This window comes from Bos indicus, chromosome X (assembly GCF_029378745.1).
Source record: "Bos indicus isolate NIAB-ARS_2022 breed Sahiwal x Tharparkar chromosome X, NIAB-ARS_B.indTharparkar_mat_pri_1.0, whole genome shotgun sequence".
Classification (NCBI taxonomy): domain Eukaryota; kingdom Metazoa; phylum Chordata; class Mammalia; order Artiodactyla; family Bovidae; genus Bos; species Bos indicus.
The window spans coordinates 56,109,741-56,177,351 of record NC_091789.1 but is presented as its reverse complement, the minus strand read 5'-3'; the positions used below and the strand labels follow the sequence as shown (position 1 = coordinate 56,177,351).

Sequence of the window (67,611 nt, the reverse complement as noted above, 5' to 3'; positions counted from 1 at the left end):
AAATCAGATTGATTATATTCTTTGCAGCCAAAGATGGAGAAGCTCTATACAGTCAGCAAAAACAAGACCGGGAGCTGACTGTGGCTCAGATCATGAACTCCTTATTGCCAAATTCAGACTTAAATTGAACAAAGTAGGGAAAACCACTAGACCATTCAGGTATGACCTAAATCAACTACCTTATGATTATACAGTGGAAGTGAGAAATAGATTCAAGGGATTAGATCTGATAGAGTGCCTGGAGAACTATGTATGAAGGTTTGTGACACTGTACAGGAGACAGGGATCAAGACCATCCCCAAGAAAAAGAAATGCAAAAAAGCAAAATGGCTGTCTAAGGAAGCCTTACAAATCGCTGAGAAAAGAAGAGAATTGAAAAACAAAGGAGAAAAGGAAAGATATACCCATTTGAAAGCAGAGTTCCAAAGAATAGCAAGGAGAGATAAGAAAGTCTTCCTCAGTGATCAGTGCAGAGAAATAGAGGAAAACAATAGAACGGGAAAGACTAGAGATCTCTTCAAGAAAATTAGAGATACCAAGGGAATATTTCATGCAAAGATGGGCTCAATAAAGGACAGAAACGGTATGGACCTTACAGAAGCAAAAGATATTTAGAAAAGGTGGCAAGAATACACAGAAGAACTATACAAAAAAAGATCTCCATGACCCAGATAATCACGATGGTGTGATCACTCACCTAGAGACAGACATCCTGGAGTGTGAATTCAAGTGGGCCTTAGGAAGCATCACTACGAACAAAGCTAGTGGAGGTGATGGAATTCCAGTTGAGCTATTTCAAATCCTAAAAGATGATGCTTTGAAAGTGCTGCACTCAATATGCCAGCAAATTTGGAAAACTCAGCAGTGGCCACAGGACTGGAAAAGGTCAGTTTTCATTGCAATCCCAAAGAAAGGCAATGCCAAAGAATGCTCATACTACTGCACAATTGCACTCATCTCACAAGCTAGTAAAGTAATGCTCAAAATTCTCCAAGCCTGGCTTCAGCAATATGTGAACCATGAACTTCCAGATGTTCAAGCTGGTTTTAGAAAAGGCAGAGGAGCCAGAGATCTGTTCCAATTGCCAACATCTGTTGGATCATGGAAAAAGCAAGAGAGTTCCAGAAAAACATCTATGTCTGCTTTATTGACTATGCCAAAGCCTTTGACTATGTGGATCACCACAAACTGTGGAAAATTCTGAAAGAGATAGGAATACCAGACCACCTGACCTGCCTCTTGAGAAATCTGTATGCAGGTCAAGAAGCAACAGTTAGAACTAGACATGGAACAACAGACTGGTTCCAAATAGGGAAAGGAGTACATCAAGGCTGTATATTGTCACCCTGCTTATTTAACTTAAATGCAGAGTACATCATGAGAAACGCTGGGCTGGTTGAAGTACAAGCTGGAATCAAGATTGCTGGGAGACATATCAATAACCTCAGATATGCAGATGACACCACCCATATGGCAGAAAGTGAAGAATTTAAGAGCCTCTTGATGAAAGTGAAAGAGGAGAGTGAAAAAGTTGGCTTAAAGCTCAACATTCAGAAAACTAAAATCATGGCATCCAGTCCCATCACTTCATGGCAAATAGATGGGGAAACAGTGGAAACAGTGACAGACTTTATTTTTCTGGGCTCCATAATCACTGCAAATGGTGACTGCAGCCATGAAATTAAAAGACATATTCCCCTTGGAAGAAAAGTTATGACCAACCTAGACAGCATATTAAAATGCAGAGACATTACTTTGCCAACAAAGGTCCATCTAGTCAAGGCTATGGTTTTTCCAGTGGTCATGTATGGATGTGAGAGTTGGACTATAAAGAAAGCTGAGTGCCGAAGAATTGATGCTTTTGAACTGTGGTGTCGGAGAAGACTCTTGAAAGTGCCTTGGACTGCAAGGAGATCCAACCAGTCCATCCTAAAGGAAATCAGTTCTGAATATTCACTGGAAGGACTGTTGCTGAAGCTGAAACTCCAACACTTTGGCCACCTGATGTGAAGAACTAACTCATTTGAAAAGACCCTGATGCTGGGAAAGATTGAAGGTGCGAGGAAAAGGGGATGACAGAGGATGAGATGGTTGGATGGCATCATGGACTTAATGGATGAGTTTGAATAAACTCTGGGAATTGGTGAGGGACAAGGAGGTCTGGCCTGATGCAGTCCATGGGGTTACAAAGAGTCAGACATGACTGAGCGACCGAACTGAACTGAACTTAACTGATCAGGCCAGGTATCTAATAGGAATCATTGTGAGCTTGGGAGTTGGGATCAAATCCTCTGGCCAGTTCCCTAGAAGGCAGACTAAAACAACATCAGTAGCTATTGGATATGTGGAGGGGGAGGGGAGTTGACAACACATTCCAAAATGGCAGACAAGCTCCAGCCTTAGAAAGGCATGACTGGCCAAAGGATGGTCCATGATCCACTTCATCCTGACTTGACTGTAAGTGGAGAATGGGAAAAGGAAAAGAATAATTACAGCTAATAGAGTGAACAAAGCCAGTTGTAAAATACCCCATTTGTATGATTCCATTTATATGATATGTCAAGAATAAGCAAATCTACAGAGACAAAAAGTTGATTAGTGGGTGCCAGGGGCTGGAGGGAGAGGGAACGAAGAGTTACTGCTAATGCATACAGGATTTCTTTTGGGAACAATGAAAATGTTCTGGAGTTAGATGGTTTCACAATTTGGTGAATATACTAAAAACCACCAAACTGTACACTTTAAACGAGTGAATGTACATATGATATATGAATTATATCTCAGTAAAGCTGTGAAATGGAAACAATTACTAATAGTTATTGAGTGTTTTAGTATTAATGTATGTGGCTTCCCAGGTAGCTCAGTGGTAAAGAATCTGTCTGCCAAACTGCAGGAGATGGGAGTTTGATTTCTGGGTTGAGAAGATCCCCTGGAGGAGGAAATGGCAACACACTCCAGTATTCTTGCCTGGGAAATCCCATGGACAGCGGAGCCTGGCAGGCTACAGTCCATGGGGTTGCAAAAGAGTCAGATACAACTTAGTGACTGAGCATGTGTGCACACTTTAATATATGTCCAGCTGTCTTCTAACCACTTTGTAGATAATGATAATATGTTGAATCTGTAAAAAAAAATCCTCTAAGGAAGGTATTATTATTGTCCCCATTTTAGAGGCAAGGCAACTGAGGCACAGCGAGGTTATACAGCCAGTAGTGTAAGAACCAAGGTTTGAACCCAGACAATCTGCCTTCCAACCCCATGCTCCTAACCAGTATGCATACTGCCTGGCCAGTGTCCATCTGTGTGGATGAGTCCCGACCCTGCCCTCCGCCTCCTGAGTGAGTCCTTCTCCTCTCAGGACCTGGGGGCTTCATCTACCTCAGAGAAAATCCTAGTGTTTTGCCCTATAAGGCCCTGGGCCAGTGTGGCCTTAGGACACAGAGCAGGAAGCCTCATAGGAATCTGAAGAGGACCAGGAAAGAAAAGGAGGGAGAGTAAATTCCATGTCTGGAGAAGGAAGCAGCTAGTGAAGTAACTGAAGAGTGAGAGAGAATCCTCCCCCTCCCCCCCCCTCAATACAACTGCTCCCCCAGCACTTCCCTACACACACACACACACACACACATGCACACACTCACATGCACATCCTTCTGTGCTCAATTATTCCAGCAGAAGGACAGAGCAGGGCTGCCAGAGAAGAGATTGCTTGTTAGTGAGGGAGCTTGGTGAACATGCCCTCCAGCTCTGCTTTTGAAAGCAGCTAGAGAATTGGGGGCTGGGTGACCTGCAGAACTCCTGGGGCTCAGAGAGCACCCCTAGCGGGAGCAGATGCTAAAAAATCACTCGACTCTTGTTCAGGACTGGCTTATTCAAGACTCTGTGGCTAGCCCCCAGGACTCCAAATCAAGTTCTAAGGCTTCATTCTGGAACTTTTCTAAAGCAGACACAATAGGGATATACAGAGGAAGCCTCATTCCCTGTTGACTCTGCTTATCCTGCAGGACCCCTTCAACTTCTCAGCCAATGGGCTAGCTGAGGACATACACAGTTCATGAGACTTTGACTCCTCTGCATAAAAGTAGTCATGGTGCCTGGCCTCTTGTTCCCCTAGAAAAAGCTTGCTAGACATAAAGCAAAGCTGCCCACGACACTTCTCTCTCAATAGCTTTCCACCCTATGTCATTAGAAGCCTTCCACTTCACATCATCACACATCTCTGCAGTCGCCAACTATTCTTCTTACTTTTCTACCTTCACAGGCACACGGTCTCAGAGATACTTACTTGACTCACTTTATTCATCTGTCAAGTGAAGATGATACTGCCCTGCAATCTCCTAGAAGTTTTAGGAGATACAGTTCCGAATACTCTAGCAAAGTACACAAAGGGCTGCAAGTGCTAGGAGATACATTCATCTCCCCCACCAGCCTGTGAGCTTCCCCTCTACCTGATTATTCCCTCCCTAGCACCCAGCAGAATATTTTGCACATAGTAAGTTACTGAATAAAATGGTGCTTCATGAATTCAAGCTATGGATGGGAGTGTAGCATTTCAGGGCTGCAAATGACAGTCAAGCCTCTGTTACCATGAGCTGCTTCCCAACCTGAACCTGGGACCAGGCCTTTCCCATATCCCCCATAACAGGATTAGGTGACGTCAGGTGAAGCCAATGCCATTCACTTTTCTTCATAAGAGTCCAGTGAGAGTAAGATTGTGCCAGGCTGTAAGGAGATTGGGTCACAGTCTTTCATAGCAAGGAGCAGAGGAAAGGCAATACCTGGGACCAGCACTGTGGTGGCAGAGGGTGAAAGGGGGACAGCAGGAAACATGGAGAGTGAACTCTGACTCTGTGCTCATTTCAAAGCATTTCTGATCCAGTCAGTGTGAGCACAGTGAAGGAAGAAGGCTGCATAGGACCATTTCACGCCAGCAGCAGTCAGAAGGGTAAAGACTTGAGAGAGGAGAAATAATCACAGACCCACAGACTTGGATGGATGGGACCTTCAAGACCACCTCCTTCATTTTACACTTAAGGCCTGGGATTCTGAAGTAATTCACACAAGGTCAGAGAACCAGAGAAGTTCACAGCCATGTCTGGAACCAGGTAGCTCAACTCAGCCCAGTGTTCATTCTATGCCCTATCTTCCCATGAGGTGGAATAGCTCTTTATTCTTTAATATCCCTTGACCTACTTGATAGTCATGGCAGTCCCAGGGGTCAGGCAGGACACGGACTGTCATTCCCATTTGATACCAGAAGAAACTAAGATTCAGGGAGGCTTTTGCATTAATAGCCACAAATATTGGTGATGTGGCCAGGTTGTTATTGTTTAGTTGCTAAGCTGTTTCCAACTCTTTTTTTGACCCCCATGGATATAGCTCACCAAGTTCTTCTGTCCATGGAACTCCCCAAGCCAGAATACTGGAGTGGGGAACCATGCTCTGCTCCAGGGGAACTTTCTGACCAGGGATCTAACCTGCATCTCTGCCCTTGCATGCAGATTATTGCTGAGCCACCAGGAAAGCCCTCAATATGGCCAGGACCATAACCTAGTACTCCCGACAAAGGCAGCTGAGTGATTAAGGACACCGCAGTAGGAGTCAGACAAACCTGGCTTTGAATCTTAGCTCTCCAGATTACCATACCCGAAACTTTGGGGTTAGTCATCTATCCTTCTGGGGACTCAGTTTTCTCAACTATAAACTGGGCAATGATGATAGTACTAATCTCAGAAGCATGTAATAATGCTCCGAGTAGTTCTTTTCTCTCTGTACCCTCCCCCATCCTCAGTGCCTCTCTCTTCAGGAGTCCACTGGGAGGAAGAGGTGGGGCAGTTGATAACAAAAGCTGAGAAAATGAGCTTTGGAACACATGAAGGCAGTTCTTCCCTATCACCTGGCCCCAGCCCCTCCTCCCTCCCTCCTCCCACCAAGGATGCTGGACAAAAGAGTACTCTTAGACTGGCACTCCCCATGCCATTTGTGTTCCTGGGCAGGCAGCCAGCAAAATCTTTAAATGCAAATTTAAAAAAAAAATAAATCAGCAAATCCCAATTGCCTGACCTTGGAAACAAAGAGACAGACAGATGACAGCTGTAGAGGAATGAGCCAGGAGGACTATGGGCCCCACAGCTTGGGGGTGGGGGAGGAGGTGGAAGTGAAGATAAGGTGAAGAGAAAAGTGGGCATAAATACAGATGCTCACTACATGGCTAAGCCCCTTTTCCCCAAGACAGACAGCCAAGCAGCTCTGTGGCCTGGTAGGACCAGGCCTCCATCTCTCTTAGCACTACCAAAACCAAGATCAATGCCAAGTCCTGACACAGGCCTAGTGAAAATCCCAGCAGGCAGGAGCCTGGTTCAGAAGAAAAAAGTAAATGATAAGCAATTGCTGTTTCCAGAAGCCCTTCTCCTTTATGCCCTCATTTGTACTTGTCTGTTCCTTTCCCATCTGTAACATTTGCCTGGTTCTTAGAACACTAGCCTAGTTCCGTCTTGGGACCTCTGTGAAGAAATGTCCTCCCTCAGCTACAAAATGAGTCAGAGCCAGATGGGAGACTTGAGGCTCTTCTGCCTCCACTGTCACGACTCAAATCTCACAGATTGCTTTTCCCAAACCATGCCCTAGGGAGCGAGGCATTTCCCTTTGCTTCTCTTACTTCTTTTCTTTGGCAGGAGGTCCCTGAAGGCTTCCCAGGTTGTGCTAGTGGTAAAGAAACTCTCTGCCAATGCAGGAGACATAAGAGATGTGGGTACCATCCCTGGGTTGTGAAGATCCCTGGAGGAGGGCATGGCAACACACTCCAGTGTTCTTGCCTGGAGAATCCCCATGGACAGAGGAGCCTGGCGGGCTACAGTCCATGCGGTTGCAAACAGTTGGATACGGCTGAAGTTCTTAGCACACATGCATATACACACTGAAGGCTACTATCTGTTCAGGCTGATCCAGGCTGGGCTAAACTGATAGGCCCCCCTGTGGAAACCCAGCCTGAGTCAAGTGAAAAAGCAGGCTTTACAAATGCCTCCTTGCTGGGGACCCTTCAGCTCAGCCTGTGGGCTTAAATAATCTCTTCAGTGGTATCACTGCCTTTGGGCTTGTTTCCTGGGTCTTTATACAGGGAGGGCAGTATCCTCAAACCACCTGTCAGGTGCCTTGGCCTTGGGGTTCCTGAAAATGAAATTCACTTCTCAGAGCAGCCAGAGGGGCTCTGGGGAGGCATAGTGTTGGAGCAGTCAGAAGAAGATCTAAAGCTTCTCCCCACCCGCAAGCCAGCAGTGACCCGTGAGCCAGCAGAGACCAGCAGTCTCACTGGATCCAGGACTGCTAGACTGGCAATGCAATTGATTGGACTCCTTGGGTCAAGCTCCCAGTATAAAGATGGTAGGATTGTGGACATGAAGAGCAAAAGGAGCTCACATGTCAACATTTGGGATATGGAGGTTTCTTGCTGTTTCTAAAACCATGTGACCTCATTTCACTTTTAGTGTCCTCCAGCAGGGGCACCTCCACCAGGTGGTCCAACTGGCATCCATGGACAGATCCAAATGCCCAGGTGTTTGGCTTCTGGGTACTTGGTACTCCCTACTCACTGCCACTTCTCTCTCAAAGCAGCAAAAGGATGAATCAGGAGAAAAGAAACTCACATTTGCTGAACATGTATTGGTTGCCAGACACTATCTCAGATATTTTCCTATACCTTCTCCAGTTTCTTTCTTCCTATTTTCTATTTTTTATTTTTGGTGGGGAAAGGGAGTTGTGCCTTAGATGCAAAAAATAGCATTGCTTGGAATTCTGTTATAGTTACACTATCAGCTCATGTGTGGCCCACTTTGTTTTATGTTATTTCTATTTTTGCTCATCTTTTTATCAAAATATAGTTAATTTACAATGTTGTGTTAGTTTCAGGTGTACTAACACCACATTGTAAATGTTGTGTTATATATATATACATATATATATAGATGAATATATCTATATATGCTATGCTATGCTATGCTATGCTAAGTCACTTCAGTCATGTCCGACTCTGTGTGACCCCATAGAAGGCAGCCACCAGGCTCCCCCGTCCCTGGGATTCTCCAGGCAAGAACACTGGAGTGGGTTGCCATTTCCTTCTCCAATGCATGAAAGTGAAAAGTGATAGTGAAGTCACTCAGTCGTGTCCGACTCTTAGCGACCCCATGGACTGCAGCCTACCAGGCTCCTCCATCCATGGGATTTTCCAGGCAAGAGTGCTGGAGTGGGGTGCCATTGCCTTCTCCGATATCTATATATAGTTCACCTATATATATATAGGTGAAAATATATTCAGCTTTATATATACATATATTCATATTTATATGAGAAAGTAGGGAAATCACTAGGCCATTCAGGTATGACCTAAATCAAATCCCTTATGATTATACAGTAGAAACAACAAATAGATTCAAGGGATTAGATCTGATAGAGTGCCTGGAGAACTATGAATGGAGGTTCGTGACATTGTACAGGAGGCAGTGATCAAGATCATCTCCAAGAAAAAGAAATGCAAAAAGGCAAAACGGTTGTCTGAGGAGGCCTTACAAATAGCTGAGAAAAGAAGATAAGCTAAAGGCAAAGGAGGAAAGGAAAGAATGAAGAATTCTAAAGCATAGCAAAGAGAGAAAAGAAAGCCTTCCTCAGTGATCAATGCAAAGAAATAGAGGAAAACAATAGAACAGGAAAGACTAGAGATCTCTTCAAGAAAATTGGAGATACCAAGGGAACATTTCATGCAAAAATGGGCTCAATAAAGGACAGAAATGGTATGGACCTAACAGAAGCAGAATATATTAAAAAAAAAAAAAAAAAAAAACGGTGGCAAGAATACACAGAAGAACTATACAAAAAAGATCTTCACAACCCAGATAATCACGATGGTGTGATCACTCACCTAGAGACAAACATCCTGGAATGAAAAGTCAAGTGGGCCTTAGAAAGCATCATTACATATCAAAACATGGGCCAAAGAACTAAACAGAAATTTCTCCAAAGAAGACATACAGATGGCTAACAAACACATGAAAAGATGCTCAACATCACTCGTTATCAGAGAAATGCAAATCAAAACCACTATGAGGTACCATTTCACGCCAGTCAGAATGGCTGTGATCCAAAAGTCTACAAGCAATAAATGCTGGAGAGGGTGTGGAGAAAAGGGAACCCTCTTACACTGTTGGTGGGAATGCAAACTAGTACAGCCACTATGGAGAACAGTGTGGAGATTCCTTAAAAAACTGGAAATAGAACTGCCTTATGATCCAGCAATCCCACTGCTGGGCATACACACTGAGGAAACCAGAATTGAAAAAGACACATGTACCCCAGTGTTCATCACAGCACATGGACATGGAAGCAACCTAGATGTCCATCAGCAGATGAATGGATAAGAAAGCAGTGGTACATATACACAATGGAGTATTACTCAGCCATTAAAAAGAATACATTTGAATCAGTTCTAATGAGGTGGATGAAACTGGAGCCTATTATACAGAGTGAAGTAAGCCAGAAAGAAAAACACCAATACAGTATACTAATGCATATAGAGGGAATTTAGAAAGATGGTAACAATAACCCTGTATGGAAGACAGCAAAAGAGACACTGATGTATAGAACAGTCTTCTGGACTCTGTGGGAGAGGGAGAGGGTGGGATGATTTGGGAGAATGGCATTGAAATACGTATAATATCATATATGAAACGAGTCGCCAGTCCAGGTTCAATGCATGATACTGGATGCTTGGGGCTGGTGCACTGGGACGACCCAGAGGGATGGTATGGGAGGGAGGAGGGAGGAGGGTTCAGGATGGGGAACACATGTATACCTGTGGCGGATTCATTTTGATATTTGGCAAAACCAATACAATATTGTAAAGTTTAAAAATAAAATTTAAAAATAAATAAATAAATAAAAAGAAAGCATCACTACAAACAAAGCTAGTGGAAGTGATGGAATTCCAGTTGAGCTATTTCAAATCCTAAAAGATGATGCTTTGAAAGTGGTGCACTCAATATGCCAGCAAATTGGGAAAACTCAGAAGTGGCCATGGGACTGGAAAAGGTCAGTTTTCATTCTAATCCCAAAGAAAGGAAATGCCAAAGAATGTTCAAACTACTGCACAGTTGCACTCATCTCACACGCTAGTAAAGTAATGCTCAAAATTCTCCAAGCCAGGCTTCAACATTATGTGAAATGTGAACTTCCAGATGTTCAAGCTGGTTTTAGAAAAGGCAGAGGAACCAGAGATCAAATTGCCAATATCTGCTGGATCATAGAAAAAGCAAGAGAATTCCAGGAAAACATATACTTCTGGTTTATTGATTATGCCAAAGCCTTTGACTGTGTAGATCACCACAAACTGTGGAAAATTCTTCAAGAGATGAGAATACCAGAACTCCTGACCTATCTCCTGAGAAACCTGTATGCAGGTCAGGAAGCAACAGTTAGAACTGGACATGGAACAACAGACTGGATCCAAATAGGAAAAGGAGTACGTCAAGGCTGTATACTGTCCCCCTGCTTATTTAACTTATATGCAGAGTACATCATGCAAAATGTGGGGCTGGATGAAGCACAAGCTGGAATCAAGATTGCTGGGAGAAATATCAATAACTTCAGATATGCAGATGATACCACCATTATGGCAGAAAGTGAAGAGGAACTAAAGAACCTCTCAAAGAAAGTGAAAGAGGAGAGTGAAAAAGCTGGCTTAAAACTCAACATTCAAAATATGATCATGGCATCTGGTCCCATCACCTCATGGCAAATAGATGGGGAAACAATGAAAGCAGTGAGAGACTTTATTTTCTTGGGTTCCAAAATCACTGCAAATGGTGACTGCAACCATGAAATTAAAAGATGCATTCCCCTTGGAAGAAAAGTTATGACCCACCTAGAGAGCATATTGAAAAGCAGAGACATTACTTTGCCAACAAAGGTCCATCTAGTCAAGGCTATGGCTTTTCCAGTGGTCATGTATGGATGTGAGAGTTGGACTGTGAAGAAAGCTGAGTGCCGAAGAATTGATGCTTTTGAACTGTGGTGTTGGAGAAGACTATTGAGAGTTCCTTGCACTGCAAGGAGATCCAACCAGTCCATCCTAAAGGAAATCAGTCCTGAATATTCATTGGAAGGACTGTTGCTTGAGCTGAAACTCCAAAACTTTGGCAGTCTAATGTGAAGAACTAACTCATTGGAAAAGACCCTGATGCTGGGAGAGATTGAAAGCAGGAGGAGAAGGGGACAACAGAGGATGAGATGGTTGGATGGCATCACTGACCCAGTGGATATGAGTTTGAGCAAGCTCTGGGAGTTGGTAATAGACAAGGAAGCCTGGCATGCTGCAGTCCATGGCGTCTCAAAGAGTTGGACACTACTGAGTGACTAAACTAACTGACTGATATATATATATATATATATATATATATATATATATATGTTCTTTTTCAGATTATTTTTCATTATAAGTTATTACAAGATATTGAATATAATTCCTTGTGCTATACAGTAGGTCCTTGTTTATTTATTCATATAACTTTATTTCTTTCTCTCTTTATCACCTTTCCCAGTGCTATTTCTTTTCCTGATCGGCCTCCAGTCTTTGTTTTCTTATGTGGTTGATCTATATAAGTAATATTATTCTGTTCATCTTTTTCTGCTTCTTTGTTTCACATAGTATCGCAATTATAAAGCTAATTACATTGATATCTATGTACCTAGTGTGTTCATTTTGACCACTGCATAGTATTCCATGACTTGCATATCCTGTATTTTACTTATTTGTTCCCCTGTTGATGAACATTTAGGTTGTTTCTAATTCCTTTCTATTGCAATATTGCAGTGGAGATTTTCACATAAGCCATTTTCTGTACCTGTGAGAGCAGTTCTTTTGGGATATATATCCAGAAGTAGAACTGGTCTATCACAGGGTACGTACAAATTAAAATTTTATAAATATTTCCTAATTCCTCTCCAAGTTGGGTATATCCATTTACATAATTCCCCATTTCCCTACATCATTATTAACACTTATTATTAGCTTACTCTTTTCAAATGTTTTGCCAGTCTGATGAGTATAAAAGAATATCTTGTTACTGTTTTGATTTGCCTTTTCCCAATGATAATGAGGTTGAACATTTCTTTAGATTATTATGATCTTCTTATTGAAGCTTACCCTTCTGTAAGTTGCCTATTTGTACATTTGTTGTCTTCTCTGTCAGATTTTGTGTATCTTTCTTGCCCTACATATTCTGGATATTAATCTGTTTTGTTCATATATATTACAAATATTTCCTCCAAGCCTGTTACCTCTCTGTTCGATTTGCTCATTGTGTCCTCTGTAGAAAAGAAATCTTAAATCTTATAGACTTTAATCAAATTCACCCACTTTTGCCTTTATGGTTTGTGCTCTCCACACCTTAAGAAAACATTCTTACCCCCGTGCCACAAAGACATTCTCCTATATATTCTACCAAGAATTGTATAGCTTTGCCTTTTATGTTTAAGTCTTCACTATCTCTAGAGTTTATTTTGTATATGGCATGAGAAAAGCATTTATTTTTATTTTTTCTATGTAATAAGCTTATTTTTCCACTATTCCTACATTATGCCAGTTTTACATAGACTGGACCTTTTCTGTGGTCTTCAGTTTTGATCAGTAAGTCAGGATTTATTTATCAGGCTTCTATTGTGTTTCAAAGCCTTAAAGAGGAAATCTAGTGGAGCTTATGACACAAAACCTGCCTTCAGGAAACACGCCATCTAGCTAGAAGGATAAAACATAGACACAAGGACCTGAGAATAGGCACAAAGCAACACCTAGGTAAGGATAAATAAAGACCTTGGAAGCTGAGAACACAAGTTTAGAGGGTTAAAAAAGGAGCTGGGTCCCTATTGCCAGGATAAGATGGATAAAAGATTTGGACTACGGGTACAAGGGGAGAAGGCAATGGCACCCCATTCCAGTACTCTTGCCTGGAAAGTTCCATGGACGGAGGAGCCTGGTAGGCTGCAGTCCATGGGGTCGCTAAGAGTCGGACATGACTGAGTGACTTCACTTTCACTTTTCACTTTCATGCATTGGAGAAGGAAATGGCAACCCACTCCAGTGTTCTTGCCTGGAGAATCCCAGGGACGGGGGAGCCTGATGGGCTGCCATCTATGGGGTCGCACAGAATCGGATACGACTGAAGTGACTTAACAGCAGCAGCAGCAGCAGGGGTACAAGGACAGCTTCCCAGGTGGCACTAGTGATAAAGAACCCGCCTGCAAATGTAGGAGACATAAGAGACGTGAGAAGTTCCCCTGGAGAAGGAAATGACAACCCATTCCACTATTCCTGCCTGGAGAATCCTATGGACAGAGGAACCTGGCGGGCTACAGTCCATGGGGTCGCAAAGAGTTGGCCACGACTGAAGTGACTGAGCACACATGCAGTTACAGGGACAGCATTTGATGTCATCACTCTGAGATGCTCGTCCAATCAACCTAGCTTTATGCAGTTGCCACAGAATGAAAGAGATAGGAGCCACTAAGGCTTCATCATTTGCCATGATCTGGCCTTGCTGGTACGCTCAGTGTTTTCCTTCTCATGAACTTTTCCCTTCGTATAGCTCCCCAGCCCCAGGGTACCAATTAAGAAGGAAGCAAAACCATTTTTGATTGGAGTCCAGGTACCCAGTCCACAAAATCTCCCTGAATCATCTCTCTCCCTTTTCAGAGAAACAGACTGAATTGAAGGGAAATCCATGTACCCAGTCCACAAAATCTCCCTGAATCAGCTCTCTCCCTTTTCAGAGAAACAGACTGAATTGAAGGGAAATCCATGTACCCAGTCCACAAAATCTCCCTGAATCAGCTGTCTCCCTTTTCAGAGAAACAGACTGAATTGAAGGGAAATTATTTATAATAATAATAATAATACCCTCACAGCCCTTCTGGAGCACACGTTTTCTCCACAAATATATTATACCTTTGGTCACCACTGGGAAAGGAGGCAGCTGACAGAGGGAAGTTTTTGTAGACTGAGTACATGGACTCTGGTCAAAGGACCTCAGGTTGAGGGAGATACCAGAAAGGAGTTCCCAGACAGACAGGACCAAGCTGTCTCCCTTTTTCCAGAGGCCTCCCTCTGCCCAAATTCCTAGTACCTAGTTTGCCTGTGCCTTTCCTATTCTATGGCCAGAAAACTATGGAGGCTTCAGAGAGCGTCAGGAACCCTCCTCCCTCGCCCCCACCACCAGTCCCCCTCTGCCTCAGGAGGCCTCAGCCATGGCACAGAGGTGTAACGTCTCGCCTTCCAAACATGGCGTTCCTAGGCGTCTGCACTGCAAAGCACACACCAATTATCCTCAGCAGGGCAGCCTGTATTCAATGTAGCCAGCATCCGAGGCTGATTTTGCTCCTAGTAATCTCCTTCTGCTTTAGTGCTTTGAGACTTTGGAAGGGTAGGCAGGAAAGGAATGGAGGGGAAGAGGGATAGGGGCAGAAAAGCAAACAGAGCTCATCAAAACCAACAAACAATAAAGCCCAAGCTCCTAGCTCCTTAATCCTCTCAGGGGCCTAGTCCTCACCATGGCAACCAGTAAGCCTCTAGGCCTCCTGAGTCCTCAATCCAGTTAGTGACGCTGGCTGCTTTGACTGGGATGGTTTCAATACTGGGCAAATTAAACTGGTCCTGAGGAGATGTGAAAGTTGAAGGAGCAGGCAGAGAGAGGAGAAGGAACACAGAGATGAGGAACGGCAGGTTTCTGTCAGGCAGCATCTCTCAGGAATTCTCTTAGGGAGATGGAGGGGACCTCTGCTACCAACTTGGATTAACTCTCAAAGGTCCCAGGTGGAGGCTGGCCCTCCCCACTCCCTTCCCCATTCCCCTTAGGCAACCCTCTGCAGTGTCAGGTATCCTTCATTGTGCGTGGGTGCCAGTCAGCTCTCTGCAGCCTAAAGTGAAATGCTCCTTCTTTGTCCAAAAGCAGAAAGAGGAGCTAGAATGTAAAACTTGGCAGGGTTCCCATTTTCACCTCACCCAGGAAATAGCTGGTCATTGGTTAGAGTCTCTCTCCCCAGAGAAACAGGAGGGACAGTCCTCAGGAAAGATTCTTGGCAACTCAGTTCCTCTGACCCAGTACCTCTGCCCCACCAGGCCTCCCAAAGTCACCACTGCCATAGCTTTGTTGGATTCAACCTGTCCACTAAAGGGCCCTGACCTCCATGGACAGACAGCCACCTGCCAAAGTGGGCAGTCCTTCCAGTCATATCAGAGGCTCTATAACTCCCACAGGTGACTGTTTTGGCCAACTACCTCTCCCAAGAAACAGGCTGGAGCTGGGTATGGGGCTGGAATAGAGTCACTGATACAGACAATGAGCTGAGCCTGGACTCAGAAATCAGACCCCAGTCTCGACCCCAGGCAGCTCACACTGGCCCTGTCCCCCATCAAGGTGGATGAATTCTTAGATCTTTTCCTAAATGCATGCTTTGACAAGGAAAGGGGAGGCAGTAAGCTGGGGAGAAAGGACTCAGGGGAGGCCCTTGGGTGTTTTGCTCATGTCCACGACAAGTAAAGGGTTGCTTCCTCAATTTGTTCCTAGTGGGTTTGATTTCTCCCATTGCAAATGAAACTGGGTACTCTTTCCTCCTTAAAAATACTACCTTTCTTCCTCTGTATGTGCTCCTGGGTCTGATACCATCTGCACACTCTTTCTATTCCCTTAGTGAGGCACTGAGTCCCAGAATCTGGAAAAAAATGATCATCTTCACTTTAGCCTCAACCTCTAAGACCTTAATACCTTAGACTTGTTAATTTCTGAGTCAGGAAGGAGTCTTGCTTTCACTCATTCACTCACTCATCTGCCATTTTTTGAAAGTCACTAGACTAATGTCCTTGAAGGCAGGGGCTACGTCTGATTTTGCTCACCAGCCTGCTCCAGTGCCTGCTTGGCATGCAGTCGGTATTCAGTGAAGAATTTGTTGACTGAAGCCTCTTACGTGCATAACCTCAGAATCTGTTAATGACTTAAAACAACAGTAACGCCTAAAGCTTCCATTTATTGAACAACTACTATGTGCCAGGGCCTGTGCTAAGTACTTCAGATACACATTCTAATTTAATGTTTGAGGGATAGAAACTGTTATTCAATTCCATTCCACAGAAGAGAATAACGAGACTCAAGGACATTAATTTTTTCCAATTCACGTGGTTAATAAATAAGTGGCAAACCCAGGTCCTTTGGACTCCAAAGCCTGCCTCCCTATACCAGTGTTAAGGCAGTGCTGCTGAGATTAAGGTTACTATCTGGTCCCCAAAATGCCAGTTAACTTTTCACAGAGAGCTCCTTGGCCACATACTTTATTCCCAACACTGGCAAACCAGTTTGTCTTAAGGAGCCCAAGAGAGACAGTGTGTGGTGTGTTATATATTCCTTTCTACTTGCCAATATCCCTTACTCAGGTACAAAAAGTTTTGTACAAAAGTTTTACCGAACACTTTTTCCCCCTTCCTCCAATCAGAAGAGGGAATTCAATTATTGTCCCTTCATTTACAGATAAGGACCCTGAGGCTCAAAGAAGTGATACAAATTGCCTAGGTTCACAGAGCCAAGAAGTAGTAGAGCTGCAGCTAAAATTCACTCTTTACTGTCTCTAAAAAATCCCCAAGCATATGTATGGTTGAGTCCCTTTGCCGTCCACCTGAGACTATCACAACATTGTTAATTGGCTACATGCTTAATGTGCTTAGTCGCTCAGTCATGTCAGACTCTGAGATTCCATGGACTATATTCTGCCAGACTCCTCTGTCCATGGGATTTCCCAGGCAAGAATACTAGAGTGGGTTGCCATGCTCTCCTCCAGGAGATCTTCCCGACCCTGGGACGGAACCCATGTCTCCTATAGTTTCCTGCACTGCAGGCAGATTCTTTATTTGCTGAGCATCAGGGAAGCCCATACTCCAATACAAAATTAAAAGTTTAAAAAAGATAAAAATTTTTAAAAAATCCGGGAGCATAAGCCACTGGGTCTCCTTCATATACAAAGCTTTGGAAATCTTGCTCTGTGGCATGTGCCAATTCCCACTAAAAGACTGCTGCCTTCTATTAAGACAAAGACAGTCTAGGGGGCCAGTGCTGCATCCTAAATTGCCAACTGGGGAGAGACTTGGCATCTCTCATGCACCGTCAAAAGTAGAAACCCATTATCCTGTAGGAAAATCTTTTGATGTCTTCCCCTCAAAGGTGCTGTCTAAGAATTAGCCTCCTTCCCCCATCCCTCCATCCCCCAAACAAGTCAGGGATATGTGCTCAGATGCAGTGAAAGCTGGCAAGGGCTTCTGCGAGGTTTTTGTTTGTTTTCCCCTGACACCTAATTGAGGACCAGGAATGCATGTCACTTCTTCCCTCCATCTGTCCTCTTTCCCCTCTGAGAACTCTTAATCATTTTTAAAGTCCAATGAATAAAAAAAACAGGCCACACACTCACCCCCTAGAGATTACAGCACTGCTCTCTAAAAGTAGGCCTTGGTCATAAAGAAAACACTGCTGGATGGGGCAAAAGCCAACAGATTAGTGGGGATTTGCACCAGCCTAAGTAGGCTTAACTCCTAAGTGGCAAAGTGGCTTGAACAAAGATCCATCCGAATTCTGTTAGTGACTCCCATACAGGATTCTTTCTCCTCCTCCTCTCCTGTATGACTATCACCCCACCCCCATCCCTCCCATAAGATGCTGTCCTTCTCTGCCTCTCCTACTGTCAAGTGACTGAAAGAATAACATTTCCTGAGCTTCCTTCACTGAATTATTCATCTTTGCTGCCTGGGCATGACAAACTTCTCATTAAAAGCCCTGGGTGGGGGTCACCCCTCCCCCTGTCTCAGCCCACACAGCTACCAGGAGAAAGAGCCAAGAGGAGGAAGAGACATGGTGGCTGGGGTGGGAGATCCCCCCCAAAGGGCCTGTAGACAAAGTCCATGAGACCCGGGGACTCAGGAGGGTGATGGACGCAGGCAGGATCCTGACTCCATGGTGACCAGCGTGCTGGTCTGGGCCATTATCCTTCTTGAAAGCTTTGGACAAACACAAGAGGCCTGAGCCCACCATGCCTCTCAGTCTAAGACTGTCCAAGTGCTGAGCAGTCAAAGAAATAGTCATGACACTGAGGAGAACTCACCCCTGTCTCTGCCATCAGGACTCAGTAAAGTAGGACAAGTTATCCATCTTGATTGTACCTAGAGGGACAGAGCCATGCAGGGAAGAGAGTGGAGTGGGGACTGGAGACCTAATTTCCAGTTCCAGCTCTGCCATTAGCCAGCTGTGTGACCCTGGGCACACCACTTGGCTTTTCTGTGTCTGAGTTTTCACTTGTACAAGGGAGGCAGCACACACGGTGCGGTGATTCAGGGCGTGGGCTCTGGAGCCAGGCTGTCCGGGTTCACATCTCAGCTCTGTATGTGACAGTGACAAACCCATTTGGCCTGACAAAGCCTCAGTCCTCTTACTTGTAAAATGGGGACAACAAATAGTGCCCGCCTCAAAAGATTGCTGCAAACTGTACAGCAGCCAGCACACAGCCTTGAGAGACACTCAGAGACGGTTGCTACGTGCATCTCATCAGAGATCCTCATTCTCCAGAGTCTGATCTGTTCAAGTCACTGGGGCCTGGCTCTTCGTTCCAGAGGAAGCATGCCATTCTGGTGGTGAGGAGACGTGGTTTGCAGGTGGCCTGGGCCAGAATAAGGTGAAGGCACATCACGTGTGATGTTCTGCAAACCTTCGTGTGGCCCTCTTCATTTTGAGAAATCCTGGGGAACCCTGTGGTGGAGACCAGGGCTCCCAGGCTTCCAGGACATTTGCCCATGACTCTGCATAGGATAGAGTAAAGGCTGTGAAGGAGGAAAAATAATTTCCTCTCTATACTTCTAGGTTCTTGACTGAGGCCCCTTAGTTCACTTCAGTTCAGTCACTCAGTCGTGTCCGACTCTTTGTGATCCCATGGGCTGCAGCATGCCAGGCTTCCCTGTCCATCACCATCTCCCGGAGCTTGCTCAAACTCATGTCCATCGAGTCAGTGATGCCATCCAACCATCTCATCCTCTGTCACCCCCTTCTCCTCCTGCTTTCAATCTTCCCCAGCATCAGGGTGTTTTCCAATGAGTCAGTTCTTCACATCAGGTTCCCTGAGGCCTCTAGCTCTGTAATAAAAGACAGATTAACAGGAGAAAAACATACAGACTCTTTGGAACCTATGTACCTCCTGCATTCACGGGAGAGACCCAGGAAAATTGAGTGACTCTCCAAAATGGTCTAAGCCTCCAACTTATATACCATCGCCAGCTAAAAACAAAAGAAGATGATAAGGGAGTCGGGGAGAGCCAGTGATGGGAGATTTTCAGGAAAAGCTCAGGGAACAAGGGTAAGATTGTCATGCATATTTAACAATTGCTGTCTTCTCCACTGATAAAAGTTTCTTGAGATTAAGCCATCCTTCTCTTCCTGGTCCAGGAAGGGAGACTCCCTTACAAATGGAGATTTCCCTTATAAATGTAAATGTTTCTTACAATATAGTAACTTCTGCTAGGTTTCCAATGGTTTCCTAGCTCTGCTGTTCCTTAAAAATAACCAGCCTAAAATAATCCTTATGCCAAGGAGATATATTTTGAGGTGGTGAATTCTGTCCTTGCTCTGTGCCCACCCCTGGGGAGCCACAGCAAGGGAGGTCAGGGCCAGGGCAAGAAGTCAGCAAATCCAGGCCTCTCCTCCCCTGGCCTCTGGGTACTCAGACAACCAACCAGAAATGTGCAGCTTCCCTTGACCTCTTACCCCAGACCAGACTGCCTTGGCTTTGGTTTGCTTTCCATTTGGGGAGTCACCTATGATTCTGCCAAGATTTGGGAACCTACAGAGAAAGGGCCTGTGCTTCAAGCCATTAATGGTGTCATGAGCAACCTGGCCAATAGAGCAGCCAGGACTGGCCCCACAGAGGTTTGCCACTCAGCACTGTTGTCCAAGCTGGGGCTGCCACCAGTGCCTCCCCATTCATCCACCTATCCATCCATCCTTCCTTTCATCTCTCTACCCATCCATCCATGAACCAAGTCATCCTTCCATCTCTCCACCCATCCATCCATCCACCCATCCATCCACCCATCCTCCCATCCAACCACCCATCATCCAACCATCCATCTATCCATCCATCCTTCCATCCACCCACCTATCTACCCGCCCACCCACCCATCTATCCATCTACCCATCTATCCATACATCCATCCACCCATCCATCTATTCATCTTTCCATCCACCCACCCATCCATCCATCCATCCATCGACCCATCCATCCACCCATCCTTCCATCCAGCCACCCATTCATCCATCCATCCTTCCCTCTACTCACCTATCTACCCATCCACCCACTCATCTATCCATTTACCCTTCTATTCATCCATACATACACCTATCCATCCATGTACCTATCCATCCTTCAATTTACCACTCAACCATCCACCCATCTATCTACCCATCTGCCCATCTATCCATCTATCCATGTATCCATCCATCCATGCATTCATCTCCAAATATTTAGCTGCCACTTATCACCAGATGGTCAACACCAAAATCAGATTGATTATATTCTTTGCAGCCAGAGATGGAGAAGCTCTATACAGTCAGCAAAAACAAGACCAGGAGCTGACTGTGGCTCAGACCATGAACTCCTTATTGCCAAATTGAGACTTAAATTGAAGAAAGTAGGGAAAACCACTAGACCATTCAGGTATGACCTAAATCAAATCCCTTATGATTATACAGTGGAAGTGAGAAATAGATTTAAGGGCCTAGATCTGATAGATAGAGTGCCTGATGAACTATGGAATGAGGTTCGTGACATTGTACAGGAGACAGGGATCAAGACCATCCCCATGGAAAAGAAATGCAAAAAAGCAAAATGGCTGTCTGGGGAGGCCTTACAAATAGCTGTGAAAAGAAGAGAAGTGAAAAGCGAAGGAGAAAAGGAAAGATATAAACATCTGAATGCGGAGTTCCAAAGAATAGCAAGAAGAGATAAGAAAGCCTTCTTCAGCGATCAATGCAAAGAAATAGAGGAAAACAACAGAATGGGAAAGACTAGGGATCTCTTCAAGAAAATTAGAAGTACCAAGGGAACATTTCATGCAAAGATGGGCTCGATAAAAGACAGAAATGGTAGAGACCTAACAGAAGCAGAAGATATGAAGAAGAGATGGCAAGAATACACAGAAGAACTGTACAAAAAAGATCTTCACGACCCAGATAATCACGATGGTGTGATCACTGACCTAGAGCCAGACATCCTGGAATGTGAAGTCAAGTGGGCCTTAGAAAGCATCACTACGAACAAAGCTAGTGGAGGTGATGAAATTCCAGTTGAACTATTCCAAATCCTGAAAGATGATGCTGTGAAAGTGTTGCACTCAATATGCCAGCAAATTTGGAAAACTCAGCAGTGGCCACAGGACTGGAAAAGGTCAGTTTTCATTCTAATCCCAAAGAAAGGCAATGCCAAAGAATGCTCAAACTACTGCACAATTGCAGTCATCTCACACGCTAGTAAAATAATGCTCAAAATTCTCCAAGCCAGGCTTTAGCAATATGTGAACCGTGAACTTCCTGATGTTCAAGCTGGTTTTAGAAAAAGCAGAGGAACCAGAGATCAAATTGCCAACATCCGCTGGATCATGGAAAAAGCAAGAGAGTTCCAGAAAAGCATCTATTTATGCTTTATTGACTATGCCAAAGCCTTTGACTGTGTGGATCACAATAAAATGTGGAAAATTCTGAAAGAGATGGGAATACCAGACCACCTGATCTGCCTCTTGAGAAATTTGTATGAAGGTCAGGAAGCAACAGTTAGAACTGGACATGGAACAACGGACTGGTTCCAAATAGGAAAAGGATTTCGTCAAGGCTGTATATTGTCACCCTGTTTATTTAACTTATATGCAGAGTACATCATGAGAAACGCTGGACTGGAAGAAACACAAGCTGGAATCAAGATTGCTGGGAGAAATATCAATAACTCAGATATGCAGATGACACAACCCTTATGGCAGAAAGTGAAGAGAAACTAAAAAGCCTCTTGATGAAAGTGAAAGTGGAGAGTGAAAAAGTTGGCTTAAAGCTCAACATTCAGAAAATGAAGATCATGGCATCCGGTCCCATCACTTCATGGGAAATAGATGGGGAAACAGTGGAAATGGTGTCAGACTTTATTTTTTGGGGCTCCAAAATCACTACAAATGGTGACTGCAGCCATGAAATTAAAATGCGCTTACGCCTTGGAAGGAAAGTTATGACCAACTTAGATAGCATATTCAAAAGCAGAGACATTACTTTGCCAACAAAGGTTCGTCTAGTCAAGGTTATGGTTTTTCCTGTGGTTATGTATGGATGTGAGAGTTGGAGTGTGAAGAAGGCTGAGCGCCAAAGAATTGATGCTTTTGAACTGTGGTGTTGGAGAAGACTCTTGAGAGTCCCTTGGACTGCAAGGAGATCCAACCAGTCCATTCTGAAGGAGATCAACCCTGGGATTTCTTTGGAAGGAATGATGCTAAAACTGAAACTCCAGTACTTTGGCCACCTCATGCGAAGAGTTGACTCACTGGAAAAGACTCTGATGCTGGGAGGGATTGGGGGCAGGAGGAGAAGGGGATGACAGAGGATGAGATGGCTGGATGGCATCACTAACTTGATGGACGTGAGTCTGAGTGAACTCCGGGAGTCGGTGATGGACAGGGATGCCTGGTGTGCTGCGATTCACGGGGTCGCAAAGAGTCGAACACGACTGAGCGACTGATCTGATCTGATCTGATCTATCCTGTGCCTGGCCCTGTACCAGGTTCTGTGGGAACTCAGTAATGAGAACAACACAGGCCTGGACCTAAGGGAGCTTACAATCTATTCAGGGGAGGGGAGGGGCTTTATGAGGAGCCACACACATGGATGTGAGATTACAGATTGTGATAAACAGAAAGAAATAGAGAGGTGTTCTGAATGCCTGTAAGAGTAGGAATCCAAGGGAAAAGCCCAAAGAGGTGATGCTTAGGCCTGACCCCAAGGGAGAGAAGGCACCAGGCAGGCAGTGATTGAAGGGAGAGGATGAAGCAGGGCCGAGTTGTGTCCCTGACCCGGGCCAGGGTGTTTCCAAGCCCTTTGCCTTGGTGGGTCAGGCTCTGGGTTCTGGATTCCCATTGACTTTCACTTGACAAACAAACTCTCTGACTGCTACCACCACGGCTTTTCAGTACTGAGCCCTCAGACCATGAGCCTCAGAGTCCAAGAGAAAACTTGATATAGGTACGTGCCTGAGCTGCACAGCCCACAGAGACCTGAATTTAGCAGGTCATGGTGGACTCAAGTATTTGCATTTTTAATAAGGTCTCCAGGTGGTTCTAAGTATATTGGACTTGGAGAATCTCTTTACATTCTAGAGCATGAGGGAGATGGTTTGGTGGCAAAAACAAAATTATTGAATTATTGTTTATATTTATGAGCCTGGGTTAAAAGTGACTCTCTCAAGAGCCTTCTACAGTCCCTGACAGGCTCTAAAGATATCTTGGGCTTTCTGAATGGGCTTTTTCTTAGGGCTCCCACATGTCCCAGTTTACTGGGACTCTCCTTGTTATATAATTGAAAGTTCCATGTACCAGGAAACCCCTCAGTGTCAGCAAACCAGGGTGGTTGATCACCTTATTTTCTTAGAGAAAAGCACTCCTAGATTTACCCTGGAAAAGAAGGAGTCACTAGAATAAGAGATCCCACCCATATCTGGCCAAAATGCTCCCTAACCTGCTAAACCTGCCTTCTTATCTCTCTGCAAAGAGCCGCACAGCATACTTCTCCTTCCATTCCCCAGCGTACACTCTCGCTCCTTTTGTCTTCTGGACAAATATCATTTCCAAAAGAAGGAATGACAAGCCAGCAGGTCCCACAGCATATCCAAAATTTGGAGATGGAAATACCAAAGCTGCACCGAAGGCTAAGCCCTGGACTTAGAATCTAGAGCAGAAAGAAGCTATCAGCTGCCAGATTCACAGAGTAATTGAAAAGAAGACATATAGCATCACCATGGCAACTAGCCTCCAAAAGCCCCCAGCACCTGCTCCTTTCTATACAAGATTTCCCCAAACAGGAATATTTCTTACTTCCTTGTTTTTCTTTTCAATAAAGATGTTAATTTTATTTCCCCTCATTTGTGCTTAATGTTCCAGTAGCAAGTTAGCTTTTCCCTGGCTCTCCAGCCCCTCCCTGTCTCTCCCAAACCTTTTCTTCTCCTCTCTCACCAGCTTCCGCTCCCCGCCTGTCTATCTTCTCTGATTTATTCTGTCTGTCCTCACAACTTCCTGTCCCCCCACCTCCAAGGAATATTTCTAACCTAAGCCCTCATCCAGAATATTTTATCAGCTGCAGTTCTAACTCCCTAGCAAGCACTAGTCTTTGTTCTGGGTGAGGGCTAGATGGTACTCCCTCCAAAGCCCACCTACTCTGTTCTGGTACCCCCAGCTGAAGGGGCACAGTGCAGCAAAACCACTTCAGCCCACAGAACAAATGAAGGAACAAAAGGGCTCCAGGGCCAAGACTAATAATAGCTTACCTAGTGCTACCTATGTGTCTGGCTCTTGGCTAGAGTCTATTATCACATTTCATCTTCACGACAACCCTGATGGCACAGGTTTTGTTTATCATCTCACTTAGCAGATGAGGAAACAGAGGTTTAGACTGGTTAAGTCACTTGTAGAGGGTCAAACAGCTAGTAAGTGATAGAGCTAGGATTTAAACCTAGTCAGTCAGGTGGTGCTACTGGTAAAGAACCTGAATGCCAATGCAGGAGACATAAGAGACATGGGTTCAATCCCTGGGTTGGGAAGATCCCTAGAGGAGGGCATGGCAACCCACTCCAGTATTCTTGCCTGGAGAATCCTCACGGACAGAGGAGCCTGGCGGGCTACAGTCCATAGAGTCGCACAGAGTCGGACACAACTGAAGAGGCTTAGCATGCACGCAGTCTAATGCCAAAAAGCTGCTCTTTTCACAATGACTTTCAGAAACTGTTTGGGGAAGACGATTCTGTCCTGATTCACTGAATGGGAATGGGAATCCAGGTATGCCCTCTAATCAGCATTATTTGGAGGGAGTGGTCAATAAAAAGGTCCTGGGTAACAGTACCTGCTCCCTTGAATCTGCTTAGATCCAAGGGAGCAGTGTAACAGAAAGTGAAATGGAGCAGGACCCTATCGTCCTTGACACCCATACCCCCACCATGACCTCTGCCTGCCTTTTATCTGTGGAAAACTTCTGTCAAACAATAAGTTTAATCACAGAGGTGAGAAGTGTGGAAACAAAGGAAAACAGTCAAAGGAGACTAAATAATAGTTATGTAGTCATTAAGCATAGTCAAGAATATAGTTCTTTCCCGAGGGCTATAGATAATATTCTGAGCCAAATCCTGTGAGTTGTCTTACAGATACTGAAACCCCAGGTAGAGAAGTTAAATACATGATGACCAGACTGTACCCAGGACATGAGCTGCCACAGTTCTGAGAACAGGTCTCAAAGAAATGGGAACAAATGGACCCTGGAACTGAAAATGAACTGTACCTAAGACAGTCAAGATGATGCTGATCAGACTACTGATGACCAATTTGAAGATGACTGTCAGAGTTGTGCTGTTTCTACATGCAGCACCCTGCGGGGCTGGGGTCGGCCTTTGGACAAATGTCCACCACCTTCCCCCCACTCAGTTGCGGAGTTGCCAGCATCTGAAATAAAGCAAACTTTCCTTTCCACCAGCCTGTCCTGTTTATTGGCCTTTGAGCGACGAGCAGCCAGATCCCACACACTCTTTTGGTAACAAAAGGACAACAAGGGAGTTGAATAACACTTTTTTCATTCATCCAACACATTTAGCTAATATTTCCCATGAACCAGGCTCTACTCAGCCTATCCATAGGCCTCTGTGTTGTTGTGGAAAGACTGGTGCTAGGAGCTCTGTGGATGAGGCCTGGCTCTCCACTTGTCACCTCTGAGCCTGTTTCTGGGAATACTAGTACTTGTGAGTTAACAAAAATTATGGCTCTGAAAGTGTCTGACATGAGAGCAGTCAACCTTGTAGAGGCAAAATCACTTCTACATGGAAAAGTTCCACTGAAACAAAGGGATGTGGTGCTGAACTCTACCACAGACGGGATGGGTCCAGGGATGCTGGATATGTGCTAAGTCACTTCAGTAGTGTTCAACTCTGTGTGACCCCATGGACTCTAACCCTCCAGGCTCCTCTGTCCATGGGGTCCTCCAGGCAAGAATACTGGAGTGGGTTGCCATGCCCTCATCCAGGGTGTCTTCCAGCCCAGGGATCGAACCCACATCTCTTATGTCTCCTGCATTGGCAGATGGGTTCTTTACCACCAGCACCACCTGGGAAGCCCAAAAGAAGATTCTGGGACCCCTACCCACTCTCTTAGGAGTGGGCACTCTCAAAGCAAGGATCCCCAAGGCTGCCCATGGTATCACCTATTTGCATCTTGGAGTGCACAGCTTCCCCTTTCCAGATCCTGTGGCCAAAGAAGAGACCCAAGCCTTTGTAGTACACAGCGTTTCGATCTGACACCAATCTTCTACAGTGATGAGGTCTCTGTGTAAATATGCTGCTGAGGCAACATTATTTTTAACATTATCATTATTAGAGTGGGAGCTTGTGTGCCCAGGCTTGCAAGGGAAGCTGACCCTATAGAACAGGGATTAAAGAAATGCTTTGGGTAAGGGGGGAGCAGGATGCCAAGAAATTCTAAGGAAATCCAATCATTTTGTTTTACTATTTTTCTCTCTCCTCTTTTCATCTCTCATTTCTTACCTCATTTCTGTATTTTTTTTTTTTTTGGTTTTGTTTTTTTGGAAGACAATGAGTTACTGAGTAGACAGTGGAAAAAGAAGCTCGGGTGTGCATAATTTAGCTGACTTGTGGCTTAATTAAAGGGATTCCCTTGGCCCTGCTGCTGAGCCTTTACACCAGAGTAGCAACTCAGGAAGACATCTTGCCTTGGCCTGTGCTTGGTCAGGATGACTCGTGGCTGTGAGGTACAGGGAAGAGGGTAGGTGTACACACGTGGACCTTGTGGAGAGGGCCAGGGGAAAACATCAGAAAGCACAGAGCACAAAACAGAGAAATGGTCTGGGCTTCCAATAGAAGGCAAGAATGTGATGGGGAGCAACTCTCGGGGGCCAGAGTTTCTGAGGTCGACTCCAAGCTCTAAACCAAATAGCTAGCTGTGCCAAGCTTCTGCACAAAGATGATAGAGGCAGCTTTAGAGTCAACTAGGGAGTACTCTTGCCTGGAAAATCCCATGGACGGAGGAACCTGGTAGGCTGCAATCCATGGGGTCGATAAGAGTTGGACACGACTGAGCAACTTCACTTTCAATTTTCACTTTCATGCACTGGAGAAGGAAATGGCAACCCACTCCAGTGTTCTTACCAGGGATGGGGGAGCCTGGTGGGCTGCCGTCTCTGGGGTCGCACAGAGTCAGACACGACTGAAGCAACTTAGCAGCAGCAGCAGCAGCAGCAGCAGGGGATTCCCAGGTGGCGCTAGTGGTAAAGAACCTGCCTGCCAATGCAGGAGACAAAAGAGGCATGAATGTAATCCCCAGGTCAGTAAGATCCCCTGGAGGAGGGCATGGCAACCCATTCCAGTATTCTTGCCTGGAGAATGCCAAGGACAAAGCAGCCTGGTGGGCTACGGTCCATGGGGTCACAAAGAGTCTGACATGACTGAGCAACTGAATACACACACACACACACACACACACACACACACACACACACGTTAATTGCAGCCATGATTCATCTGGTGGATAAAAATCTCCCCTTACTAGGGTGGAGGCAACTTCACCACTAACCACAGCAAAGTTTGATTTAGACAGAAGTATTGATTATGGACTGTACCTTAATGTTCTAAGGATCTGGTTTGTTCTCACTTGACTAGAGCAGTCAGTCGAGGGGGAAAGCATGCCTGACTTTGACTCTTGTTTGACCTTTGGGGGAAAAAAAAGGCCTATTCCACAGCCAAGCTCACCAGTATTTAGGCTAGGGAAAGTGCAATTTCTTCCTTCAAAAGCCTCCAGAGTGGCCTTTGATTCATAGGAAGGCAGGATGCTGTCCTTTCTCCAATCTGCACTCAACCCCTGGAAACAGGGGGATCTGCATGGCAGAACCAAGAACCATGATGAATCAATGATTCTTTACTTCCTATTCCCCCTTTCTTAAAATGAAGAGGCCTACCCTAATCCTCACTTGGGATCAGTGGACTTCAGTTGATCTCTGCAAGACACTCTGAACTCGAAGGTAAGTAGAGATCTGAGTAAGTCCAGAGCAGTGGATAGGCCAGAGTCTGAATATAGAATTGGATATGAGAGAGACATCTGAACATTTCCTGGATGCTGACTACAAAAAGAAGCCTAGTTTCATCTCTGCTTTAGTCTATCTTATTGGTTGGCTTGAGTTTCACCAACTTGTAAACCTAATATCTTTATGTTTAAAAACTGGAAGTGGGATGAGAGTAGAGGTACAGTGAAGACATGAACTGTGTTGTGGGCCTTTATTTTCCCATCTGTAGCATGGATCTAGGAAGAAGCAATCATAGCATATCAAATTGAAACAAAGAGTTAAAGACAGTGAAATGTCTCTAATAATAGTTATGAATCTCACCAACTTGTAACAAAAAAAATCTTCTCTGCCTCTGACAAGTTGGAAGCACTTTGAATGCCAGAAATTTCTCTACAGAGTAACTAGAATCCCTTTAAAGTCTCCATGGAGATCAGAGAATCCTCTCAGAGTAAGGGGATGAGGAGGGCACTTTGGCATCATTAGAGTCTATGGTGGACTCAGTTTCGCCACAGGCACTGGCCTTCTTAGCACTGATTAACAGCTTCTCCAGGATTTGTTCTATGATGTGAGGAGTATCTTGTTAGTTTCACTTTATCTGGTAATATTCTGACTGCTTGATTGAGCTTGGATGGAATTCTAAGCCATCAAAAGAGACCCACTTCAAATTCTCTCCCTCTGGTAACTCAGAATGAGCTGAGCTCCCCTGCCTGTGCTTCCAGTTTCCTCCTAGATGCTTCTCTGAAGAGTGAAAATATTTGTCCCTACTCAGTGGGCCTTCTAAACAGTCCTCGTGTACTCTATTCTACCATTTCATAGGCCTGGTTCTGTACATGGAAAATAAGTTGGTCTCCCAAATGTTCTTGCTTAAGGTAATGCAACTGAGCAGACTTCCCTGGCTCCGTGCCACTGCTTGCCTGAAAATGTCAAGACCTCAGCATCCTATTTGTCTCTCCTGAAACCAGACCATAATTGAGGCTGGTTGTACTGGGTTTGCAGTTGTGAAACAGCACCTGCCTTTGACTCAGCAGTGGGCACACCACTGTGGAAAGTGAGGGGATTATAGAACACGTGGGATGGTAGAAAGGCAATGTGAAGGTTACAGAAAGAAACTGACAATGGGCAGGAAAAAGAAGTCAGAGTTCTCAAAGCCACGCTGTCTCGGTGTTGGAAGATGATGTTGCTGACCGTGCAGGAGAGGGTGACAGCAAAAGCTGGTATGCGTGACCTGCTAAGGTTTGTTCTCTGATTAGCAGCTCGGGTGACTCTTTGCAAGTGCCTGTCATTGATTAGGATCTGTCGCTTTGGGCCATATGCTGCATAACTTTCACAAAAATGAATTAACCCACTCCGTAAACAGAGAATTGGTTCAATTTAGCACCTTACCAAGGGATTCCAATTTTTCTGTGTAAGTGACTGTGGTGAAAAGGGCTTCATTAGTGCAGTGTATGAAGAAACCACAGTCACAAATCAAAGAACAAGATCCACTTGCACTCAGGAAGGAAAGGACTACTCACCACACCCCAACTTCATCATACTCCACGGTCACACTTTTGGATGATAATTGCTGGCAGCAAGGCATCATCTTCAGACTATCAAGAAGTGCTGTGTGTGCATACATAGACGTGTGTATATTCAGATGATGAAGACTACAAGAGTGTACAATTAAACTAGTGTATCTTTTCTAATGTAAAATTCTAGTCTTTGTCGTATAAAATTGGCTAATCTAACTATAACTATGTGCTTAGTTTCATTAATGCAAATTCTGCATATTTCTATGTACAGTCAGCAGTTAAATTCTTCCTCACTCCAGTGTCGAGTATCCTATTGCAGCAGACATTGAATTTATTCATCAGTTCAGTTCAGTTCAGTTCAGTCGTTTAGTCGTGTCCGACTCTTTGCGACCCCATGAATTGCAGCATGCCAGGCCACCCTGTCCATCAACAGCTTCCGGAGTTCACTCAAACTCATGTTCATTGAGTTGGTGATACCATCCAGCCATCTCATCCTCTGTTGTCCCCTTCTCCTCCTGCCCCCAATCCCTCCCAGCATCAGAGTCTTTTCCAATGAGTCAACTCTTCGCATGAGGTGGCCAAAGTATTGGAGTTTCAGCTTGAGCATCATTCCTTCCAAAGAACACCCAGGACCGATCTCCTTTAGGATGGACTGGTTGGATCTCCTTGCAGTCCAAGGGACTCTCAAGAGTCTTCTCCAACACCACAATTCAAAAGCATCAATTCTTCGGTGGTCAGCTTTCTTCACAGTCCAACTCTCACATCCATACATGACCACTGGAAAAACCATAGCCTTGACTAGATGGACCTTTGTTGGCAAAGTAATGTCTCTGCTTTTGAATATGCTATCTAGGCATGGGAAAATCAAAAAAAAAAAAAAAAAAACAAAAAAGACTGGAGGACAGACAGAAAGACAAACTGAAAGAAAGACAGAAAGAAAAACCAAAGACAGAGGAGAGAGAGAGGGGAAGAGAGCAGAGAGAGAGAGACAGAGAATGAAGCCTGAGTAATTGAAGACAACTTAGAGAAGCATAACAGCAACAGTGCTAAGATTGCCCTTAATCCCCCTAAATATCCTAGTGAGGAAGGTGCTTATTAGCAGTCACAGACAAATATGTATGCACCACCAGAGTTACTCAAATTGACCCAGACATGTATATTCTGTTTAGGGTTGGATTATTGGAGGAAAAGCTTCTTGGGAGGGTGTCTAGCAGGTGATGATCAGTTGTGATGTGACTAGCAGACAGATTCTGGAATACATGGAAATGAAACTGATTCCTGTCTGCTGAAAAGTCATCTCTCTTTTTTTCATTTTAATTTATTTATTTTTAATTGAAGGATAATTGCTTTACAATATTGTGTTGGTTTCTGCCACACATCAACATGAGTCAGTCAGTCTCTCTTCTTTGTAAAATTGAAGTATAGTTGATTTATATCATGTTAGCTTCAGGTATACAGTACAGTGATTCATATGTATATATACATATGGAGGCTTCCCAGGTGACTCAGCAATAAAGAATCCACCTGCAATGCAGAAACCACAGGAGACACAGGTTTGATCCCTGGGTCAGGAAGATCCCCTGAAGGAGGGCATGGCAATCCACTCCAGTATTCTTACCTGGAGAATTCCATGGATAGAGAAGCCTGGCAGGCTACAGTCCATGGGATCACACAGAGTTGGACACGACTGAAGCGACTTGGCACACATGCACACACATGTATATGCAGATGTATAGATACATTCCTTCTTAGATTCTTTCCCCTTATAGATTACTACAAAATATTGCGTATAGTTCCTTATGCTATACAGTATGTCCTTGTTGGTTTTCTATTTTCTTTGATTATCTATTTTATACATAGTATTGTATATATGTTAATCCCAAACTCCTAATTTACCTAATTTACTCCTCCCTCTACCCCATTTCCCTTGTAGTAACCGTAAATTTGTTTTCTATGTCTGTTTTTGTTTTGTAAATAAGTAAATAGACATTTCTTTTTTTCTAGGTCATATAATAAATGCTCAGCTCAAATGCTTCAAGAGGTTCTCAAGCCCTAGGTAAGGCACTGCTAATGACCCATGCACAGAAGCTTCTTCGGGAGGCAATTACATCATTACCCTACTGGAACATAAGCTACACAGGAGCATGGACCTCGTCGGCTTTGTTCACTGTTGCATCTACAGCACCTAGTATCTGGCGTTTGATGCATGGTCAGTAAATATTGAAGTGCATGCATGATTTGTGGAAACACAATCCATACCACGCAGTAAATGTTTATTCATCTTTCCAAATTCTTTGGCTTTTATGTCATATAAGGTCTTCACCCTTTACACATCATAGATGATCACAATCCCCAAATGAGTGAAATAAGATTTTCATGAACACAGTCACCAGCAAATAACCAACTTACTTTTGAAAAGAGGTGTGACATGGTCATATTATCCTTGAAAAAGAACATTCAAGAGCCAAGAGACAAGGAGAGTCAATGCAAGCTCCGGGCAAACCTTAATGCAACACTCCTGCATGCCTAGTGAATTGTTCTCAAGTGGCCAGTGGGATGAGTAATGATGCTGAGAGCCCAGCAGGGGAAAATGGTGCCAATCAGGATGCTAGTCAATACACTGTCCCTGCCTGGAGCCCCATTTCTCTGTTGTTCCTTAGACACTGAACAGAGAGCTAGTGACAGAGGTAGGAACATTGCTCACTATGCTATCCTGGTGCTGATTCCTCTTGTCTCTGAGGACTGAGAGGAGCTCAGTCATTCCCTCCACAGGTTCCCCCAAATTCAGACACCCCAGGCTTTCTCTGCAAAGCCTGTACCAGAAATATAAAAGAAGGAAAGCTAATCTTGTAGATACTGGACTTAAACTGATCACTCTCCAAAGTCTTAGGAGAAGAGCACTGAACATGTCTAATACATCTGTTCTTTTGTTCTTTCTCCTTCCTTCCTCCAGCTGAATTGAGGCCTGTGAAACTCCCATCACCATTACTCACACACACTATGCCTATCTCCTGAGTCTGAAGGGTGTGAAGGTTTCCTGCCTCGGCTGGCAGCGCTCCCTCAGGACCGAAAGTTGAGCCCCCACTTTTGAGTAAAGGCCACTTTCTACTTCAGTAAGTGGGATAGGTGGTGGGATGGGCAAGTTGGATCCAGCAAGGGGTGTCAAATGACTCTCCAACTCTGTTACATCCTCTGATGTGGAAAATGACCCTGAAAAGAAAAACTCATACACAGCAATAAGATGCAACCTTGGTCCTTGGAGAACCAACCGAAATGCCCCAGTCCTTGTCAGAAGATTTTTAGAAAGACATCTGACTTTTATTTCACATATGCCCCCAATTTCTTATCCTAATACTTCTTAAAAGTAGCTAATGCTTTGAGAGTTTCCTCAGACTGGGGGCACAGTCTAACTTTTTAAGTACCCCACAGGCCACTTTCTACTTCAGAAAGTGGGATAGGTGGTGGTATAGGCAAGTTGGGTCCAGGAAGGGATCCCAAATGACTCTCCAACTCTGCCCCCAAAATTAAGCTCTAGAAGTCACTGAATTCATCAAATGATACCCATCCCCACACAGACATGCAGTTCCTCAGACTGAGATATCAGAAGCCTCCTTGTCAAGAGGGCACAATTGTAAATTTCCTTGCATCAGGCTGAAACATGACAGACTCTTTCCCAGGATGAAACATTTATTAAAAGCATGTGCTTAATTCATTTTTAGCAGCTCAGTAGTTTTCCTAGATGAAATAAGTATCTTTCATTCTGAAAAACATTTTGTTTATTGTAGCTTCTACCCCATCTCCAGGCTGCAATCCAGCCAGTTCTCATGGCCAATGGGGCTGCCAATTGCAAAACAGGAAAAGAGGGCAATACATTCTGGAACATGCAGACTCATGTACACCATAGTTCTATAATAACAAGAGAGGAAGTTTAGGGGGCAAGGCTGGACACAACTTTGTGCCCCTCCCACATTAGAAAATGCTGAGGCCATCTTCAGAAAGTGTGGCTTCCTATTAGTAGAGGGAACTCTTGGATGGGCGGGCTTTCCAGGTTGCACAGTGGTAAAGAATCCACCTGCCGAGTTGGGAAGATCCCCTAGATTCTTGCCTGGAGAATCCCATGGACAGAGGAGCCTGGTGGGCTATAGACCATGAGGTTGCAAAGAGTCGGACACAACTGAGCACACATACACACACTCTTGGATGGGCATCTCCCCTGCTTCTTATCACCTCCTAGGAGTAGCTTATCCAGTTCTTTGCCTCCCTGGCCTCCCTTCTTCTCCCAAAGAGTCAGTTTTCAGCACCTTTGGAAAGCTCTATCCCTTCAACATGCCAGCCAGACCCTTGGTCATGGCTGTAAGCTCTCATGAGAGTCTTTCCTCCCCAGAAGCTGACCTCGCTGTGTTCTCAGCACTCAGGGATCCCACGGGACACACAGGGGCTGAGACCCAAGACAATAGACCAGTGGACCAGTCCCCAGGGGCCTGTGCCTTCCATTAGCCAAGAATCCCAGATGACTGAGAGTGAGGCCACAGGCCTAAGGGGCAAGAGAAGGAAAATTGCTTTCTCATTTCCCTTTATTACTATTACCTCATGCCAGCCCTCTCTGTGCGTCAGGCTTATCATTCTCATTTGACAGAGAAAGAGACAGAGGCATCAGCTTGGGGAAGTGTCTCTGGGTGCCTGGGATGCCTCTTCACAAAGGTTCTCTAGTGGCCTGGGATGTGCCTTGCTCTGGACTAGGCCCTGGGGACTGGGTGGATCACGTGGCTCTGCCCTTAGGAAGTTCATGGGGTGTATAGTGGGGAAAGAGTCAAGTAAGCGGGTGGCTGTAACCAAGTGTGATGGATGCCGTGAATGGGAAGGCGAGGGTCCTGTGGGAACACATTGGAGGGTCTCCTAACCCAGAACCAGGGGGCGACAGGAGCAGTCCACAAAGTCTTCCTTGAGAGGGTGACAGCAAAACTTAGTCCAGAAGAATAAGAGTGGAGGGAAGAGGGCTCTGGCAGACGAACAATTTCTGAAACAACCTGAATGCTGGAGAGACAGGGGATTCTTGGTGCAGCACTGGCGGAGGAGCAGAGGGACCAGGTCATGCCACTCCCTGAACTTCAGCTTGAGAGCCATAGGGAACAGTTGAGGCAGGGGAAATGACATGATCAGGCTTGTCAGAGGGAGCGAATTAAACAAAGAATCAAGTGCCTCTGCTTCCCGTTCCCCCTTAGCATCCTAGCCTGGAGCTCAGCCCTGAGAGGTGCTGTAAGGCTTGGTTCCTGGCCAAGGACTGGGGGTTGTGATGCTTAGAGAAAACAAGGTGGGAGGGTAAGCAGATGATAGACCCACTAAAAATGTTTCTAGGTAAATTAATACTTTGTATTTTGTATTTACTGGCCATATAGGCATGATTGGAGGCTTATAATTTTTCCAGTCCCAATTCTAAAAGCCCAGCTCCCCCATCAACATTTCAGTGTGTAATCTTTAAAATCCTCTTCTTTCCTTTACACTGGTTGTTTAAAAATTCCTCTTTAATAATAACACAGCCACAAAGGAGATGCAGCACAAGTTCTACTCATTGTAGCCTTGTCTTTAATCCCTCTAAGTAGCTGATGGATCCTGTTAGAAGAGCACACAGTCTCCACACATCCCTCTCTGGTGGGGCTCAGGTATTGACCCTAAGAAAGTGGCACCCACCTCGCCCCCGGCCCAGCATACCCTCAAGAACTCAGAAGAGCTGTCATAAGAGTTTCCACTGAAGAAAACATGAAAACATTTGGCTTCTCATGACCACAGCTTAAAAGGAGAGAGTGAGAAAATGGGAGGTTGAGATAGAAAACAAATGGGAATGGAGAGAAAGTGAGGGTGAAAGAAGGGGGGAAACAGACCTAGAAGGTGAGACCAGAAAAGAAACAGGGAGGGAGATGCAGAGAGTATGGATGAAGGAAAGCTTCAGAAAGAGAGGGAGGAAGAAAGAAGAGAAAAGCGAGAGAGGAAGCGATAGTGGATGAGGCACTCAGAGATGTCCTAGACCAGAGCGGTTCAGGTGGTGCTGAGCAAGTTTGGGGAAGGGTTGACAGGAAAAGAACTGTTCAAGCAGCCGTACTCTGTAAGCAAATGAGAAGCAAGGAGGGGTGGGTGGTCCGCTCTCCCCAGCTCTCTCCTCCATCCTAAGCTTTGGGGGTGCCAGGTCATTGCTCTTGGTCCCCTTGACTCTTCCAAAGCTTACAAAGCCTGCTGTGTGCCAGGCTTGCCCTGCCCCAGCTTCTGCCCTATTCCTCCTCACAGCCTAGCCAGTCTGGGGAAAGAGGGGTTCCAGAGAGCTACAGAGAGCCCACAAGCTCAGCAGAGATGACCTGAGGGAGGGAAGTAGGCAGGAAAGAGGATGTGCAACTATAAGGATGAAGGAGATGGAGCAAGTAGGCAGACAGACAGACTGACTGATAGGCAGGCAGACATAGGAAGAAGCCTCCTAAGTTCCTGTGCATCATTCATCCCCCTGTCTCCATCCAGAGAGTTGAGGAAAAGCTGCCCCTTCCCTTCCCCTCCTCCTTCTTGCCTCCTGGCAGCCCTTAAACTGTCACCTGGAGAATACCCAGTGGCTCTGCCTAAACCCTCTCAGGTCGTTTCTCCCCCTTACAAAAAATCATTAAGACTAGAGTTTGGCCCCCGCTTGGCTCCAGGCTAAAAGGGAAACTGCTGGGGAGGTGGGGGAAGCAAGGCAGCTTGCCGGCACTCCTCCAGCCCGAGAGTTAGAAGCTGGACAGAGCACCTCCGGCCCCTCTCCAGGCTGCAGCGGCAGCCCAAGCTCCTCCCCGGCACACAACACACACGGACTCGCTCTGAACCCGACTCCAGCTGCCGGCGACTGTGCCTTTAAATTGCTGCTTTCTAGAGGGTGCATCTCAGGGGGAGGTGGGAGGGAGGGAAACATCTTCATACAGTCTCCCTCCCCCATCTCCTCCAAGACTCTCCGGGGTTTAGAGAGTGATTGCTTCCCAAAAAGAATCTCCTTCAGCACCCCGGCAGGCAGGCAGGCTGAGGCCCTCCGGAGCCCCAGGCGAGCTCGAGCAGGAGCCGGTGGGGTTATCTGTGTCAGGATCACTTCCAGGGGAATAGTTCTGGCCCCCTGACTGAGAGGGACGGGGCAAAGAAGAGAGAAGTGGGGAGAGAGCACGCCACTCCTAGCCCGGCCCCCCTCAGGTTCCCTGCGAGAGCGGCCTGAGCAGGAAGAAGGATCTGTACTTTCGGCGTTCCTGCCCCGGGTATCCCCTCTCACCTTGGCAGCCAGGCTGAGAAAAGGACTCCAGGGTCCCCACAGGATGACAACTCTTGTTCCAGCTACCCTCTCTTTCCTTCTCCTCTGGACCCTGCCAGGGCAGGTCCTCCTCAGGTGAGCTGAGTGGGGGTGAGAAGGAGATGCATGCAAACACCGGCTGGGGAGGGGGGCAACTGGGGCTCCGGCAGAGTTTCCTTGAAGTTTGCCAAAAGCCCATGGATAGTATGGCTCCAGAGGCGGACTCACTCACCTCCACTGAGATCCCAGGAGCCTTTTGTGAAGGATGTCAAAGCCCCAGAGGTGATGGGGAGGCTTCTGCGGGTGAGAGCTTCCTGGGTCAGGGTAGGGGCTAGGAGTGAGCCCCTGAACAGAAGCCATCTGTCCTGCCCTCCAACCCTATCTCCCTCCCAACTTGACCACATGCTCCTCAAATCCTTAAAAATGACACCAACCTCTGCCAGCTGCTCACCCAAAAGGTTACAACGAGCCAGGATTTTCCCCAAACCACATTAGGATGAAGCCGGGCTGATCAAAGCTGGCCCCTCTGCACTCTCCCTACCCTGCCCAGGGAACACCTGGCTGCTCCCTGGAGTGGTGCTATGTGGCCATCATTTCCTGGACTTTGGGGCAAGACAAGCTTTGGGCTCCCTATAAATGCCCCCCCCCACCGATTCCCACTTTTCTCATTAGCTGGTGCAGGGGGCAGGGGCAGTCTAGGTGGACAGGGGAAGCTAGGTGGACAGGGGATGCTGGAGGAAAGATGGCTGTGCCCTGGGCTGAATTGGTCAGAAGAGTGCCTCCCAAGGTGGAGGTGGGTGAGTGCCACCGCAATATCATCCTCCTCTTCATTCAGGGAGCACCCCAGGACTGCTTGCCTCTGAGGAGCCTCTTTCTCATGTGCTGGCAGACACGAGTGGGCAGGCAGGCAGGGATTCAGTGGGATTGGCAGGGAGGGAATAAACTTCTTCAGAGTGAAAAGGAGCCCAAAGTAGAATGGCAATGGTAGCTCAGCTGGAGCTGATATGAGGATGCAGGCAGAAGGGGGCACCCAGCTGGCATTTGCTGGCCCTGATGGAGGGGAAATTATACTAAGGCCCAGGCTTTGGTGGCAGCAAAGCCCTCTTGGTGATTAGAGCAAGGTTAGCCCTTAGAAAGTCTTGAGCCCAAGTCCTTCATTGAACTTATGGAAACTGAAGCCTAGAGAGGGCAGGTGACCTGGCCAAGGTCATTTGGGCACCCAATAACAGAATTGGAGTTCTCCCCCCTACCCCACCCCAGGGCCTTCCATGAGAAAGGTTTCCAGCTCTGGAGCCTCCTGAGTCCTGCCAGTGTTTGGAACTTTCCAGGAATGAATGGGAGAAAGGAGAGTCTACACACCGTGACTCTGCTCTCAGGTCCACAAATGAGGTAGCCCTGGAAAAGATGGGCTGCCACGGGGGTTGAGGCCCAAGACAGCTGAGTTCACAGCCAGTCCTGGGACTGGGGCCAGTGGGAGAGATAACATGAGACTGGAGCTGAGGACGGTGGCAAGGCTCTGGCTGCTCCACACTCAGGTCCACGTGGCCTCCCTGGGGGCGGGGGGCAGACGGCAGGCGGCCAGCAGCAGCACCTGGCCAGTGTGGACGTCCCATGGTGAAGCCACGGACGACTTCTGCTTGCACCAGCGCCTCCTTGGATTTTCAGAGCATGCTTAAGCCACCTGCTCTGGCAACCCCTGCTCAGGGCCAAGGTGGCCTCTGTTCCCAGGGTAAGAGCTTCCTCTTGCTCTTAGGATTTGAGAAGGCAGGACTCTAGGGGTCAGAGTGAGGCTGCCACTGACCTTCCCCAACTCTGGTTCCTTGGCAGCCTGCCTGGGGCTGCTTGTATCTTAGTACTACAGTAGATAGACTTAGGTTTTTTTTTTTTTAATTAATTAATTTATTTTAATTGGAGGATAATTACTTTACAATATTGTGATAGTTTTTGCCATACATCAACATGAATCAACCATAGGTATACATGTGTCCCCTCCCTCCTAAACACCCTCTCACCTCCCTCCCCACCCCACACCTTCAGGTTGTCACAGAACACCAGCTTTGGGTTCCACGTCATATATCAAACTCCCACTGGTTATCTATTTTACATATGGTAATGTATATGTCTCAATACTATTCCTCAAATCATTCCACCCTCTCCTTCTCCCACTGAGTCCAAAAGTCTGTTCTTTACCTCTGTGGATAGGCTTAGTTTTGAAGTCAAGAGCTCTGGGTGGGAATCTTGGCTTTACCATTTAGAAACTGTATGATCATGAACAAATTGCTCCATCTTGCACTCCTCACCTATAAAAGGAGGATAATAATGGTACTTATTGAGAGGACTCATGTGAGAACTCTACTAGATAAAGCGTTTAGCATGGTGCCTCAGCTATTTTTATTACTATATCAGTCACTGGCAGGTGCATAGATTTACTGGGAAGGAGGAGCCCACTGTCTCAAAGGAGACTCAGACCCAGGACAGTAGTCACCTCAACTCCCAGCACAGGGGAGCTGGCTTTAGGGATGACAGCAGGATGGAGCAGGAGGCACAGGGCCCAGCCAAGAGTCTAGCTTCAGCTCCACCCTTGCCCTCAAGCCCTTGCTGAACTCCTGGTCCCTGGTCTAGCTATTGGCTGGTAAGCAGACAAGCAGGCATATGGGAGAACCTGTCAGGGGAGAAGAGGGCTGGCCTCTAGTTTAGGCCAAAGCACACTGGCCCCTTCCTTGAAATGAAGCTCTTAGGGAGATAAGATGGGAGTTGACTTTCGCAGCATGGCTTCTTTACTGGGAGTCTTTCCCTTGCTCCTAGAGCCCTGCTTTTTTCTGCCTATAGTATTGCGAAGGCAAGTTCATCTGCCTGCAGCTGCCTGGACCGAGGTCCAGCTCAGAATGTAGCTTCTGGCTGGAGCAGAAGCCAAACTGCCCTCTCCAGAAGCTGGGTCCTAGCCCTTGAGAGATCAGCATGAAGGCCAAACAACAGAAACCAGCTCTTAGGGGTGTCAGTTGCCCTTGAGCCCTTCCCATCCTTGGCTAGGCCAGATGTACAAAGTGTGGCCACAGCTACATTAATTCTGTCACTCATGTTTGAGTGTGTTCAAGACACCATCAGAGTCCAAAAGATGGGATGACCCAGAGGGATGATATGGGAAGGGAGGTGGGAGGGGGATTCAGGATGGGGAACACATGTATACCCGTGGCGGATTCATGTTGATGTATGGCAAAAACCAATACAATATTGTAAAGTAATTAACCTCCAATTAAAATAAATAAATTTATATTAAAAAAAAAGACACCATCAGAAAGAGAACACTGGATGAGGCCTCAGCTGTGAGACTTTGGGCAAGTCATTCTTCTTTTGGTAGTTGATTGACTGATCTATCTATCCATCCATCTATCTATTATTTATGTATTAAATTCCATGTTTATATGTGAGATCATACAGCATTTGTCTTCGTCTGACTTATTTGACTTAGCATAATGCCTTCCAAGTCTGTCCATGTTGCTGCAAATGGCAGAATTTTCCTTCTTTTTTATGACTAAGTAATATTCCATTGTGTGTGCTGCTGTTGCTAAGTCACTTCAGTCATGTCCGACTCTGTGTGACCCCATAGACGGCAGCCCACCAGGCTCCCCCGTCCCTGGGATTCTCCAGGCAAGAACACTGGAATGGGTTGCCATTTCCTTCTCCAATGCATGAAAGGGAAAAGTGAAAGTGAAGTCGCTCAGTTGTGTCTGACTCTTCACGACCCCATGGTCTGCAGCCTACCAGGCTCCTCCATCCATGGGATTTTCCAGGCAAGAGTACCGGAGTGGGATGCCATTGCCTTCTCCATCCACTGTGTGTATGTATGTATTTATCACATTTTCTTTATCCATTCATCTGTTGATATACACTTGGGTGCTTTCCATGTCTTAGCTATTACAAAGAATGCTGCTATGAACATGGGAGAGGTGCAAATATCTCTTTAACATAGTAATCTTGTTTCCTTGGGGATAAATACCCAGAGGTAGAATTGCTGGATCATATGGTAGTTCTACTTTTAATATTTTGAGGAAACTCCATACTGTTTTTCACAGTGGCTGCACTGATTTACAGTCCCACAGATCACTCCTTCTTTGGAAGGAGTTTTCTCACTTGTAGAATGGAAATAACAGTTTTTGCCCCCATCACATGAGCATTGTGAGAGCAAAAAGATCTAATATATGTGAAAGCAATTGTCTAGGACTGACTAGTGAGCTGCTGTGTTGGCTTATGGCTGTTTCTGTTCTTCTCATTTGCAAGTGGACAAGCAGAAACCCATCTCCTAATCTCCTCACTGATATGGAGACCAGCCAAAGTGGGGTGGGAACAGGGAAGTGAAGGATCTGTAATAAAGTAGAATATAACTGATCTCCAGCTTCTTAGGTGGTACTGGTGGTAAATAACCTGCCTGCCAATGAAGGAGACATAAGAAACTTGGGTTCAATCCCTGGGTCAGGAAGATCCCCTGGAGGAGGGCAGGACAACCCACTCCAGTATTCTTGCCTGGAGAATCCCATGGACAGAGGAGACTGGTGGGCTATGGTCCATGGGGTTGCAAAGAGTCGGACATGACTGAGCACACACAGACTGTAGTCTGCCAGGCTCCTCTGTCCATGGGATTCTCCAGGCAAGAATACTGGAGTGGGTTGTCCTGCCCTCCTCCAGGGGATCTTCTGACCCAGGGATCAAACCCACATCTTCTGCATTGCAAGTGAATTCTTTTACCGCTGAGCCACCGGGGAAGCCCCAGGCTACAGTCCATGGGGTCACAAAGAGCTGGACATGATGGAAGCAACTTAGCACACATGCATACACAACTGATTTCAGTGATTAACTCTCTCCTCTCCAGAGTGGCCTTGGCAAAAGAGGAAGTCAAACCTGGGACCAAGGCGTCCCAGCCCATGTCCCCCTCTGATTTCCTGGACAAGCTTATGGGGCGAACATCTGGGTATGATGCCAGGATTCGGCCTAATTTTAAAGGTAAGAAGTATTCATCCTACAAAACCTCCCCCTCCCCACTCCCTTTGGGGACACTGAGCCACCCCCATTGCCTACCTTAGAGCCAGGAGGCTGGGGAACAGGTCTAGCACTCACAGCTCAGAAGGAGCATCCCCACCCCATCACCCTGGGTCTGTGTGCCAGACACTGCCTTCTCCCAGCAGTGCCCTGGCCTCCAGTTCAGAGAGGCAGTCTTGGAATCTTCTCCCAGATTCCTGGAATGCTCTACCAATATGGCTGTGCTTTGCTACCCTTAGGCCCACCTGTGAATGTGACCTGCAACATCTTCATCAACAGTTTTGGCTCCGTCACCGAGACTACCATGGTAAAGCATCTCCATGCCCCCCACTTCCTCTCTAGTGTGAATGGGAGAAGCCCACCAGATAGCAAGCCAGTCTTTCCTCTGCCATCCTCTCCCTGTTTCAGTGTCATGGCTAAAGCCATGGGATGTCCAAAGGTGGTCACTAGGAGTTTATCTTTCCCCAGCCCAGGGTTTTTGTGGCTAAAGGCAGACTAGCCTAAGCAGCAGATGGTCGAGTTTGGAAGATAGCGTGATGACTAGCACAGGCTTTTAATCAGAAAAACCTGCATTCAATCTCAGACTCTACCATCTAATAGTTGTATGACTTTAGGCAGATTTACTTAAACCTCTCTTTGTCTCAGTTTCCTCATCTGTAAAATGGGAATCATAACAGCACTCTCCCCTCAGGGTTGAGGTGAGATTTAAATAAAATGATGCATATGAAGAAAGTGCTTAGCAAAGACTCAGGCACATAGTAAGAGCTTAATAAATGTCTTTTCCCTTCCCATCTTTGCCGTATCAGCCCGAGCCTGTCTCCTTCTCCAGTGGAAAATGCGCACTTCCCCTGAGATGTGTTCCCAGCATTTTCCTCCTCATGGCCCTCCTGTGGTAAGCTTGCTAGTCCCTGCAATAACACTGCCTCCGATGGGCCCATCTTTGCCCCCTCCCAGGACTACCGGGTGAATGTCTTCTTGCGACAGCAGTGGAACGATCCACGCCTGGCCTACCGAGAATATCCTGATGACTCGCTGGACCTCGATCCCTCCATGCTGGACTCAATCTGGAAGCCAGACCTGTTCTTTGCCAATGAGAAAGGGGCCAATTTCCACGAGGTGACCACAGACAACAAGTTGCTGCGCATCTTCAAGAATGGAAACGTGCTCTACAGCATCAGGTGCAGCTGGTAGATGGCCAGGAGAACTCGGGGCAAGGGGCAGAGGCTGCGGGGTAGGGGGAGGTCCCTGTGCTGCACTGAGCCACACTCAGCCAGCCTGACTTCTTTCTTCCTGTCCCTGCCAGGCTGACTCTCATTTTGTCCTGCCCGATGGACCTCAAGAACTTCCCCATGGACATCCAGACCTGCACAATGCAGCTGGAGAGCTGTAAGTGTCCCTAGAAAGTCACAGAGCGATGCCTGAGATACCAACTAGTCAACCCCATGCCATGATATTCCAGACAGGAGAAGGGCAGCCCAGAGTGGGGATGGACTTCCCCAAACACACACAGTCAGATCTTGGCCCGGGGAAGACTAGAAGCCAGAGCTCCTGAACACCCAGTCTAATGTGTTTTTCCATTCCCTGGCTATTTGCAGGTCTGGCTGCCCTATAGGGCCGGGGGATGGGAAGGTCCCAACCTTATATACCAGTGTGCTTGGGCTGGATGCCATTTGAGGAGTACCTCCTGTGTCCAGAGATACATTCCCTCTCACAGTGCCTGCAGTAATTCTACCTTTACTTCCTTTGAGTTAACATATTCAAGATGCCTATACACATCTAGAGTTGTCAGGGATGGGGCAGTCTTTGAACCCTGATTCTTTGTGAACATAGGCAACTTTTTTTTTTTTTTATTGAAGTATAGTTGATTTGGACTTCCCTGCTAGCTCAGCTCATAAAAAGTCTGCCTGCAATGCAGGAGACCCCGATTCAGTTCCTGGGTTGGGAAGATCCCCTGGAGAAGGGATAAGCTACTGATGCCAGTGTTGTTGGGCTTCCCTGGTGGCTCAGACAATAAAGAATCCACCTGCAATGCAGGAGACCTGAGTTTGACCTGAGGGTTGGGAAGATCCCCTGGTGGAAGACATGGCAACCCACTCCAGTATACTTGCCTGGAGAATGGACAGAGGAGCCTGGTGGGCTACAGTCCATGGGGTTGCAGAGAGTCAGACACAACTGGGCAACTGAGCACAGCACAGCACATAGTTGATTTACAATGTTTTGTTAGTTTCAGGTGTACAGCAAAGTGATTCCATTATATATGTATTATTTTCCAGATTCTTTTCCATGATAGGTTATAAAAAGATACTGAATATATCTCCCTGTGCTATCCAGTAGGCCCTTGTTATTTATCTATTTTACATATAGCAGTGTGTACAGATTACTTTTGTAGAGAAGTGAGAGAGGACAGTTCTAGGCATAGGACAGTGCCCAGGGCACCAAGGTCAGCCAAGAGCTACCAAGGGCATAGGGTGACAGCCTGCAGCGGCTGTCCCAAGTGCAGGGAAGCTAAAGGATGACAAGGCTGGACATCGCCCATGTCCATTTCTTCGCCATCTCCTGGGCAAGTGAGACTGCGAGATCAGGAGTTATGCATTTGATCCTCAGAAAATTCTTGTCTGTCTGTTTCTAACATATAGTAATAGTGATGGATAGAATTTGTCCTATGTGGTCCGCTTTTTAGAGTTCATAAACCACCTTCACGTCCAAGTCCTCATTACCTCCTCTGAAATGTAAGTGGAACATTTTAGAGAAGGGGAAGTGACTTGCCTAAAGTAACAAAGCTACTCTGGGCCAAGGCCCTACACTGGACATCTGTGAGCCTTTGTGTTTCTGCTCACATTTCTACCCAACATGTGAATATAGTCATCTATGTGGCAAGAGCCTTCACAAAATTCTAGCTCTCTGTGAGCAACTTGGCGCTTTTGGTGTTAGCTCTCAGTTTGCCCCAGTTCAGGGCCCTGGCTAGGAGTCTGTGGTGTGCACATTGGCCCATGCATGGCTGGCAGGGTATAAATAGCTCTCTCCTCCCTGGAGTGAGGTGGCAGAAGCCCCAGCTCCAAGGCTGGCTCAGCTCAAGGTATGTGGTCAGTACACATGCTTACTCCCCTGGGTTTGAGATGGGGCAGGAGGTTCCCAGCTGGGTTCCTTGACATCTTTCCAGGCCTCTTGATGTGCTTTCTAGGTCTGTCAGAATAATTTATCTTTGGGACTTTCTAATGCTTGAGAACTAGGTAGGAGAGGAATCTGAAGTCTTCCTGATTTACCCACTTAGGCTGGGCACATGAAGCAGTTGATCAAGTACCCTCTTCAGAATGGTTTTTCTTTCCCAGATGAGCATGAAACTCCTAAAACCCAGGTCTTAGTCCTCATCTGTTCTTTCCTGCCAGTTCTAATCCTCTCCCTACCCCCAACCAACACCCACACTCTGCAGCCCTCTGCCATCTCTTTCACTTTCAGTTGGCTACACTATGAATGACCTCATGTTTGAGTGGCTGGAAGATGCTCCTGCTGTCCAAGTGGCCGAGGGGTTGACTCTGCCTCAGTTTATCTTGCGGGATGAGAAGGATCTAGGCTATTGTACCAAGCACTACAACACAGGTAAAAAAAAAACTAGGATCTTACTGGCTGTGGGCTGCACAAAGGGCCTCCAAATGGGAGGGAAAGGAGCAAGGCAGCTGGCCTCTATTGAAGGTCCAATCTGTGCCCGATGGCGTGCTAAGTTTCTCATATGTCTTATCTCATTATGGCAGCGGTGATCAGCCCCATTTCTCAGAAAGAAAAAACTGAGATTCTAAGAAATTGAATCAGTTATCCAAGTCCCACAGTTAGTAAATGACTGATTTCAAATTCAAAGCCCATGTTCCACCACCAAAGCCCATATTCTTGTCCCTATCACATGCTGCAGAACAAATGGGCCTGTGTCAGTGAGTGGCAGGAGTGTTCCACCTGTCCTGAGGCCAACTTCATGTGGAAAGTGAGGAATTTCTACATCTGGGAGAATTCAATGACTACATTGAACCAGGAGAGAACAGAATTCAGGGCACCAGCTGGCTTACTGTCCACACGCCCTGCCACTGTCTCCAGTCCCCAAGTCTCATGAACTGACATGGTTTCCCAGGTGTGAAAACTGGGTCAGGAAATGAAGAGCAGCTGCTTTTCCAGCTTGAGCACCTTCCTTTTGCAGCTTCCCTAATCGCTGTAGGTTCCTCATTTCCACCTACCATTTGGCTGTTGTGAAGAGCTCTGATGCTGAGATAGGGGCCACAAGCTGAAGAAGGGAGATCCTGGGTCCCTCCAATGGTGTGCTGATATGCTTTGGGTGCAAGCCTATGAATATGTGTTTGTGTATGCAGGGGTGCAGATAGTTGGGGAGAGGAATGAGCCATTGAACTTAGAAAATGCTGGTGGGAGTGGAAATTGGTGTAAACTTTTTCAGGAAAAAAAAAAAAAAACTGGCAATTTGTATATAGACTTATGGTTTTCAAATTTTGGTGTGCATCATATTTCCCTGGAGAGCCTGTTAAAATATTGATTCCTGGGTTCTACGTCTCAGAGATTCTGATTACATGTGCTTGGAGTGATGCCCAGAAATCTGCATTTGAACACGAATCCTGAAGATTCTGATGCAGGTGGTCCAGGGGGCACACTAAGAAACTTTAGTCTGGAACCTAAATTTTTTTCCTACCTGTTGATCCAGGAATTCCACTCCTTGGAATTTATTTTAAGGAAATATTCCAAAAAATCATATTGACTTTAGACCCCAAGAGGGCTCCTTGGTCACTGTTTATACTGGCAAAAACTCAGAACTGCTCTTAATATCTACCGATAGGGCAGAAGTTAAATAAATTACATAGCACATCTGCTTGCTGGGATATTATCCAGAGGTCTAAAAGGATGCTTTCAAGGCACTCGTATCAACATTGGAAAATACAAGTGGAAAAGGTTAAGATCTAAAGTTGTATACACAGAATGATTCTATTGTGGTGAAAGAAACAAACCAAAAGCATTTGTTTAAAAATCCTGTAATTGAAAAAAAAAAAAAAATCCTGTAAGAAAATAGCACCAAGTGTTTCTAAAGCAGTGTGATAAGAGCAAGAACTTTGGAATCAGATAGAGCTGAGTTTGAATACTGGCCACACTATTTTCTAGTTGGGAACCCTCAAGAAACATAATCTCAAAGGAGCTTCCGTTCCCTACCTGTAAAATGGGAAATAATAATTTTACCTGCCCCAAAGAGTTGCTATGGGGTTTAAATGAGATAAACTATATAAAGTCAAGGCACTTAGTAGGGGCTTGATAAATGTCAGTTTATGAATATTATTATTCCCTCTCTACCTCTCACATTTTTTCTATGCTAAACAAGTCATAATCCATTTTGTCATGGAAAACAAAAGCACTATCATCAAAAAGAAAAAAAAGAAAGAAAGAAAGAAAATACAGATACCAAAAACACTTCATGGCTAGAAGCCTGGGGTGGGATGAAGTGAGGTGGACTCAGGCAACAGTGGGAGATCACAGCATCACACACATGACAAAGTCTTAGTCAGTCATTGATGAAATCACTAAGCTTGAGGAATCAGGTCTGCTAACAGCAAGACCAGACCACAATAAAAGAACAACATACGTATCCTCTGCTTTTTGCCTTGGTTATCCTAAGCATCTACTACCAGGGGAAGCTCTAAGCTAGTGTTTTCTTAGCCTTGGGGCGTGGGAAGCAAGGTAAAGTGAAGGTGACTGTCAGAGGAGGAGAGCTTTGGTACATGTGCCCAGGGCCAACACACTTTTTGTTGGTGGAATAGAACGCTGCTGCCCAGTGCTGTCTGGGAACTCGCTGCCCACCGTCCAGAGCTGGTCTCTGTTGGACACTGTTTCCAGATATTTGCTATCCAGCTCTTCTTACTTGCTTAAGACACAGGCAGTGTTTATCTCAGTGAATCATTGCTGGAGAGCTTCAGGGGTCCCAGGACACACCAGCAAGGATGCTGAGACTGGAGTGGAGTCTAGGCTCATCGCTTTGTTAATCATGAGAATAGTACCATCTGCCTATGTGTTCAACACCTCAAATGCATCACCTAACTTTAATTCCTACAATTGCCCAGTGATGGAATGGATATTGTTGTTATTCTAGTTTATAGACGAAGAAACTGAAACTTTAAAATCTTCGGTGTTTCACCTGAGGTCACACAGTTAGTGAGCAGAAGCTTCAGGAGTCAAACACATACAGCCTGGCTTTGGAGTCCTCCCACTCTTAATCCTCTTTCAGTACTGTCATGGGGAAGGCCTTCTGCTGGCAACTAAAGTGCTTGGAGCAAGAGGTCAGGTCCGTGTTGGCTACTCTGAGAGCTTCATCAAAACATACATCTGGGACCTGGGACCGCTTTGAAAGGCTCAATTATTGACCCAGCTTAGGTGCCCAGAGGCTGGCCCACAGAGATAGGGCTGCCCTACTCCTGCCTCTCAATTTCAGCTGCTGGCTGGGGACCTGCGGCCTGACACCTCACCTCTTTCCTTGCAGGGAAATTCACCTGCATCGAGGTAAAGTTTCACCTGGAACGACAGATGGGCTACTATCTGATTCAGATGTATATCCCCAGCCTACTCATCGTCATCCTGTCCTGGGTCTCCTTCTGGATCAACATGGATGCTGCCCCTGCCCGAGTGGGCCTAGGCATCACCACTGTGCTCACCATGACAACTCAGAGCTCTGGCTCCCGGGCCTCTTTGCCTAAGGTGAAGAGACATGCCAGGGACCTTGCTTGCCACAGAGCTCCCCATTTCCCATTCATTCCCACATTCCCTCCCACTGACTATTTTCCTTGGATTTAAAGTAGAGAAGAGCCGTCAAGCAAGAGCAGGTGTCCTGCATTCTCTTCCCCTGGAACACACTGCTAATAACATTGCAAACAGTGTGAAGACTGGGGTTGCAGATGCTGTCTGGCTAGGGAATAAGTAGACAGTGCTGACTTTGACTTTCATCAGGAAATACTAGCATGTCCAAGATCAAAAGACCCTCAGCAAGTAGAAAGCCCCATTGCCTCATGGCACAGATGAGGGTATTACAGCCCAGAGAGATAGAATGACTTTCTCAAGGTCATGCTTCACAAGGAACAATCAAAGAAATACAAGGATTTTAAATTGACGTCTGTTTCTCACTATGTCAGAAATCAGATACTATCATGAAGAGCTCTAGAGACAATGTCCCTTCTTTGGGGGTGAGAAAACTTTGAGGCAGCAAATAGCAATTAAAGTCAGTGGACTCAGATTTTCTAGGGCCAGGTGATATTTTGATTACACAGAGAGATTTGTGCTGATGGGACTGGACCCAGGTTTTCCCTGCCTCATGTCTTCATGAACAGAATTTAGAGGTCATCACCTCAATGTCCTTAAAGTCAGCAAGGCTCTGAGATGATCAGGGAGCAAGCAAATTCATTCATTCAGTAAATATTTATTGAGCACATACTGTGTACCAGGCACTGTACTATGCCATGGAGAAATAATGGAAAGCAAAACAACACAGTTTTTATGGCTGTTATAGTGAATATATTCCCTCTTGCTCTGTTTTGTTGGAAACCAGGCCCTGTGATCTTATATCTCCCAGTGTTTATTCCTAAGAAGACTTTTACTGGGGACTTAAACAGGCGGTGATCTGGACACTCAGACTAAATTTACAAATTTCCTATATACTGGGGTGGTGGGGCAATAGTTGTTAAGAATAGGAGATTAGAGACAGGTAGTTTTTTTTTAAGACAGGTAGATTTTTATTGAAGTCCCAGCCTCATCATTTGCTAATGGTGATCTCAGGTAAATTCCTTCTCAGTCTCCTCACCTGTAACGTGGGAATATTACCTCTTCCATAGGGTTATTGCAAGAAATATATACGATAATGTATTAACAGAGAGAATGGTGTTTGGCACATAATAATCACTCAATAAATGTTAGCTATTGTTATAATTATCAGGAGTCTAGGTGGAAAGGACTGGGTAGTGGACCTAGGCCTAAAGCAGCTGGTAGTGCTCTCAATTATTTTTGAATCACCAGGAAACCTTTGAGATGATCCTAAGTTTTTCTAGGGACAGACAGTGACAAAGCTGAGATTAGGATCGTGTCACAGGGAAAATTGTCAGAGAGAATTTCCTATACAAGCATATCTCATTTTATGGCACTTCATTTTATTGTGCTTTGCAGATCTGCTTTTTTTCCCCCCACAAATTGAAGGTTTGTGGCAACCCTGAGTTGTTAAATGATGGCTACCATCTTTTTAGCAATAAAGTATTTTTAAATTAAAGTATACATATAGTCTTTTTAGACATAATGCTATTGCACACTTACTAGACTACAGTGTATTGTAAACGTAACTTTTACATGCACTGGGAAACCAAAAGATTTGTGCTATTTGCTTTATTGTAGTGATCTGGAATTAAACCCACAACATCTCTGAGGTAGGCCTGTAAGTGTGTTTTCTAAATGTCAAGGATATTGAAGAGGCTGTGAGAGGCAGACTGGGCTTAGGTGAAGCCTACAGGGCCAGGTGAGGCTGTGGTAGTGGCCTTGCATGAAGACCAGAGGAAGAAAAGTAGTTCAGACCTAAGAACCCTGCCCTAGTTTATTGCCGCTGCCATATAAGGAGATTCTCCTCTAACTCAGGGAGTTGCTTCAGTTTATGCCTTATTCTTGCTGAGAGAACTCCTTTCTCCAGTCCCCTCCTGTGAGCAAACACCATCCATCTGCTCCCAGGAATCATTCTGTTTTCTCATATAGAAAGAATGTACTTTATTGGAGGATTGTTTGGTTTTGTTTGGTTTGGGGGGGGTGGTATTTGGTACCTTCTCATCAGATTTTGATGACCTTTTATATATATATATATATATATATATATATATATATATAAAATTGAAGTATAGTTGATTTACAATGTTGTGCCAACCTCTGCTATACAGCAAAGTGACTAGGTTATACATATATAGACATTCTTCTTTATATTCTTTTCCATTATGGTTTATCACAGGATACTAAATATGGTTCCCTGTGCTATACAGTAGGATCTTGTTGTTTATCCATGCTATATATACCCGTTTGTATCCACTAATCCCAAACTCCCAGTCCTTCCCTACCCCACCACCTCCCTTTTGGCAACCATAAGTCTGTTCTCTATGTTGATGACCTTTTCCTGTCCTCATTGGCCAATGGCAAAGTACGCAGGCATAGACCCTAAACTAAAAAGTTTCATTGGCCAGCCCCACAGAGCAAGGGACTAAGTCAGAGAGCTTCTGCTCACTCTTGAGTTTGTGCAACATTAGATTTCATGGGAGCCCCAAGGGAAAATGTGGGGCCAGATCAGGGGCTTTTGAAAGCAACAGCAATCTCACCCCCAGTACTATTCTAGTGTCCAGGATAAGAGCAGCCAAGGGTCACTTTGTAAGGGAACTCAACTGGTATGGCCGTTTCCCATGCTACTGGAAGCCATTCCATCTTTGCCTTTATGAGGGCTAGGGCTCCAAAAGGCACCCATCATTGTCTCTTTGCCAGGCTCTTTATCTGTACAACTTCCAGTTGGTTCAGTGTATAATGGAAGGGCTTAATGGAAGTTTCTACTAGAGACTGACAGATTAGACCTAAAGTTGAAACAGGGAAGAGGAACCCAATTCTTTCAAAATCCTGTCATCTAAATGGCTCACAGCTCTTGGGGCAGGTAGTAACAAAGAAGGCTAAGAGGGCAAACAGAACTAGCAGAGACAAATACACCATCCACCTATTCATTAATTCAAAAGATACTTACTATGTGCCAAGCTCTTAGCTAGGCACTGGAGATAGAACAGCGAACATGATAGAAATAGTCCTTGCCACTGAAGAGCTTACAATCTAGTGAAGGAAAGAGCCAGGTATATTTGATGGATGCTCAGGTGCAGGTAACCTGAGCACATCCAGTAGGGGCAATCAACCCATACCCGCATGATTAGGGAAGACTTCTCAGAGGATATGGTATCTAAAGTGGACATTTAAGTAAAAATCATCAAGGTGAAGGAGAGACACACAGAAAGAGATGATCCCCTTGGGAGACAACTGAAATTGATCAGCATGGCAGGGTCATAGATTGCAAGGGACAAGGTAAAGCTGAAAAAGTAGGCAGGAGCTAGGTGTCATGCCGAGGGGAGCACTGCCTATATCAGAAGGATAGTGGAGAACCACTGAAGGGTTGTAAGCAGAGGAGTGATATGATCAAACTTACATTTTGAAAACAAAATTCTGGCTGTTGTTTGAAGAATAGATTGTAAGTGGCCAGCAGAGATGCAGGGAGATTGTTTAGGAAGCTGTTGCAATTCTTCAGATGAGCCAGGATAGTGAGTGGATGATTTCCAGAGATATTTAAGGTGCATTGTTGACACTTATTGTTAACAAGACTTTCTTCCTGCTTCTTAAGGTGTCCTTTTCTTTTGATGATCCAAAGTCCTTCATGGACCTCCCCTGTCATTACCTCATTGTGGATTTTCATAGCACTTACTTAACATCCCTGGGGGCACAGTGGGACTGGGAGATGGTAAATGAAATAGGAGGCCCTCTTTGTAGGTGGCAAAGTAGAAACACCAAGGGATGCTTAATCAGGGTTGCCTAGCAACCCACCACTATCATCTCAATAGAATTGCCCTTAAAGAAATAGAGCAGAGTTTCTCCAACTTAGCACTATCATCATTTTGGTTGAGATCATTTTTCTTTGCTGTGTGAGTTGGTGGAAGGGTGGTGTCCTGTGCACTGTAGGATATTAGCAGCATCCCTGGCCTCTAGAAGCCAGTTGCTGGCACCACCCTAAAATTGTGTGACCAAAAATGTCTCCAGACATTTCAAAATGCCCCTGGTCGGGGGTGGGGCGGGGAGATGGGTGTGGGAGTCAGCCCTGATTAAGAGCTACTGAGGTGGAAGATTTTGTGAGACCTGCTCCTTAACTGGAGTGTGCAAGATCCTCAATGTCCAACATAGCAGAGGCTGGTGAAAGAAGTTGCCTGTCATGAATCCTACTCCTGCTGGGGAACCGCATAAGGTGAGCTTAGCCACTCAAAACTTTGTAAGGAGGTGATCTGATTGAGGAAGTGGAAGGACTTCATAAACCTGAGTTCTGCCCTCCCCTCTGGTCCCACCCAGCCACAACCCTGTTTCAAGAGAAGTGAGCATTTAATCTTCACAAAGGAAATGGGAGAGAAAAGTACAGTTATCTCTCAAGTGCCCTTGGGGGATTGCTTCTGGGATTCCTTGCAGATACCCAAATCAGCAGATGCTCAAGTCCCTTACATTTGGCCCTCTGTATCCTCAAATGCAGAACCCATGGATACAGAGGGCTGATGGTACCTGAAAGCTACCAAGGCAGGTAGTAAAGGAGACCACTAGGGACTGGATAGGCAGAAGCCAGCATTCTTGAAATGACAGAAACATCCATAGCAGGGGGTGGATGGTGCACCCCATTGGGATCCCTACCCTGTTCTGCTTTTCATTGTGAGAGATGAGGCCCCTGCTCTCCACTCATTTCAAATCCTCACCAGGGTCTCTTGCAAAGAATGGCAGGGAAAAATCATAGGATCAAAGGAAGAATAGACATGGAGGAAGGAAAGGAAGGAACTCATAGTCTGGTATTGAGACTTCAACCTAGGTAATTCACAGCATCACTGAATTGATGCCCAGAATCCTTAAGCCCTAGTGCCATCTTCTCACTGGGTAATCTTGGCTAAGACTTTTCCCTTCTAGGCCTCGAATGTCCTCATATGTCTCACTTATGAATAACACACCCTGCCCAATTACCACCACAGCTGTGTTATCCTAGGACAGAACAGAAGGCAAAGAAATCCAGCATTCATGTTCATTGCTTTTTATTCAAAGAAAAGAATCAGAAGAGGATAAGAATGAAAAGGACAATAAGAAGCAGAAGCATAAGTTCAAAAAGGAGAAAGAAAGGAAGGAAAAGCAGTATAGGCAGGAAAAGTAGCTGGAAGTGGAGGGTGAAGAGGGCAGAGGGGTGAAGCATGATGGGTGGTCTGATCTTTTTGACATAGTCCTTCAGATAATGGGATATATCAAGGAAAGCTTCTTTAAACACAAGAAGAAATTCAGGATAAAGCTGCAGAATAGCAGGCAGTTGATGCAGGCTGGTAATCCACTAAAGAGGCCGTGAAAGAACTCGAGGAAGGTTGACTCTTCCATTGATGGATGTTGCAGGTGTCCTATGTGAAGGCAATCGACATCTGGATGGCCGTGTGCCTGCTCTTTGTGTTTGCTGCCCTGCTGGAGTACGCTGCTGTCAATTTTGTCTCTCGTCAGCATAAGGAATTCATTCGACTTCGAAGAAGGCAGAGGCGCCACCGCATGGTGAGCATAACTAGGGAGGAGCCCACTTCCTTTCTCCTTTGGACTCCTTCCTTCCTGCTACTCCTCCCCAAAACCAAGACTCAATCTAGACTGCAAGGACTAGACAGGCAGTCAGGAACCCTGGATTCTAGTCCCAGGCTGGTCACAAATAAGCTAAGTACTTTAACCTTTTTGATTCCATTTCTTTATCTGTCCAATGGGACATTCATTCCTGTAGGGCAGTCTAGCAGAGTAAATTAAGGGCATGGACAGATTCCCCTGCATAGTCAGCACTGCCAATATATTAGCCAATATTAGAACCTTATCGACTGACTTACCACGAGATTGCTTTGAGAATTAGTAGTGGTTGCTCCTGACTCTCCTCCCACCCAGGAGGAAGGTATCCCAGGTTGTCGTATACTGATTGGTGGTTAAGAATTCAAGTCAGGCATTGTGCCTTTCTAGGGGAGCATTATAAAGGGTCCCCACCATAACTAAGCTGGAATTGAAACACTACCACTTGCATCTTCTGGCTCTTTCATTTCTTCGCCTTGGTCTCCATTGGGTGCATCAGATTCGTTAGGCATGAGTTGTTATTTTCTCTCATTCTTGTTTGTGATCACCTGGGGAAGCAGAGTAGGTAGGGATCTTGTCCTCATGACAACAGAGGCAGCGCATCCTCCCCCCCACCCCATTGCCCAGACAATAGGTGCTAGGTACACTGTCATGACAACAGAAGTGCTGGGCCACTGTCACAGAAGGAAGTGCCCAGTTATGAGCAAAACTAAACGCCTTTGCTGAGCTACATAAGGTTCACTTAATCATCAGACACACCGAGTTCTGGCCTATCCTGAGCTCCAACTCCCTGTTTACTGCCTAATCTGGAGGCACTAAAGCACATATGATCTCTGGGTGGGGAAAGAAAACAATGATCTATCTAAGCAAACTGGCTCTAGCTTGTTGGGGCCACTCTAACTCGAAGGTTCTTCTCTCTTCCTAACAGCCCCACCTCCCATTTCAGCTGCTCCTGGAGTACCCTTACCATATGTCTGCACTAAAAATATCTCAAAAGCTACCTCCGGGATTTCATGTTCCTTGCTAAGGTCCCTTTCTGCTGAGGGCAGTGTTCTTGTCTCATCTAGTGGTTCGTCGGTATTCATCAATTTTTTCCCCGGCTTCAGTCCTTGAGTTGCGGCCTGGGAAGCACGCCCTCTAGTGGAGTGATCCACAACTGCACCTCCTTGACTAGGACCGATCAAGAGTCCTAAAAGCCTTTCCTATCCAGCAGCAGCATCCTAGGCAGAGGCTCAGGGGAAAAACATGGATTTGGCAGAAGGGCAAGAAAAGTAGATACACCCTTTTGTAAGTTAACTGATCCCACCTCTTTAGTTGTGTCAAACCTGCCCACAGGTACCCAAATCTTATCTTTATAGGGGTTTTAATCTTGGTGCCTTCTCCATGCTTACCTTAGAAAAGAACAGTCTGCCAACCCGTTCCACACTTCTTTTCCCAGCTAAATTGCCTCTACTGGTGTCCTGGTAACAGAAGACTGCTGTAGTCGCTGTAGAACTACTCCAGGGTGACACTTGTCCCACCTCCTTCCCTGCACCTCTCCAACCTCCAACTGCCCACAGCCTATCCCCTCCTGGTCATATACAGGGTGATCCTGACCTCATAATGAAGCCTGTCATAATCAGTGCTCAATTATTACATAGTTATAACAGTAGCCTGGGCCCTGCTTAGGCACCTGGATCCTGCCTCAAAGTGGCCCAGGCTTTTGATTAATGTAGATAAAACCTGAAAACCATTACCTGTATCATTAGTTCTGTCCCTTTTTGAGTTTCCTACAGTCATTGCTATCCCAGAAGAAATGTAGCCAAATCCTGGAGGTCAGTGAGTGGGCTGAAAAAGTTGATACAGGGTTGATTCATTTCTAGAACCTCTCTCTGGACCCTGCTATTCCAGCTAGAGAAGCGATTTTCAGTCTGAGAGGAGCCCTCTTAAGGGAGAGAGAGACTCCATAGGATTTTCAAGGATCCCTTAGCCAAGAGCAAGTTAGGAGTATTCCAGAAGTCAGCCAGCTGTTCATCAAGCTCCAGACTTCATCTTGTTCTTCTCAAATCCCAAATCTCAACCATCCATTTGCACTTTGTAGTGGTCTCCTTCCATGTCACAGTCTAAGATAGCTTATTTTTTTCCTAGACATTTCTGCTTTGTCTTCTTAGCTAGTCTAGAAGCCTCACACAGAAGGGTCTGTTTCTCATTTTTTATAACCTCAACAGGCCCTGGCACTAGGTTCTGGACACAGCAGCCACAGAATCCAGTCCGCCAATCTTTGCAGACTTATTGGCAAGGGCTCTCTTTCAAGATGGACAGAGGAAAAAGCTTTACCATTATCAACAGAATAACTTGAGAAATGGAAGAAATTTAAAATACTGCCCAATCCTCTCAGGAACTTGGTCCCAGAACCCTGCTTGCCTCTTTCCATCTCCCAGGACCCTTCCCCATTCTCCAATCTCCTCTCCTCACTTCAATATACATCACTCAATATCGATCCATCCTTCCCATCTTCACAACTCATCTCCCACACTGTGCATTCCCATCCCCGCTTGATTTTGGAATATCTTTCCTCTCTAGTTCCCCAGCCCTCCTCCCCTATAGATATCTGCCACAAAAATGCTCCATTTCAACAGCCATGGAAGCCACAAGTATGTTTAGTGTGCTCCGTCATGTCGACTCTTTGCGACCCTATGGACTGTAGCCTGCCAGGCTCTTCTGTCCGTGGGATTTCCCAGGCAAGAATACTGGAGTGGGTTGCCATTTCCTTCTCCAGGAGGATCTTTCTGACCCAGGGATCCAACCGTGTCTCTCGTGTCTCCTGCCCTGGGAGGCAGATTCTTTACCACTAGCGCCACCTGGGAAGCATGAAAGCCACAAAGTGGAGTTTAACCCTCCACTGTCCCTCCCCAACACACGCACATACACGCACACACCTCTGAATGTGGCCTAAATAAGCAATACCCAAATTCAGGACCCTCACCCTTGAATTTTAGTCCACTCATCTTTGCTACCCCAACTACAAGTACAATATGTTAAAAAAAAAAAAGTTTTTTTAAAGAGCCCAGGGTGACTTATACTATTGGCCATTTTTTACCTCTCCTGTGGGAAACAGCTTTTTCCAGCTTGAAAAATAGTTCCAAAAAATTCTCTTTAGGTTTACTGTGATTGGAGAAAAGGGAAAATAATTAGATCTATAGAAACAGAAATAGCAAAAGTTGGATTTAACTTTCTCTTTCAGAGCTTTTTGCAAACAAATACATTCCATGCTTTTATCCTCTAGCTCGAGATCTACAGGGATTAGGATGAGCAATGGGGAACAGGGAGTCTGAGGGACTCTGAACTGGAAAGCAAAAGAAAACTTCATTTTATTTACTCCCTCATTTTTCACTTCAGTTCAGTCACTCAGTCATGTCTGACTCTCTGCGATCCCATGGACTGCAGCACACCAGGCTTCCCTGTCCATCACCAACTCCTGGAGCTTACTCAAACTCACGTCCATCGAGTTGGTGATGCCATCCAACCATCTCATCCTCTGTTGTCTCCTTCTCCTCCTGCCTTCAGTCTTTCCCAGCATCAGGGTCTTTTCCAAGGAGTCAGTTCATTGCATCAGGTGGCCAAAGTATTGGAGTTTCAGCTTCAGCATCAGTCCTTCCAGTGAACATTCAGGACTGATTTCCTTTAGGATTGACTGGTTTGATCTCCTTGCAGTCCAAGGGACATTTTTCACTTACTTGGGAGAAATTTTGTTTACCTTTGGTTCTTCATCCATAAAATGGATCCAGCACAACCTGTCATGAAGAAACAGTGTGAAAATGAACTACAGAATACAGGTGAAGTGAGCCAAGGCCTATGGTGATAGGTTGTATAAAGAACTTAAACGAAAGAGCTGAGGTCTCCCCATCACGACAACTCAGGGTCAAAGCACCACCACAAGGGTGAATTGCCTCTGGCCTACACATGTACAGGGCTTCCCTGATGGCTCAGGGGTAAAGAATCCATCTGCTATGCATCAGTCACAGGAGACACAGGTTCAAGCCCTGGGTGGAAAAGATCCCCTGGAGAAGGGAACGGCTACCCACTCCAGTATTCTTGCCTAGAGAATCCCAGGGACAGAGGAGCCTGGTGGGCTACAGTCCATAGGGTTGCAAAGAGTCAGGAATAACAGAACTGACTTAGCATGCATGCACACATGTACAACTCTCTTCACAGAGGCTGGCAAAATCAAGGATTGGGTAGCAAGGCTGTCTGGTGGGCAGACTTAGAGAGACCTTTCCCTATGCCAACTATGCCATTCTTTTTAAGGGGCCTCAGGCCATTGTGCAGAGGTAGGGCAAGAAGCAATTGTTTTTTCTGCCAGGCACTCTGTAGCTAAGATTCTCTTCTGAGTAGACTCTTCAGTTTGAGATCCTGAGAGGATGCTGGCTTCATGAGAACAAAGCCATTCCCTGTCCTGTATTCCGCATGTGGCTCATCAGTCCATTCATTCATTCAACTAATATCTACTGGGTGCCTATCAGATGCCAGCACTGTGCTAGGCACTGGGGACACAGCGGTGAGCCAGACTGATGTCCTTTCCCATGTATGAGCCTGCAGCAGGCAGAGAAAGAGATAGGATCTGTTGACAAATCTCTGACCTGAGCTTGTCTACCTCTGATGCCCAGTGACAGGCTAGGCCTTCTAGTGTTATCATAATCAAGGATTAATGGGACCAACCACACTAACATCTCATTGATGAAGCCACTTTTAAATGGGTTACTATAATTATAGAGGTCCCAGGATAAAGACCCTATGATGTCCTTCTAACTGCATAGCATGTGTAAAATCTACTTTATCTACGTTTTATGTATATCTGTCATGTCCATTCAATATATACATGTGCCTTATTCTGTTTAGTACTGAAAGTCCTAAGTATCAGGAAGACCGCAATTCTGGGCAAACTGAGAAGATAGTTGGTACCATCCCAGAAGAGGTTATTTCTTACATAGCTGAAGCTTTTACTGCTATAAACATTGATACTTTAAAAAATTATAACCATCTTTGAATGAAGTATTCCTAGGTTGTAGTATATACTTACCTGTCCTAGGTCTAATTTCCAGGTTGTGAACCACCACTTGTGATGGCAGTGTGTCCTTTAGAAGGAGATAAAATGGGGTTGAGGTTGTGTGCTACTGCTAAGTCACTTCAGTCGTGTCCGACTCTGTGTGACCCCCTAGACGGCAGCCCACCAGGCTCCCCCGTCCCAGGGATTCTCCAGGCAAGAATACTGGAGTGGGTTGCCATTGTAGAAACCAACAATAAATAGGCTCTGAGTTAGGCCCTGAAAGACTTTTTTTTTTAATTTTTTTTTAATTTTTAACTTTACAATATTGTATTGGTTTTGCCATATATCAACATGAATCCGTCACAGGTATACACGTGTTCCCCATCCTGAACCCTCCTCCCTACTCCCTCCCCGTACCATCCCTCTGGGTCGTCCCAGTGCACCAGCCCCAAGCATCCAGTATCCTGCATCTAACCTAAAGTTCTATTGATTACTCGGGAGCTTTGGTTCTCTCTCTCTCTCCTTTTTCCTCTCTTTCTCCCTCTCCATCTCTCTCTAGGTCTCTATCCACCTATCTTTCTGGCCTTACCTCCTGACTCCCAGCTGTGTTGTAGCTACTTAAGGTTGTCAGTTGTCATTTTTATTGGACAAATGAACTTTGTGTAATCTGCTACATTACATAATGCTTAGATAAAATTTACCTCTTCAATGTTAATGTGTTCATCAGAATTCATGTACTGCACATGAATGGAATGTGTATTGGGTAATAAATGTTACCCTAGAAGTACACACATCTGCAAGAGCATAATCAGCTTTACCCTGATTCGGATAACCCACTAGGTTATTTAAAACTTTTGGAATTTTCAGAGACAAACATTTTTTTAAAGATACTATGTACAAGGAGACATAATTCTTCAGCTTTTGGAAGTCATTAAAGTCAAGTTTCCAAGTCTAACTATCTCAGCTGTGCTTTCTAAAGGTTTCATTGTTCTCTTTATTCTGTTTATTACCAGTCAGAGATAACTTGACATTGAGATGTGCCTCTCACAGTGAGTTGGCACTTTCCTGGGTTTTAGATGGCTCTAAATGATGTTACGCATTTTAAAAAGGCAGCTCAAGGCTTATCTGCAAATGGAATCATAAACTTATACCATACGTACCACGTGTAGCTGCTTAGCGTACATCTATCTCGTGAGTAGTTTTGTGACCATAAAAAAGCATGCAATGAGCCTGTGTATCCACCTACCCTGTCTGCATAGCATCACCCGAGATACTTGTGTGGTGTGGTCTCTATTCTTCTACATTAGAACTGTGACCTCAAATTCTGCCTTTTCTTCCATGTAATTCCAGGAAGAAGATATCATCCGTGAAAGTCGCTTTTATTTCCGTGGCTATGGCCTGGGCCACTGCCTGCAGGCAAGGGATGGAGGTCCAATGGAAGGTTCTGGCATTTATAGCCCCCAACCTCCAGCCCCACTTCTAAGGGAAGGAGAAACCATGCGAAAACTCTACGTGGACCAGGCCAAGAGGATTGACACCATTTCCCGTGCTGTCTTCCCTTTCACTTTCCTCATCTTCAACATCTTCTACTGGGTTGTCTATAAAGTGCTACGGTCAGAAGATATCCACCAGGCACTGTGAATAGGAGCTTAAGAGTCCAGTTGTTGGCTTCCTGCTTTCCCCTTGTGGGCTTTCCCTCTCCAGTAGATTCCATCAAGCGCTTGGACAGCTCCTTCCTGATCTCCTACTCAGAACTTCAACAGCCAATCCCAAAGCTATGTGGAGCTACAATGCATGGTGCCAGTGGTGGCTGTACTTAGAAAGATGGCTCACCTATCTTCATCCAGATTTTCTCCATACTATCCCATTTCTCATGAAAGTAAGGTTTGGCTATGTTCTTGTAGCCAGGATAACCCTGACTGGAGCTTCTCTGTTTTTAAGTTCTCTGGTAGAGGATATTCAGAACACTGCTACTAGATTCTGGCATTTGTCATCTTAACCTGTACCAATCTTTGCCCTGCCACCTCCTACCCAGAGTCTGACCTTTACTATGCCCTCTGTCCCTCCTACCATGGGTCAAACAGGAATCTTTCCCATCCCCAAATGCTTCCCTGTGTGACTTAGTCAGGTTTCCTTGACCCTGGGAGGACGGCAAGGGGACAGATTCCCCACTACTAAGCTTGGAACAGTCATCGGCTACACTGGGGTAGGGTGTTGCTATACAACCCAACAGAGAGGTCTTCAAGTTTTCTTGGAACCTCAACACTGTTAAAATGGGGTCAGGAATCTTGGACTCTCAGAAAGACCACCTTTCCCAATCTACCCAAATTTCCTGATCTCAGAAATATTTGTTGTATTCCCTAACTAGCTAGCATCATGGCAGGGTGTGTTTGACTGCTGTGGAGTGTAAAAAGAGAAAGATGCTTAGACTTTTAGAAAGTTACTTGATGGTGCTATAAAGCTTTCAAGAAAAGTGAGCTTAAGGCGGTAGGGCCTAGGAGGCTTAGAATAAGAAACTATCCTAAGAGAGTCTTCTGTTGCCTGCACTTTTGTTTCTTCTTTTCTCTAAAGTCTCTTTATTTCCCAGGACCTCTCATTTCCAACTTGCTCCTTCACCTCCTTTCAGTGAGCAAATAATAATGCCATGCAACCATGCCCAGGATAAAGCAGCCTACCAGGCTCCTGGGAAGGAACTAGGTATATAGAGGATCCCTATCCTGAACAAACATTGACTTGGCCAAGCTCAGGATGGAGTTGTCGAAGCTAGAAAACCATAATTTGGACATTTTTCTTAATCCTTCTCATTTCCCTTCTCTGTCCACAGTGAGGAAGTGGAGCAGTCAGTTGAAGCTACCCAAAAATATCAGAACAGAAAGAGTGTAGAAGCGCTCATCTCAGGCCTGACACTGGGACACGGGGAAGCATGGGCCTGGTACTCTGAGTCCTTTGAAATGATCCAACTGGGAAGAACTGTAAAAAGGAAGATTAAAGTGCAGGGCTAAACAGCTGGAAGACAGAAGTGATCAAACAATCTCTTAAACATCTTGTCTTTTTCTCCGAATCTAGAATAATTAACTATGTAAATTCAGTCTCTCTCTCTCTCTCCCCCCTGCCCCATATCTTCCTCCCTCCCTTTCGCTTCCTCCTTTTCTCCTTTCCTTAAAAACAGGTGTTCAAAATTTTCTGAAAGTCAATAAATCCAATGACCAAAGTAGATCCTACAGACAAACCAAGAGCTCAGCTTTCTTTCCCCCTTTTCCCTATGGAGCTTGTCTGACCTTTGCTCTTTGTGGAGATACTCCTCTTGTCTCTTGGCTTTGTGGCGAGCATTCTGGGCTGACCAGGATAGCTGGACCAGAAATTAATCTTATTGAAAATATTAATTATGGTGGCCAAGGCGATTCCGAACTAAAGGACTGGCTTAAGAAAGGAGGGGGCAGAGAATCCCTGTTTTCCCATTTCTGCCCAGGTAGTGCCAATCAATGAGAGGCCACAAGCAATACCCCTTTGAAAGGAGCAGAGAGTATCTCTTTGATACTCTCCATGGTCAGGCTGGGGTGTCAGGCTACTGCAGCCCGAAGGCGGGGGTAGTGGGGGGTGGACTATGGAGATGAGCCTATTGCACAGAGCTCTACTTGTTATAGATCTTGTCCAGATGGGCCAACTGCACAAATCTGCCCTGTTGGAAGTCTCAAGAACAATGCCCTGGAGACAGCTACAGCACTGAGCAATAGAGCCTGCCCAACTGGGACTCAGCTCAGGGCATCAGCTGGTGCTGGGAGCCAAAGAAGCCAAAGTACCAACCAACATAATGGCCCAAAGGAGTTCACAAAGCTGCTCAGAGGCAATGCCAGGTGGAAGGTACTGTCCCTCCCCATCGGAGCTGGCAAGTGGAGAAGGGAGACACAGGGTGTCAGAATCAGGTGCAAATGGCTTTCATTTTCCTCACCCTTCCCACACAAATATAGGGGCAAGGGGGGGTGCTGGGTCTCACTGGGTCTGACACTTAGCAATCCATTCAATCGTAGAATTCTTGAACTTTGACCCTTCATACAGTGAATTGGCAGGAGACAATAATGAGACTCATTTGGAGATCACTTCTATCTACCCTCATTCTTAGAATACTCACTGCTAGAGATCCACACTACTTTCTGCCTGGATCATGTATGAAATAATTTTTAGTTTTAAAACAGCATATTTTCTAAAGGGGAACAAACTTCCTACATAAATAAAGTGTTTTGTGTTTTCATTAATTCGTTGTTAATATTTAATGTCAGTTAAATATTTTATACGTATATTTTTCCAGAAAAGGGCTTTATTTTTCCTGTTGTTATTAAGGCTATCAGCACCTTCATCTTCTCTTCAGTTTGGTCTGCTCTTTGAAAAGCCAGTGGTCTGTTTTCCTCTTTCCCCTCAATCCACTAGCAAGCAGGACCTCTTGCTATTCCAAATTTCACAGTCATATATATTTTTAAAATTTTCTATGTGGAAGAAAGGTTGCTGTTGTTGTTTCAGTTGCTAAGTAGTGTCCAACTCTTTGCAACCCCATAGACTGTAGCCCGCCATGCTCCTCTGTCCATGGGATTTCCCAGACAAGAATATTGAAGTGGGTTGCCATTTCCTTCTCCAGGGGGATCTTCCTGACCCAGGGATTGAATTTGTATCTCCTGCTTGGCAGGTGGATTTTTTTTTTTAACCACTGAGCCACCTGGGAAGCCCAGGAAGAAAGGTAGTGAATAAAATGTATTCCTTTCACTTTTTCTCATAAGCCTTTCCCCCCACCTGTCACCAAAGAATTGACACACTTCTAGATGAAATGTTGACTCTTAACGTTATTTTCCCTTTTCACTGAGCCAAGTTTATAGAGCCATGTAAATATCCCAACTTTGACCAGAACATATTGCCTCCTGGGAATCTTTATATGTGTCCCCACTTGCCTCTCTCCATTCTCAGTTCACTATTATCAATGCTGTAATTATTATTAATATCTTGTCATTTCACTGTGTTGGGATTAAAGATCTTCCTAGGTTGCTTTGTTGGTGAATAATCAGGCAAACATAGAAACCAACAAAGGATTTGGAACCCAGATAGTATTATCCCTTGCTCAATGGAAGAGATGTAGATTAAGCTCTGTGAGGACATGTTATACAACTATTTAACCCACACAGACTCTGGTACATAGGAAGACTCGGTATGTATATGTAGAATGAAAGCATGACTTCTCATGTGGTCTATTATATACCACATTTCTATTGATTTGCTTTCCATTAACCTATTGATTACAGAAAAATACACTTGGAAGGGAACTTATAAAATCAGATAAAGTTTACACACACACACACGTGCATGCACACACACATACTCAAACTGGTCCTTTGGTATAACAGAACCTAAGTACAGAAGACATCAAAATTTGGTAAATGGCATTACTGAATAAAGAATGATAATGATCTGATTAAACATTACTAACATGCCAAATAAGAAAACTAGTATCAAGCTATGTTTCAAAAACCAAGCACCAAATGAAAACTCAGGCAGTGATTAGCGAGTATAGGAGCAGGGATTCTGGCAGTACAACCATCTGCCTCACCCCATTTAATATGCTGTTTCTACCAGAGAGCCAGTCATCCTTGAAAGGATAGCAATTAGCCTCTTCTTCCCAGCTTCACACTCACTTCATTATACATCTAGGATAGATGTGCATCTAGGATAGAGTTTGCAATCTACAAATTTGGACTGGTGGCATCAGAACATCTCGTTATCAAATCTTAGGCCAGGAGAAGCAAGGCCATCTGAACCAGAGGCTTTCTTGCTCACAGAGCATTCTCTTCATGGAAGAACAAAGTACAGCTCCTATCAAGAAGTCACCTGAAAAAGTCACTTGAGAACTCAGCTATTGCTGTCCCACCTGAGTAGTTCTGCCTTTCTCAGTCTCTCCTTTCACCATGAGGCTTTCTGCATATGCCCTGGCTACATCATACTGTGTGGTGTATTACCAAGGAAGTACGTGCTCTCGCCATCAGCTCCCTGGAATGAGGGCAATTTTTACTATTAAGTTCAGGGAACATTTTGCCTTACAGAGCTGGATCTAGAAAAATGTACACATAGTCTCTATTTTCATAGCTTCCATTCATGACAGTGTAGTGATTAAGAGCATGGTTTTGGTACCAGACAGAGCCGGGGCTTGAATTACAACTCACTAGATATGAGTTCTTGGGACAAATGACTTCATCTCCCTTGGCATCCCTCGCAGCTCTGTAAAGCATCTGCCTGCAATGCAGGAGACCCGGGTTCAGTCCCTGGGTCGCAAAGATCCCCTGGAGAAGGAAATGGCAACCCATTCCAGCATTCCTGCCTGGAGAATCCCAAGGACAGAGGAGCCTGGCAGGCTACCGTCCATGGGGTCACAAGAGTCAGACATGACTTAGTGACTAAACCACCACCCTAGGAATCAGTTTCCTCCTCTAAGGAGTCATTTGAAGGCTCTGAAAGAGCCAGCACACAACAACTATGTGGCCTTGAGAAAATCATTGAATCTTTCTCTGATTCAGATATTCACGTCTGTTCAACAAAAGTGATTGCAATACCTACCTCATAGGGTTGTTGTGGCAATTAAATGTATTAATGTAGGTAAAGTGCGCTTAACTTAGTACTTTGCACATAGTAACTGCTCAATGAAGATTAGCTATTATATGACCTGACCAGTCATAGTCTGGTCATATCATAGTTTATCACATTTTCAGTACAGGGACCTGGTTGGAACTTCAGATTGCCATTTTTGCATATCTCATTTTGTTGAGTCCACACTCACAAAAAAGGTCAACTGAAAATAATCTCTCTTATATTTTCAGTCTCTCCACTGTCATGGGTTCTTCCTGCTGGCATATACAATGCTTATAAAACATGTAACCATGGCAAATGGCTGGATCTCTCTGAACCTTAGGTTTCAGAGAGAGAAGGAGAAGGGGAGGAGGAGGAAGATGGAAGGGAGAGAGGAAGAGGGCAGAGAGGGAATGTCTCTCTCATTCAAAATTAAAAATAAAAGTAAAAACTACCCTCCATTTGACCCTGAAGTTGTCTCTAGCTATTAATTTATTGCCCTCCTTCCATTCATCATCAAGTTTACTAAAGGGATGTCATTATTAGATGTTTGCACACATCACACTACCATTACTCCTCAACACACTGCAATCTAGTCTCTGCCTTCTCCACCCTCACTCTACCTCAGGTTCCTCACACCCCCTCCCTATTTGCCGTCTCAAGTCAACACTTCTCTATCCTAATCTTTCATAACTTCTTGTAACATCTACCAGAGCTGTCACACCTTCTTTGAAATTCTCTTCTCCCTTGGCTTTCATTTTCCTGTTTATTCTCTTGGGCCTCTAGTAATTACTTCTTGCTGTTCTCATTCTCCAGTATTTCATCTTTGGCTTTCACCCCCTCCTCATTGCACACCTACCGCTTAGCTGTTCTCAACTATTTCCAGGCTGTGATAACGTATATGCTGATGATTCTCAAATTTCTACCATCTTTTCCGAATCTCCACAGCTTTAGTCCTATTTTCCAATTTTCTGTTGAACATTCTGAGCCAGGTGCCCATAAGGACCTCAAACTCAGTAAGTCAAGAGCCAAGCAATTCACAGTCTCCTTCAAATTTCCTCCTCCATTCTTCCCAATCTTTGTGAGTGGCACTTATCTACCCAGTCACCTAAGCCAGAAACTTGGGAATGAGCCTTGACAACTTCTTCCACAACCCTCAGATCAAATCAATCAATCAAGTACTGCTGAGTCCACCTTTCAAATATTTCTGAAATCTGTCCCTCTTTCTCCAACCTCCCTGGTCTCATTTTGGCTCAGTTTTTGATTCCATTATGATTTCCTATCCTTTTCACACTAGTGTCCATTTGACCTTTCTAAACCAGAAATATTAGAGAA

At 45.4% G+C, this 67,611-nt stretch overlaps 2 protein-coding genes across 2 annotated transcripts; one reads left to right on the top strand and one right to left on the bottom strand.

Moving 5' to 3' along the window:
* Positions 1-36,935: 36,935 nt before the first annotated feature.
* On the top strand, positions 36,936-49,799 carry LOC109555009 (glycine receptor alpha 4). The gene is made up of 7 exons (XM_070783686.1): positions 36,936-37,310; positions 42,082-42,212; positions 42,488-42,555; positions 43,203-43,426; positions 43,552-43,634; positions 45,705-45,845; positions 48,763-49,799. Exons 1-7 carry the CDS (start codon positions 37,240-37,242, stop codon positions 49,071-49,073), a joined length of 1,029 nt encoding a protein of 342 aa, XP_070639787.1. The 5' UTR covers positions 36,936-37,239; the 3' UTR covers positions 49,074-49,799.
* Positions 49,800-54,083: 4,284 nt separating this feature from the next.
* On the bottom strand, positions 54,084-56,376 carry TMEM31 (transmembrane protein 31). The gene is given in 3 exon segments (XM_070783685.1): positions 54,084-54,512; positions 55,093-55,198; positions 56,042-56,376. Coding segments are annotated over 2 exon segments (465 nt in total). The 5' UTR covers positions 55,163-55,198; positions 56,042-56,376; the 3' UTR covers positions 54,084-54,117.
* Between the last annotated feature and the right edge of the window lie 11,235 nt (positions 56,377-67,611).

Coding starts and splice junctions, on each gene's coding strand:
- LOC109555009 (XM_070783686.1), top strand. CDS start 37,240: ATGACAACTCTTGTTCCAGCTACCCTCTCTTTCCTTCTCCTCTGGACC. Junction 42,213..42,487: donor GATTCGGCCTAATTTTAAAG/GTAAGAAGTATT, acceptor TGCTACCCTTAG/GCCCACCTGTGAATGTGACC. Junction 42,556..43,202: donor CCGTCACCGAGACTACCATG/GTAAAGCATCTC, acceptor GCCCCCTCCCAG/GACTACCGGGTGAATGTCTT.